The sequence below is a fragment of the Bufo bufo genome, chromosome 1, assembly GCF_905171765.1.
Source record: "Bufo bufo chromosome 1, aBufBuf1.1, whole genome shotgun sequence".
In the NCBI taxonomy this organism is placed as follows: domain Eukaryota; kingdom Metazoa; phylum Chordata; class Amphibia; order Anura; family Bufonidae; genus Bufo; species Bufo bufo.
The window spans coordinates 835,993,484-836,065,178 of NC_053389.1; the positions used below are offsets into that span (position 1 = coordinate 835,993,484).

The window sequence follows — 71,695 nt, forward strand, 5'->3', positions numbered from 1 at the left end:
TCGACTGTTCACTTTCCTTTATATTTTCAGGGATCATACCGGCTCTGGGGATTGTACTCTTTCCTGTACAGTATATCTACTGAATTTTACTCTGCTCTGAGGATGGTTTCTTTCCTGTATATCTACTGGATTACATCTGGCTCCAGGGACTGTTTTCTTTCCTGTATTTCTTCTGTATTATACCCAGCTACATGGACAGTTCTCCTTTCTATAAATCTACTGGAATATACTGGATCTATCGACTGTTCACTTTCCTTTATATTTTCAGGGATCATACCGGCTCTGGGGATTGTACTCTTTCCTGTACAGTATATCTACTGAATTTTACACGGCTCTGAGGATGGTTTCTTTCCTGTATACATACTGGATTATACTGGCTCCAGGGACTGTTCTCTTTCCTGTATATTTACTGGATAATACCATCTCCGGGGGACTGTTGTCTATCCTGTATATCTACTGAATTACACCAGCTATGAGGACTGTTCTGTTTCCTGTATATCTACTGGATTAGCCTGGACCCAGGGACTGTTCTCTTTCTTGTATATCTATCGGATTATACCGGCTCTGGGGACTATACTCCTGCATATCTATTAGATTATACCGGATCTATGGACTGTTCTCTTTCCTGCATATCTACTGGATTAAACCGTCTCCTGGGACTGTTCTTCTTTCTGTATATATGCTGTATTATACCGGCTCCAGGGACTGTTCTCCTTCCTGTATATCTACTGGATTACACCTGGCTCCGTGGACTGTTCTCTTTCCTATATATCTACTGGATTATACTGGCTCCAGGGACTGTTCTCCTTCCTGTATATATACTGAATTATACCTGGCTCCAGGGACTGTTCTCCTTCCTGTATATCTACTGGATTACACCTGGCTCCAGGGACTGTTCTCTTTCCTATATATCTACTGGATTATATCCAGCTCCGTGGACTGTTCTCTTTCCGGTATATTTATTGCATTATACCGGCACTAGGGACTGTTTTCTTTCCTGCATATCTACTGGATTTTACCGTCTCCATGGACTGTTCTGTTATCCTGTATATCTACTGGATTACACCTGGCTCCGTGTACTGTTCTCTTTACTGTATATCTACTGGATTACACCTGGCTCCAGGGACTGTTCTCTTTCCTGTATATGTACTGGATTATACTTGGCTCCAGGGACTGTTCTCTTTCCTGTATATCTACTGGATTACACCTGGCTCCGGAGACTGTTCTCCTTCCTGTATATCTACTGGATTATATTCGGCTCCGGAGACTGTTCTCTTTCCTGTATATCTACTGGATTATACCATCTCAATGGACCGTTCTCTTTACAGTATATTTATTGGATTATACTCGGCTCCAGGGACTGTTCTCTTTCGTGTATATCTACTGGATTATACCTGGCTCCAGGGGCTGTTCTCTTTCCTGTATATCTACTGGATTATACTCGGCTCCAGGGACCGTTCTCTTTCCTGTATATCTACTGGATTACACCTGACTACAGGGACTGTTCTCTTTCTTGTATATATACTGGATTATACCGGCTAACTCCAGGGACTGTTCTCCTTCCTGTATATCTACTGGACTATACTGGCTCCAGGGACCGTTCTCTTTCCTGTATATCTATTATATTATACTCAGCTCCAGGGACTGTTCTCCTTCCTGTATATATACTGGATTATACCGGCTGACTCCAGGGACTGTTCTACTTCCTGTATATCTACTGGACTATACTGGCTCCTGTATATCTATTATATTATACTCAGCTCCAGGGATTGTTCTACTTCCTGTATATCTACTGGATTATACTCGGCTCCAGGGACTGTTCTCTTTCCCGTATATCTATTAGATTATACCGGTTCCAAGGACTGTTCTCTTTCCTGTATATATACTGGATTATACTGGCTGACTCCAGGGACTGTTCTCTTTCCTGTATATATACTGGATTATACCGGCTGACTCCAGGGACTGTTCTGCTTCCTGTATATCTACTGGACTATACTGGCTCCATAGACCGTTCTCTTACCTGTATATCTATTATATTATATTCAGCTCCAGGGATTGTTCTACTTCCTGTATATCTACTGGATTATACTCGGCTCCAGGGACTGTTCTCTTTCCCGTATATCTATTAGATTATACCGGTTCCAAGGACTGTTCTCTTTCCTGTATATCTGCTGGATTATACCCGGCTCCACTCCTTCCTGTGTGGCGCAGTTGTTTTTGTAGATTGTTTTAAAGGGAGTTTGTCACCAGAAAATGACCTATTTTTTTAATTTAAAAACGTGATTTAAACGTGTTTTCAGAATTATTTTTTTTTGCGTTTTCCATGTCATTACATATATTACATTTTTTTTTATAATTCTGCAATTTTTACACTTTCCATTAGGCCTAAAATTTGGAAAGACTTCCTGTTCTTTGAGAAAAGCTACATGGTCCATAGACACAATGGTCAGGAGGGATGGCATGCTCTGTGACCTGAGCAGAGGTCAGGAGGGAGCAGTTAAGCTGTGATATCACCTATTGGGTGGATCATGTGTTATCTATACAGAGGTGTTACTTGTTATTGTAATCCTGCTTATGGTGATAATAATAATGGCTACTGAAGTTACCTGTTCAGAACAAGAAATCATGCCTTATCATTAGGACTAGTGGCTGGTGTGAGAATTGCAGGATTATATATATTTGAAATAACGATAGAGACATGGGAAAAAAAAATAATTCACCAAAAATTCTAACAAAAAATGTTTGACATAAAAATGTGATTTAAACAACAAGTCATTTTCTGGTGACACATTCCCTATAAGAACAATATGTGTTGTGGGGGCAGTTCCCTCATCACTCGCTCGCCCCCCTCGTGACCCCTGTGTGGTTATAGGTAATGGTCCATATACGGCAGCCTTTACAAAAATCATACACTCTCTTTATTATGGCGCCTGTCACTTGCGCTTCTTGCACTGGTTCCGTCCGGACTTATTCTTCTTCTTCTGTGGAGACGCCTCCGGCGTGGTGTCTGGCGATGGAGCCTGGAGGGCGCTGTATGGCACATGGTTATTACGCTTGGTGCTGATGTGGTTAGATTTGTAGATCAAATAGAAGAGGAAAGCGTTCTTATACCTGCAACACAGGACGAGCATTAGATTGTCAGCTCCTCTGTCACCCACCATCAGGAGACACTGGACCCTCTGTGCTACATGTGTGATATTACATGGGGAACATCGATATTACATGGGGAACATCGATATTACATGGGGAACATTGGTATTACATGTGTGATATTACATGGGGAACATCGATATTACATGGGGAACATCTATATTACATGGGGAACATTGGTATTACATGTGTGATATTACATGGGGAACTTCGATATTACATGTGTGATATTACATGGGGAACATCGGTATTACATGGGGAACATCGGTATTACATGTGTGATATTACATGGGGAACATCAGTATTACATGTGTGATATTACATGGGGAACATCGGTATTACATGTGTGATATTACATGGGGAACATCAGTATTACATGTGTGATATTACATGGGGAACATCGATATTACATGGGGAACATCTATATTACATGGGGAACATTGGTATTACATGTGTGATATTACATGGGGAACATCGGTATTACATGGGGAACATCGGTATTACATGTGTGATATTACATGGGGAACATCGGTATTACATGTGTGATATTACATGGGGAACATCAGTATTACATGTGTGATATTACATGGGGAACATCGGTATTACATGTGTGATATTACATGGGGAACATCGGCATTACATGTGTGATATTACATGGGGAACATCGGCATTACATGTGTGATATTACATGGGGAACATCGGTATTACATGTGTGATATTACATGGGGAACATTGGTATTACATGTGTGATATTACATGGGGAACATCGATATTACATGTGTGATATTACATGGGGAACATCGGTATTACATGTGTGATATTACATGGGGAACATCGATATTACATGGGGAACATCAGTATTACATGTGTGATATTACATGGGGAACATCGGTATTACATGTGTGATATTACATGGGGAACATTGTCATTACATGTGTGATATTACATGGGGAACATCAGTATTACATGTGTGATATTACATGGGGAACATCGGTATTACATGTGTGATATTACATGGGGAACATCGGCATTACATGTGTGATATTACATGGGGAACATCGGTATTACATGTGTGATATTACATGGGGAACATTGGTATTACATGTGTGATATTACATGGGGAACATCGGTGTTACATGTGTGATATTACATGGGGAACATCGGTGTTACATGTGTGATATTACATGGGGAACATCGGTGTTACATGTGTGATATTACATGGGGAACATCGATATTACATGGGGAACATCGATATTACATGGGGAACATTGGTATTACATGTGTGATATTACATGGGGAACATCGGTATTACATGTGTGATATTACATGGGGAACATCGGTATTACATGTGTGATATTACATGGGGAACATCGGTATTACATGTGTGATATTACATGGGGGGACATCTGTATAAATGTGTGATATTACATGGGGAACATCGATATTACATGGGGAACATCGGTATTACATGTGTGATATTACATGGGGAACATCGGTATTACATGTGTGATATTACATGGGGAACATCAGTATTACATGTGTGATATTACATGGGGAACATCGGTATTACATGTGTGATATTACATGGGGGGACATCTGTATAAATGTGTGATATTACATGGGGAACATCGATATTACATGGGGAACATCGGCATTACATGTGTGATATTACATGGGGAACATCGGTATTACATGTGTGATATTACATGGGGAACATCAGTATTACATGTGTGATATTACATGGGGAACATCGGTATTACATGTGTGATATTACATGGGGAACATCGGTATTACATGTGTGATATTACATGGGGAACATCAGTATTACATGTGTGATATTACATGGGGAACATCGGTATTACATGTGTGATATTACATGGGGAACATCGGTGTTACATGTGTGATATTACATGGGGAACATCGATATTACATGGGGAACATCGATATTACATGGGGAACATCGGTATTACATGTGTGATATTACATGGGGAACATCGGTGTTACATGGGGAACATCGGTATTACATGTGTGATATTACATGGGGGGACATCTGTATAAATGTCACTGTAGAGGGAAGAGGAAGATTTGAATATATACATATATATGTATTGGCCCTGAATGGCTAAATTGTATGGGCTCTGTGCCCCAGGTTCCCAATATATGTGTGGGGGTATGTATGTGTATATATACATGTATACCTAAGTGATATATATAGGTATATATGTATACTTATATAATAGGCCCCCTGTAGAGGGAAGTGCCAGGTCCCTCAGGTTATATATGTGTATGTATATATATATATACATATATATTGTGACATAGTGAGGGGTTGTATCTGGCAAATTAGGTATTTTCCTCCCGGCATGTGCGGCGGGGTTGGTTTCCAGCCAGGTGAGGTCAAATACCGGACCAGAGTTTAAGTGCTGGTCCAGGTTTTGGCAGCACCTGGCTGTCCTTAAATAGGCAGCTGAGCTCAGCAGAGATGTCTCTGTTTTTGGGATCTGAGGCTTTGTGCCATGCTGGAGGGCTCCGCACGCTGGGGAAACAGGCCCCCTAAAACCTGTTGTGGACCACTGGAGGCAGAACTGCCAGCAAGGTGACTTGTGTTATATGAACTTTCCACTGCAAAGTTACTGCTGTTCTGTGCAATCGCCTCAAGTGTGAATAAACACTGACGTTTTGAGTTAAGAACCTGTATTTTGCCTCAGTACTGCGCCCCCTTACCCTATCTACCAGAGCGAAACCCCACAATACATATATATGGATTTGCCCCAATTGTCTGTATATATATGTGTATATATATGATTATGTATCCCCCTGTATATGAGTCCAGTATATATAGATATGCATATATGCCCCTGTAATTTAGATGCATATCTATATGTACTTTAATGCCGCCAATAATGTCTCCCGATGATTGCGGGTGCCCCCCCCCCAGTGCGCCTGCAGGAGGGAGATGCCGATAACTGGACAATTATGTCCAGTTTCGGTCATTTCAAAGAACAGAGGATCAATAGAGATGCTCTGCCCTTTGATAAAACATCTCCGGCAGCGCAGGAACAAAGGGCTCCCCCTGTCCTTGTATGGCGCGGACCTCCGGCGCGGGCACTTCATGCGCAGGCACTTCACAGGTGGGAGAAAGCGCGCCTGGAAGCGCGCGCCGGGACACATGGGCTAGTGCGGTGACATCATATCACCGCGCCAGCCCACGTGTATTTGGCTGCAGGCGAGCGCGCATGCCTGCAGCACGGGAGGTGCGGGAGCGAGCGCTGCGGGGTTTAAATAAACGATAAGAAAGGAAAGGAGGAGGAGGCAGAAAGAAGTTAACTCCTGCAGCCCCAAGCAGAATCCTACCCTGGGAGAACGAGCAAAGAAGAGCTTTACCCCTGGATGGCTGAGTAACCCTACCATATACCACCAACCAGCATTAACCCCTACATTCCCTGATAACCCCTGAACCACCAATCATTATTCATTAACCCATATGCCCCTGCATTCCCTGACATTAACCCTTTCCTTCACCCCCACATTGCCCTGTACCCCTGATCCCAGCATTCATTAACCCATACACCCCTGCAGTAGCATTTACCCCTAGAACATATATCAATTAACCCCTGCAATCTCTGCCTTCCATTGCCCAGCATTAACCCCTGCAGTCTGCCTTGCATTGCCCTGCATTAACCCCTGAATTCCCAGCAGCCCTTGCAGTGCCATATACCCATAGGGACAGTGTGTAGCCAGGTGCGTGGGTGCTGCTAATAATGTGTACATGTAAGGGCTCATGCACACGATCGTACGCCCTCCGAGACATACGGTCCGTGAGCGGGCAATATGTCCCGGAGCGGCATACATCGTGCACACGGGCGCGCACCGCATCATAGGTCACTATGATACTGTGCGAATGGGGCCGCCTGCGGGACTAATGATCATATGAGTGCAGGACAGTAGTCCCGCAGGCGGCCCCATTCGCACAGTATCATAGTGACCTATGATGCGGTGCGCGCCCGTGTGCACGATGTATGCCGCTCCGGGACATATTGCCCGCTCACGGACCGTATGTGACAGTAGTAACATAGAGCACGTAGTTCAGAAAGGTAGAGCAACGAGGTAGATAGTATTTATAGCATAAATAGGCGGAGTCATCAGTAGACGACTCACGCCTATTTATGAATATTAATATTACACGGAGGGATGTCTGTTGTACATGTGAGATATTACATGACGCCTCTATCAGATGTGTGATATTACATGGGAAGCACGTTTGAGGGGACACGTCTAGCCCCCCGCTCACCATGGCATGTTGTTATCTGTGGCCACAATTCTCAGGGGTGAGCGGAAGGGGTTGAGGATGGGGAGACTGGCGCTGCCCCCCGAAGCTCCAGAGACCACCTGACCGTCCACCTCACAACTGTACTGCGAGCAATCCGAGAAAAAGGCCGGAACCTTCATAGCCTGCAAGACAAGAGAGGAAACTGTGTCACCCCGCAGGGGGAGGGGCGGACTTATAATCACCCTGCAGGGGGAGGGGCAGACTTATAATCACCCTGCAGGGGGAGGGGCGGACTTATAATCACCCTGCAGGGGGAGGGGCAGACTTATAATCACCCTGCAGGGGGAGGGGCAGACTTATAATCACCCTGCAGGGGGAGGTGCAGACTTATAATCACCCCGCAGGGGGAGGGACGGACTTATAATCACCCTGCAGGGGGAGGGACGGACTTATAATCACCCTGCAGGGGGAGGGGCAGACTTATAATCACCCTGCAGGGGGAGGGACGGACTTATAATCACCCTGCAGGGGGAGGGACGGACTTATAATCACCCTGCAGGGGGAGGGGCAGACTTATAATCACCCTGCAGGGGGAGGGGCAGACTTATAATCACCCTGCAGGGGGAGGGGCGGACTTTTAATCACCCTGCAGGGGGAGGGGCAAACTTTTAATCACCCTGCAGGGGGAGGGGCGGACTTATAATCACCCTGCAGGATGAGAGGCAGACTTATAATCACCCTGCAGGGGGAGGGGCGGAATTATAATCACCCTGCAGGGGGAGGAGTAGACTTATAATCACCCTGCAGGAGGAGGGGCAGACTTATAATCACCCTGCAGGGGGAGGGGCGGACTTATAATCACCCTGCAGGGGGAGGAGTAGACTTATAATCACCCTGCAGGAGGAGGGGCAGACTTATAATCACCCTGCAGGGGGAGGGGCCAATTTATAATCTCGCTTCCAGGGGACGTGCAGGCTCATAGCTCCATGTTTAGTCATGAAGTGGGTTTTGGGGTGTCTTGTACCTGCAATCGGGGTAAGGTACTCAGCCAGGTATCGTCTAATCCAAATCCGGAGTTGAACCCTAGAGGAGGAGGAGCAGACATGTTGGGTGCTGTCTACGCTGGTAGATCTGTATGTCAGACTATTGGTTGAGCAGCAGAAGGGGGTGTGGCTATAGTGATTTGTCCACGCCCCCGCTTAGCCCTTTGCTCAGTAGTGGTTGTCAGATTTTGTGTCCTGTTGATATATGTGTGCCGCGATACCAACCGATCACAAGGTCGGGCTTTGCCACTTGTAGGGTGTGGTACGGCCGGGCATGGACCTTGACGTGTATCCCCCGTACTCCTCTGTCCTTGTCCACATACGTCAGGTCAGAACAGCGCACTTCCGATCCCTGCGGAGGAGACACGGGCTGGTTAACATGGCGGGTCAGGGCGGTAGGAGACATGATGCACATCCCGCGCTCTCACCTTCTTCAGTATGATGAAGCTTCTGTCATCTTCCTCCACAGGGAGGTCGCTGCCGACAAACACCAATTCCAGGACCACGTGGGGCATCAGCAGTACCAGCTCCTGCCAGGGGGAGACGCACACGTGTCACTGGAAGGGGGCGTGACAATAACATGGAGACTGTCGCCCATTGTCACACCCGTTCAGTGACTCTAGATCACGTCTGCAGTACATCCACCCCCCCAGAGCTGCACTCGTCTCTGCCCTTTGCTGGTGGCTGCAGAGAAGGAGCAGTATGGACTACAGATCCCAGCATGCAGTGCAACAGTGCATTATGGGGGCTCTGCTAGGCGCTGTGCAGTGAAGGATTTTGGGGGCGTGCACTCACCCAGAAGAGCAGGATGTTGTGGTATTCTCGCCCGCCTGCCATGATGTGGATTTTCATTGATTGTTTCTTCAGAATGTTCAGCTCTGGAACTAAAGAAGGAAGAAGAGTCATGGGCGCCATATTGGATAGTATACACCCAGCAACCCCATTACTGGTTAAGGAGGGCCCCCTCCTTATGTTATATTCTGAACTGGCCTGTAGAGGTGGATGGACCATTAAAGGGATCTGCTGTCCAAAGTGAGATCAATGGGCTTAAAGCTGCCTGAAAGTGGGAAAGTGCAGGAGCCCCCATCACTCATGTAAGGGACCCCTGCACTCATGTAAGGGAGCCTCATGGATAGTGTGCCTCGCAGTCTAGTAAGGCACCTCATGGACAGTGCCCCCTGCAGTCATGTAAGACACAACATGGACGGGAACTGTAGTGCCTTGGAGCAGGGATACTTTGAAGTCTGGACATTTGCCCCTGTTTCCCCTATACAAAGTTATAAACGTATCACTTTATTTCACTTTAAAGGGTTAACTTGCACTTACTTATACTGTTTAATACTGTGCAACTGCATTTTATATGTATGCTGTGATATATATCCTGTTTATTTGCACTGTGTTTGCACAGCACTGTAGAAAGGGTTAATCAATACTGAGAGACTTTTGGGACTTTGAATGAGAAGATGGTAATTTTCCACAGTGGCCATAAGGTTTAAAAAAAGAGCATGATTTGGAGGGAAAAAGACAGACGTTGTTTGACTGTTTGGTTTAGCTCTGTCGTTATGTCTGGAAACTTGTTTTTGTCTGGAAAAACTGCTGTGTTATTTTCATTAAGTATCATTGAAGTTCTAATATAAGTCTATGACAGACGGAACGTGTAACAATGTATCTGTGCTGAGTTTCTCAACTCCCACTAGAAGATTACAGTCTAGCTAAAACTGTACATAAGGAGAGCAGTCAGAGCCCGTAGTATTCTGCAGTTAGGGACCAGTGCTTAAAGGGGAGACTCTGCCAGACTACTGAGTGACCAGAAGAAGCCAGCCCTATGCCTCGTCTCAAGGAGGAGACTGGAGAAGCCAGCCCTATGCCTCATCTCAGGGAGGAGACTGGAGAAGCCAGCCCTATGCCTCGTCTCAGGGGGGAGACTGGAGAAGCCGGCCCTATGCCTCATCTCAGGGAGGAGACTGGAGAAGCCAACCCTATGCCTCGTCTCAGGGAGGAGACTGGAGAAGCCGGCCCTATGCCTCATCTCAGGGAGGAGACTGGAGAAGCCAACCCTATGCCTCGTCTCAGGGAGGAGCCTAGAGAAGCCGGTCCTATGCCTTATCCTAGGGAGGAGACTGGAGAAGCCAGCCCTATGCCTCATCTCAGGGAGGAGACTGGAGAAGCTGGCCCTATGCCTCATCTCAGGGAGGAGACTGGAGAAGCCGGCCCTATGCCTCATCTCAGGGAGAAGACTGGAGAAGCCAGCCCTATGCCTCATCTCAGGGAGGAGACTGGAGAAGCCGGCCCTATGCCTCATCTCAGGGAGGAGACTGGAGAAGCCAACCCTATGCCTCGTCTCAGGGAGGAGCCTGGAGAAGCCGGTCCTATGCCTTATCCTAGGGAGGAGACTGGAGAAGCCAGCCCTATGCCTCATCTCAGGGAGGAGACTGGAGAAGCTGGCCCTATGCCTCATCTCAGGGAGGAGACTGGAGAAGCCGGCCCTATGCCTCATCTCAGGGAGGAGACTGGAGAAGCCGGCCCTATGCCTCATCTCAGGGAGGAGACTGGAGAAGCCGGCCCTATGCCTCATCTCAGGGAGGAGACTGGAGAAGCCGGCCCTATGCCTCATCCTAGGGAGGAGACTGGAGAAGCCAGCCCTATGCCTCATCTCAGGGAGGAGACTGGAGAAGCCAGCCCTATGCCTCATCTCAGGGAGGAGACTGGAGAAGCCAGCCATATGCCTCGTCTCAGGGAGGAGACTGGAGAAGCCGGCCCTATGCCTCATCTCAGGGAGGAGACTGGAGAAGCCGGCCCTATGCCTCATCCTAGGGAGGAGACTGGAGAAGCCAGCCCTATGCCTCATCTCAGGGAGGAGACTGGAGAAGCCAGCCCTATGCCTCATCTCAGGGAGGAGACTGGAGAAGCCAGCCCTATGCCTCGTCTCAGGGAGGAGACTGGAGAAGCCAGCCCTATGCCTCATCCTAGGGAGGAGAGTGGAGAAGCCAGCCCTATGCCTCGTCTCAGGGAGGAGACTGGAGAAGCCGGCCCTATGCCTCATCTCAGGGAGGAGACTGGAGAAGCCAGCCCTATGCCTCGTCTCAGGGAGGAGACTGGAGAAGCCAGCCCTATGCCTCGTCTCAGGGAGGAGACTGGAGAAGCCAGCCCTATGCCTCGTCTCAGGGAGGAGACTGGAGAAGCCAGCCCTATGCCTCGCCTGTATTGTTTTGCACCTGAGTTCCTCCAGTAAAGAAGCCCCCTGGTTACCGCAGGCCTGACTTATTTCCCATTGGGGTGCACCACAACTTACCATCCCTTCCGAAGAGCAGCAACACGTGGTGACACCTCAATGGTGTCCGGGCCACCCCAAACCCGGCCACTGCAGAACATGCCCTCCCCCCCACAGTCATGTAAAGGCGTGCCTCATGTACGGTACCCCTTGCAGTCATATAAGATGTCTCATGGACAGTGGTCCTCACAGTCATTTTAGGCACCTCATGGATGCTGCCCCCATGACAGTCATGTAAAACACCTGTCATCACGTAACGGCACCTCATGGACGGTGCCCCCCGCTGTCATTTAAGCTGCCTCATGGATAGTGCCCCCTGCACTCATGCAAGGGTGCCTTAAGGGTGGTGCCCCCCACAGTAAAGTACGGGCGTCTCATTGATGGTGCTCCTGGGATTAACCAACATCAGAGTACACAGGGTCTATCTTCATACTCACAGTGCTGGGGAACGAGTGTGGAGATGATGTAGTAGATGGTGAGCGGGTAGGTCAGAAGGGCGGCTAGAGGGTTGTCTAAGCTCAGGCCTCGCCAGTTATAATACTCCTTCCAGGACACTAGAGAGCAGCAAAACAGAGTAGTCTATAAGCTTGCTCCTGATTGGTCGATGGAAGATACGGTGTGTGACCCTGACGTCTGTGACTACATCTTTACTGCGTGTTTTGGGTGTCACCTACACAATGCGCTCTTGAGCCTTTCTTTAGGCTGCAGCCTCAGGACGTCTATATGCTTCAGCAGAGGTTCTCCTCTTCCTTCTGGAATATAGAAGTCTTGGTTAGGGAGAGCACCTCCACCTCGCTGTATGGTAGGATGTAGTTTGATATACCCACCCTCCAGGTTCCAGGCTGGACTCTTCCCCTGCAGGTGGCCGGTGTGGTAATGGATGCTCTCCACCGTCCAGTATCCTCCGATGAGATTCCGACTGTTCAGAAAAAGCTCCTTGTCAAATAGGCGGCTGGTCACCTCTGAGGAGGACACGAGAGGATGCGACATGGGAGTAATGGTGGGGGTCAAGGGTGGTACAGAGGAGGCGATGAGTCTACGGCAGTCCCAGCATCACTCCCGATGTCAACACTCACCCTTGATGAAGTGGAAGGGAAGATCGGCCAGTCGTTCCTCGTACTGCATGAAGCGCTTCATCTTCTCGCACCAGAACTCATGGCTGAGATCCCAGGGAGACTTTTTCCAGTTCTGCATCTTACAGTCCTCTGAACAGTACAGCACGGCGTCACATGTGTCACTGCGAGCACAGGGAGGGGGGCGGTTAGCGACCTCTGTGACCCTAAAACTGGGGGACTGGTGGCATTATAACAGGGGTGGCAGGTTCTGCGGCCTGTATAGGGTTAATGTTCCCGGCTAGTAGTCGTGTAGTATGTGCTTCTCCAAGGACATATCATTAGGACGGGGCTGGGACGCCCGCCAGACCCGCTTCCTCTTGATCGGGGGTGAGTGAATGCTTTGCAGATGTCTCCAGTATACAATTATGTGGCCTCCCAGGGTCTGAGCTCGGAGGCCGGGGTGGGGGTTAGTTCTCAATACACCCAAAATATGTGAGCCTTCTCTGACCCATGCCCTCTGGTTTCTGCCCTTACCAAGGAGTTAACACGACCTCGAACTTCCGCCTCTTACACACGTGGCAGCACTGCACGGTCTGGGCAGAGAAGATGAAGGTGGCACTTGATGACCAGTCTCTCATCGGTGTCTTCTGCACTCCGACCCCCAAGGAAGAAAGGATCTTCACCAGGAATCTGCGAGACGGCAGACGAGAACATCGGTGAGAGCCGTCGCGAGCTATGAAACAAAGGAGCAAGTCCTGCCTCCACCGACCTGTGCACAGAAGGGTCTCCGATGGCCACTCTCTGGGGGCGTCGAGGCTGCCCGTTGTCCATGGGTAGCGCCATGCACTGACACAGCAGGTGGTAGGCCCTCAGTTTACACACGTACTGGACCTTGTTGCCGCTGCACTCGCTGTCCATCAAAAAGTCAACGCCAATCACGGCGCCCGTCTCTATGGCCACCAGCATCAGGTACTTGATATGGCGAACGTCATCAGAGTTGGCTAAATTCAAGACAGAAACAGATAGGTGAGCGGTCGCGCCTGACCCTGCTGAGGAACTCTTCCTATCACCCACCTGCATTGGCGTCTCTGGTGCTGGTCTCGCCCTCTGTCTCTTCCTGCAGGTTGATGAAGCTGATGTACTTCTTCAGGTCTCTGAAGCGCAGGGCGTCATCCATGTAGAAGACGTCTCGGATCTGCAGCTCAGTGTTTCGGGGCCGGAAAGCAATGCTGTCGTTATGCAGGACATGTAGGAACCAGCAGGTGGCGTCATACGGCAGGGACTTGATCTTCGTCTCCTGCTGGGGATGGATCGCCAGGCGGCCCAGTCTGCCCGCATAATCCTTCATGTATCGCCGATACCAGCTGAACAGGAGCTCCGAATATTCCAGCATAGGGTCGCGGTAGCCAGAGACAAACTCCATCGCTGGTCTGGAAGGGAGTGGATATCAGGAACTGGGACACCGACCACTAGACACCAGAGACTGGAGCACCAAACCACTAGATACCAGGGACTGGGGCACTGACCACTAGACACCAGGGACTGGAGCACTGACCACTAGACACCAGGGACTGGAGCACCAAACCACTATACACCAGGGACTGGAGCACTGACCACTAGACACCAGGGACTGGAGCACCAAACCACTAGATACCAGGGACTGGGGCACTAACCACTAGACACCAGAGACTGGAGCACCAAACCACTAGATATCAGGGACTGGAGCACTGACCACTAGACACCAGGGACTGGAGCACCAAACCACTAGATACCAGGGACTGGAGCACCGACCACTAGATACCAGGGACTGGAGCACCAAACCACTAGATACCAGGGACTGGGGCACCAAACCACTAGACACCAGAGACTGGAGCACCAAACCACTAGATACCAGGGACTGGGGCACTGACCACTAGACACGAGGGACTGGAGCACCAAACCACTAGATACCAGGGACTGGAGCACCGACCACTAGATACCAGGGACTGGAGCACTGACCACTAGACACCAGGGACTGGAGCACCAAACCACTAGATACCAGGGACTGGAGCACCGACCACTAGATACCAGGGACTGGAGCACCAAACCACTAGATACCAGAGACTGGAGCACTGACCACTAGACACCAGAGACTGGAGCACCAAACCACTAGATAAAAGGGACTTGAGCACTGACCACTAGACACCAGGGACTGGAGCACCAAACCACTAGATACCAGTAACTGGAAAACGGACCACTAGACTCCAGGGACTTGAACACTAACCACCAGACACCAGGGAGTGGGACACTGACCACTAGACACCAGGGACTGGAGCACCAAACCACTAGACACCAAGGACTGGGACACTGACCACTAAATATCAGGGATTGGAGCACTGACCACTAGACACCAGGGACTGGGACACTAACCACTAGACACCAGGGACTGGAGCACTAAATGACTGGATAGCAGTAACTTTGGCAGAAATTCAGGGGCATATATGTATATATAGAGCATGTTTAGCAGCACGTCCAGAGCAGTGAAGCACACATGTGGTGGACACCAGTCGGTACTTACCCGGTATCACTGTACCTTGCAGTCTGTCCTCGTCGGGTCACTGTCCGTTATCGCTCGGCAGTTGGTCAGCGTGCATGTGGATATAACTGACTTCACATCATCACCAGGTGCAGGAGCAGCACCGATATATGTTCTGTATAGTACCGTATCATCCCTGCCTCCTGTACCGCCATACGGTAGGTTGGAGGCAGGGTCAGTGTGTGAGCCAGTATATGGGGGTATTTAGGTCGGGGGTCAGTATTTGGGGGTAGGTTGGAGGCAGGGTCAGTGTCTGAGGCAGTATATGGGGGTATTTCGGCTGAGGGATGGTATTTCGGGTAGGTTGGAGGCAGGGTCAGTGTCTGAGGCAGTATATGGGGGTATTTAGGCTGGGGGACAGTATTTCGGGTAGGTTGGAGGCAAGGTCAGTGTGTGAGCCAGTATATGGCGGTATTTAGGTGGGGGGTCGGTATTTGGGGGTAGGATGGAGGCAGGGTCAGTGTGTGAGGCAGTATATGGGGGTATTTAGGTGGGGGGTCGGTATTTGGGGGTAGGTTGGAGGCAAGGTCAGTGTCTGAGGCAGTATATGGGGGTATTTAGGTGGGGGGTCAGTACTTGGGGGTAGGTTGGAGGCAGGGTCAGTGTGTGAGGCAGTATATGGGGGTATTTAGGTCGGGGGTCAGTATTTGGGGGTAGGTTGGAGGCCAGGTCAGTGTCTGAGGCAGTATATGGGGGTATTTAGGCTGGGGGACAGTATTTCGGGTAGGTTGGAGGCAGGGTCAGTGTCTGAGGCAGTATATGGGGGTATTTAGGCTGGGGGACAGTATTTCGGGTAGGTTGGACGCAGGGTCAGTGTCTGAGGCAGTATATGGGGGTATTTAGGCTGGGGGACAGTATTTCGGGTAGGTTGGAGGCAGGGTCAGTGTCTGAGGCAGTATATGGGGGTATTTAGGCTGGGGGACAGTATTTCGGGTAGGTTGGAGGCAGGGTCAGTGTCTGAGGCAGTATATGGGGGTATTTAGGCTGGGGGACAGTATTTCGGGTAGGTTGGAGGCAAGGTCAGTGTGTGAGCCAGTATATGGCGGTATTTAGGTGGGGGGTCGGTATTTGGGGGTAGGATGGAGGCAGGGTCAGTGTGTGAGGCAGTATATGGGGGTATTTAGGTGGGGGGTCGGTATTTGGGGGTAGGTTGGAGGCAAGGTCAGTGTCTGAGGCAGTATATGGGGGTATTTAGGTGGGGGGTCAGTACTTGGGGTAGGTTGGAGGCAGGGTCAGTGTGTGAGGCAGTATATGGGGGTATTTAGGTCGGGGGTCAGTATTTGGGGGTAGGTTGGAGGCCAGGTCAGTGTCTGAGGCAGTATATGGGGGTATTTAGGCTGGGGGACAGTATTTCGGGTAGGTTGGAGGCAGGGTCAGTGTCTGAGGCAGTATATGGGGGTATTTAGGCTGGGGGACAGTATTTCGGGTAGGTTGGACGCAGGGTCAGTGTCTGAGGCAGTATATGGGGGTATTTAGGCTGGGGGACAGTATTTCGGGTAGGTTGGAGGCAGGGTCAGTGTCTGAGGCAGTATATGGGGGTATTTAGGCTGGGGGACAGTATTTCGGGTAGGTTGGAGGCCAGGTCAGTGTCTGAGGCAGTATATGGGGGTATTTAGGCTGGGGGACAGTATTTCGGGTAGGTTGGAGGCCAGGTCAGTGTCTGAGGCAGTATATGGGGGTATTTAGGCTGGGGGACAGTATTTCGGGTAGGTTGGAGGCAGGGTCAGTGTCTGAGGCAGTATATGGGGGTATTTAGGCTGGGGGACAGTATTTCGGGTAGGTTAAAGGCAGGGTCAGTATGTGATGCAGTATATGGGAGTATTTAGGTTCGGTATTTCGGGTGTATTTTTATCTCTCAGAGTTTTTACGTTTTTCTGAGACTTTTATTTTTCTTCTACCGCGCGGGCAGTATGGCGGTTGGTGGCCGTCCGTCCTGCCTGCTCTCAGCCGCCCGCTGTATCATGCCCAGCGCCTCCCACAAGCAGCGCTTCTGATACCCCGGCAGGGGTAAGTGGCTGATGAAGTCCCTGGTCTTGGCCACCCTCTCCTGGACACTGGGGCAGCGCTGCAGCTGCTTCAGACACTCCTCACAGGCCTGCGCAGCCGCCGGGTCCTCCTCCGCGCCGCCTGGACAACCACTGCTGTATCCGATGTCCTCCTCAGGGTCGTAACTGGACATGATAAAAAGGCAGTCCCTGGTGGAGGAGATGCGGCGGGCACACAGCGGGACCTGCCAGGAGACATGACAAATAATGTTACCTCCATCTCTAGTCCCATCCTCACCGCCGCACCGACACTGCTACATAACGGCCCCGATCATATCTCACATCTACTACCCACTAGTAACCGGTGTACTGCTATAGACACTGGCACCAGACCACCATCAGCACGGCCGGCGGGTGCCTCTCCGTGTCTCTGCTGGCTGTCTACCAACTCTCCCACTGCTCTGTGCCTCCCCTGCCTCTCTCTGCAATTCTCAGCATGCCTCCCCGACCTATGTGCCTCCCTGACCTATGTGCCTCCCTGACCTATGTGCCTCCCCGACCTATGTGCCTCCCCGACCTATGTGCCTCCCTGACCTATGTGCCTCCCTGACCTATGTGCCTCCCCGACCTATGTGCCTCCCCGACCTATGTGCCTCCCTGACCTATGTGACGCCCTGACCTATGTGCCGCCCTGACCTATGTGCCGCCCTGACCTATGTGCCTCCCTGACCCATGTGCCTCCCTGACCCATGTGCCTCCCTGACCCATGTGCCTCCCCGACCCATGTGCCTCCCCGACCCATGTGCCTCCCCGACCTATGTGCCTCCCCGACCTATGTGCCTCCCGACCTATGTGCCTCCCTGACCTATGTGCCTCCTGGACCTATGTGCCTCCCCGACGTATGTGCCTCCCCGACCTATGTGCCTCCCTGACCTATGTGACTCCCTGACCTATGTGCCTCCCTGACCTATGTGCATCCCTGACCTATGTGCCTCCCTGACCTATGTGCATCCCTTGTCTCTCTCTGTCCCTCCCATGCTTATCTCTGTTTCTTCCTTCCTTCTCTCTGCCCTTCCCCCTCTTCTCTCTGCCCCTCCCCCTCTTCTCTCTGTCCCTCCCATGCTTATCTCTGTTTCTTCCTTCTCTCTGCCCCTCCCCCTCTTCTCTCTGTCCCTCCCATGCTTATCTCTGTTTCTTCCTTCCTTCTCTCTGCCCCTCCCCCTCTTCTCTCTGTCCCTCCCATGCTTATCTCTGTTTCTTCCTTCCTTCTCTCTGCCCCTCCCCCTCTTCTCTCTGTCCCTCCCATGCTTATCTCTGTTTCTTCCTTCTCTCTGTCTCTCCCTTTCTTCTCTCTTTCCCTCCCTTGCCTCTCTCTGTCCCTCGCTGTTTCTCCCGTTCTTTCCTTCTTCTCTCTGTCACTCCCTTGCTTCTCTCTGTCTCTACCTTAATTCTCTCTGTCCCTCCCTTGCCATTCGCTCTCTTTCCCTTGCTTCACTCTGTCCCTCCTTTGCTTCTCTCTTTCCCTCTCTGTTTATCCCGTTCTTCCCTTTCTTCTCTCTGTCCCTCCCTTTCTTCTCTCTGTCCCTCCCTTGTTTCTCTCTGTCCCTCCCATGCTTATCTCTGTCCCTCCCTTGTTTCTCTCTGTCCCTCCCTTGCCTCTCTCTGTCCCTCCCTTGTTTCTCTCTCTCCCTCCCTTGCCTCTCTCTGTCCCTCCCTTGTTTCTCTCTGTCCCTCCCTTGCCTCTCTCTGTCCCTCCCTTGTTTCTCTCTCTCCCTCCCTTGCCTCTCTCTGTCCCTCCCTTGTTTCTCTCTGTCCCTCCCTTGCCTCTCTCTGTCCCTCCCTTGTTTCTCTCTGCCCCTCCCTTGCCTCTCTCTGTCCATCTCTGCTTCTCTCTGCCCCTCCCTTGCCTCTCTCTGTCCCTCCCTTTCTTCTCTCTTTCCCTCCCTTGTTTCTCTCTGTCCCTCCCTTTCTTCTCTCTGTCCCTCCCTTGTTTCTCTCTGTCCCTCCCTTTCTTCTCTCTGCCCCTCCCTTGCCTCTCTCTGTCCCTCCCTTTCTTCTCTCTTTCCCTCCCTTGTTTCTCTCTGTCCCTCCCTTTCTTCTCTCTGTCCCTCCCTTGTTTCTCTCTGTCCCTCCCTTTCTTCTCTCTGTCCCTCCCTTTCTTCTCTCTGTCCCTCCCTTGCTTCTCTCTGTCCCTTTCTTGCTTCTCAATGTCCCTCCCTTGCTTATCTCTGTCCCTCCCTTGCTTCTCTCTGTCCCTCCCTTGCTTATCTCTGCCCCTTCCTTGCTTCTCTCTGTCCCTCCCTTGCTTCTCTCTGTCCCTCCCTTTCTTCTCTCTGTCCCTCCCTTGCTTATCTCTCTCCCTCCCTTGCTTCTCTCTGTCCCTCTTTTGCTTATCTCTGTCCCTCCCTTGCTTATCTCTGTCCCTCCCTTGCTTATCTCTGTCCCTCCCTTGCTCATCTCTCTCCCTCCCTTGCTTCTCTCTGTTTCTCCCTTGCTTCTCTGTCCCTCCCTTGCTTCTCTCTGTCCCTTCCTTGCTTATCTCTGTCCCTCCCTTGCTTATCTCTGTCCCTCCCTTGCTTATCTCTCTCCCTCCCTTGCTTATCTCTCTCCCTCCCTTGCTTCTCTCTGTCCCTCTTTTGCTTATCTCTGTCCCTCCCTTGCTTATCTCTGTCCCTCCCTTGCTTATCTCTGTCCCTCCCTTGCTTATCTCTCTCCCTCCCTTGCTTCTCTCTGTTTCTCCCTTGCTTCTCTGTCCCTCCCTTGCTTCTCTCTGTCCCTTCTTTGCTTATCTCTGTCCCTCCCTTGCTTATCTCTGTCCCTCCCTTGCTTATCTCTCTCCCTCCCTTGCTTATCTCTCTCCCTCCCTTGCTTCTCTCTGTTTCTCCCTTGCTTCTCTGTCCCTCCTTTGCTTCTCTTTGTCCCTTCCTTGCTTATCTCTGTCCCTCCCTTGCTTATCTCTCTCCCTCCCTTGCTTCTCTCTCTTTCTCCCTTGCTTCTCTCTGTCCCTCCCTTGCCTCTAGGCCGACTCAGCAGAACCTCCTCACCTTCAAAAGCAGCTTGACAAATGAGGGGCTTCCTTTAGGCCATCCAGGGAGGCGTCCCCCAGCTCCACACCCGCAGCCGTGTATTTCCTTCACAGAATCCATGGAGGGTATTAGGACTAATGTGTGATTGAGACCACAAAATACATCAATCGGGTTCCTTAAATACTGAATCTACAGGGAAAAGAGATGAATGAGAGACAGAGAAGAGGACAAGTGTAGACTGGAGGACAGAAGACAGGTGGAGACTGGAGGACTGGTGAGGGATAGATGGAGACTGGAGAACAGGTGAGAGATAGATGGAGAACAGAAGATAGGCGGAGGATAGATAGAGAATGGAGGGTAGGTGAGGGTTATATGGAGGACAGAAGACAGGTGGAGGACAAGGGGAGACTGGAGGACAGGTGAGGGATAGATGGAGACTAGAGGACAAGTGAGGGATAGATGGAGACTGGAGGACAAGTGAGGGATAGATGGAGACTGGAGGACAAGTGAGGGATAGATGGAGACTGGAGGACAAGTGAGGGATAGATGGAGACTGGAGGACAAGTGAGGGATAGATGGAGACTGGAAGACAGGTGAGAGATAGATGGAGAACTGAAGATAGGTGGAGGATAGATAGGGAATGGAATATAGGTGAGGGATATATGGGGAACAGAAGACAAGGGAGGACAGGTGGGGAATGGAGGACAAATGGAGGAGAGTTGGAGGTCAGAGGCCAAGTGGAGGATAGATAGAGAAGAGAGGCCAGGTGGAGGATAGATGGATGAGAAGTGAAGAGTAGATGGAGAATGGAGGATTGGTAGAAGACAAATAGAGTATGAAGGATAGGTGAGGGTTGAAGAATAGAAAATAGGTGAGGTATAGATAGAGGTCAGAGGCCAAGTGGAAGATAGATGGAGAACAGAAGCCAGGTATAGGATAGAATGAGAATGAAGGATAGGTGAGGAATAGATGGAGGACAGCGGAGAGGTGGAGGATAGCTGCGCAACAGAGGCCAGATGAGGGATAGATGGAGAATGGAGGATAGGTGAGGGACAGATGAAGAACAGAGGCAGGAGGAGGATAGATGAAGAGTGGAGGATAGATGAGGGACAGCTGAAGAACAGAGGCCAGGTGGAGGATAGATGAAGAGTGGAGGATAGGTGAGGGACAGCAGAAGAACAAAGGCAGGGGGGAGGATAGATGGAGAATGGAGGATAGATGAGGGACAGATGAAGAACAGAGGCCAGGTGGAGGATAGATGGAGAATGGAGGATAGGTGAGGGACAGATGAAGAACAGAGGCAGGAGGAGGATAGATGAAGAGTGAAGGATAGCTGAGGGACAGCTGAAGAACAAAGGCAGGGGGAGGATAGATGAAGAGTGGAGGATAGATGAGGGACAGCTGAAGAACAAAGGCAGGAGGAGGATAGATGAAGAGTGGAGGATAGATGAGGGACAGATGAAGAACAGAGGCCAGGTGGAGGATAGATGGAGAATGGAGGATAGATGAGGGACAGCTGAAGAACAAAGGCAGGGGGAGGATAGATGAAGAGTGGAGGATAGGTGAGGGATAGCTGAAGAACAAAGGCAGGAGGAGGATAGATGAAGAGTGGAGGATAGGTGAGGAACAGATGAAGAACAGAGGCCAGGTGGAGGATAGATGGAGAATGGAGGATAGATGAGGGACAGATGAAGAACGGCAGGGGGAGGATAGATGGAGAATGGAGGATAGATGAGGGACAGATGAAGAACAAAGGCAGGAGGAGGATAGATGAAGAGTGGAGGATAGCTGAGGGACAGCTGAAGAACAAAGGCAGGGGGAGGATAGATGAAGAGTGGAGGATAGATGAGGGACAGCTGAAGAACAAAGGCAGGAGGAGGATAGATGAAGAGTGGAGGATAGATGAGGGACAGATGAAGAACGGCAGGGGGAGGATAGATGGAGAATGGAGGATAGATGAGGGACAGATGAAGAACAAAGGCAGGAGGAGGATAGATGAAGAGTGGAGGATAGGTGAGGGATAGCTGAAGAACGAAGGCAGGGAGAGGATAGATGAAGAGTGGAGGATAGATGAGGGACAGATGAAGAACAGAGGCCAGGTGGAGGATAGATGGAGGACAGGATGAGGATGGTTGGAGAATGGAGCCCAGGTGGAAGATATGTGGAGGAAAGAGATGAGATGCAGGAGAATGGGGGACAAGTAAGGAATAGATAAAGCAGAGGCCAGGTGGAGGACAGATGGAGAAAGGGTGGAAAAGAGGGGGGAAGCAGAAGAGGACACAGGTACGGGCAGATGAAGCAGAGTCAGGGCACAGACATCATCTTTACCTGGCAGGGGTCTGCTCTGTCAATCTTGTCCCCGGTGCCCAGTTGTCCAAAGCGATTGCTACCTTTCATAAAAATCCTCCCGAATTCATCCACCAGTGCCAGGTGTTTGTACCCAAGTGAGCAGCACACCACCTGCAGGAAAAGGACACGCCAAAGGTCTACATTCTGCTGCCACCTTCTGCCTGTGGCAGTGATATGTCCAGGTGTCTGAGGGCACACAATCAGAGGTTGTAGCTCGTCTATTCTTCACAGAACATAGAAGTCCCAAAGTCTCAACGCTAAGAGCTCACAGTCTCACTGCTCTTACCGTAAAGAGTCCATAGTCTCACTGCTCTTACAGTATAGAGTCCATAGTCTCACCGCTCTTACAGTAAAAAATCCATAGTCTCACTGCTCTTACAGTAAAGAGTCCATAGTCTCACTGCTCTTACAGTATAGAGTCCATAGTCTCACTGCTCTTACAGTAAACAGTCCATAGTCTCACTGCTCTTACAGTATAGAGTCCATAGTCTCACTGCTCTTACAGTATATAGTCCATAGTCTCACTGCTCTTACAGTATAGAGTCCATAGTCTCACCGCTCTTACAGTAAAAAATCCATAGTCTCACTGCTCTTACAGTAAAGAGTCCATAGTCTCACTGCTCTTACAGTATAGAGTCCATAGTCTCACTGCTCTTACAGTAAAGAGTCCATAGTCTCACCGCTCTTACAGTAAAGAGTCCATAGTCTCACTGCTCTTACAGTAAAGAGTCCATAGTCTCACTGCTCTTATAGTATAGAGTCCATCGTCTCACTGCTCTTACAGTAAAGAGTCCATAGTCTCACTGCTCTTACCGTAAAGAGTCCATAGTCTCACCGCTCTTACAGTAAAGAATCCATAGTCTCACTGCTCTTACAGTAAAGAGTCCATAGTCTCACTGCTCTTACAGTAAAGAGTCCATAGTCTCACTGCCCTTACAATATAAAGTCCATAGTCTCACCGCTCTTACCGTAAAGAGTCCCATAGTCTCACTGCTCTTACAGTATAGAGTCCATAGTCTCACCGCTCTTACCGTAAAGAGTCCATAGTCTCACTGCCCTTACAGTATAGAGTCCATAGTCTCACCGCTCTTACAGTAAAGAGTCCCATAGTCTCACTGCTCTTACAGTAAAGAGTCCATAGTCTCAGTGTTCATACAGTATAGAGTCCATAGTCTCACTGCTCTTACCGTAAAGAGTCCATAGTCTCACTGCTCTTACAGTAAAGAGTCCATAGTCTCACTGCTCTTACAGTATAGAGTCCATAGTCTCACTGCTCTTACAGTAAAGAGTCCATAGTCTCACTGCTCTTACAGTAAAGAGTCCATAGACTCAGTGTTCATACAGTATAGAGTCCATAGTCTCACTGCTCTTACAGTAAAGAGTCCATAGTCTCACTGCTCTTACAGTAAAGAGTCCATATTCTCACTGCTCTTACAGTAAAGAGTCCATAGTCTCACCGCTCTTACAGTATAGAGTCCATAGTCTCACCGCTCTTACAGTATATAGTCCATAGTCTCACTGCTCTTACAGTAAAGAGTCCATAGTCTCACTGCTCTTACAGTAAAGAGTCCATAGTCTCACTGCTCTTACAGTAAAGAGTCCATTGTCTCACTGCTCTTACAGTAAAGAGTCCATAGTCTCACCGCTCTTACCGTAAAGAGTCCATAGTCTCACCGCTCTTACAGTAAAGAGTCCATAGTCTCACTGCTCTTACAGTATAGAGTCCATAGTCTCACCGCTCTTACAGTAAAGAGTCTATAGTCTCACCGCTCTTACCGTAAAGAGTCCATAGTCTCACTGCTCTTACCGTAAAGAGTCCATAGTCTCACCGCTCTTACCGTAAAGAGTCTATAGTCTCACCGCTCTTACCGTAAAGAGTCCATAGTCTCACTGCTCTTACCGTAAAGAGTCCATAGTCTCACCGCTCTTACCGTAAAGAGTCCATAGTCTCACTGCTCTTACAGTATATAGTCCATAGTCTCACCGCTCATACCGTAAAGAGTCCAATAGTCTCACTGCTCTTACAGTATAGAGTCCATAGTCTCACTGCTCTTACAGTATAGAGTCCATAGTCTCACTGCCCTTACAGTATAGAGTCCATAGTCTCACCGCTCTTACCGTAAAGAGTCCCATAGTCTCACTGCTCTTACAGTATAGAGTCCATAGTCTCACTGCCCTTACAGTATAGAGTCCATAGTCTCACCGCTCTTACCGTAAAGAGTCCATAGTCTCACTGCTCTTACAGTATAGAGTCCATAGTCTCACTGCTCTTACAGTAAAGAGTCCACAGTCTCACTGCTCTTACAGTAAAGAGTCCATAGTCTCACTGCTCTTACAGTATAGAGTCCATAGTCTCACTGCTCTTACAGTAAAGAGTCCATAGTCTCAGTGTTCATACAGTAAAGAGTCCATAGTCTCACTGCTCTTACAGTAAAGAGTCCATAGTCTCACTGCTCTTACAGTAAAGAGTCCATAGTCTCACCGCTCTTACAGTAAAGAGTCCATAGTCTCACTGCTCTTACAGTAAAGAGTCCATAGTCTCACTGCTCTTACAGTAAAGAGTCCATAGTCTCACTGCTCTTACAGTATAGAGTCCATAGTCTCACTGCTCTTACAGTACAGAGTCCATAGTCTCACTGCTCTTACAGTATAGAGTCCATAGTCTCACTGCTCTTACAGTAAAGAGTCCATAGTCTCACTGCTCTTACAGTAAAGAGTCCATAGTCTCACCGCTCTTACTGTAAAGAGACCATAGTCTCACCGCTCATATCGTAAAGAGTCCATAGTCTCACCGCTCTTACAGTAAAGAGTCCATAGTCTCACTGCTCTTACAGTATAGAGTCCATAGTCTCACTGCTCTTTCAGTAAAGAGTTCACAGTCCCACTGCTCTTACAGTAAAGAGTCCATAGTCTCACTGCTCTTACAGTAAAGAGTCCATAGTCTCACTGCTCTTACAGTAAAGAGTCCATAGTCTCACTGCTCTTACAGTAAAGAGTCCATAGTCTCACTGCTCTTACAGTAAAGAGTTCACAGTCTCACTGCTCTTACAGTAAAGAGTCCATAGTCTCACTGCTCTTACAGTAAAGAGTCCATAGTCTCACTGCTCTTACAGTAAAGAGTCCATAGTCTCACTGCTCTTACAGTAAAGAGTCCATAGTCTCACCGCTCTTACAGTAAAGAGTCCATAGTCTCACTGCTCTTACAGTAAAGAGTCCATAGTCTCACTGCTCTTACAGTACAGAGTCCATAGTGTCACTGCTCTTACAGTAAAGAGTCCATAGTCTCACTGTTCTTACAGTATAGAGTCCATAGTCTCACTGCTCTTACAGTAAAGAGTCCATAGTCTCACTGCTCTTACAGTAAATAGTCCATAGTCTCACTGATCTTACAGTAAAGAGTCCATAGTCTCACTGCTCTTACAGTAAAGAGTCCATAGTCTCACTGCTCTTACAGTATAGAGTCCATAGTCTCACTGCTCTTACAGTATAGAGTCCATAGTCTCACTGCTCTTACAGTAAAGAGTCCATAGTCTCACTGCTCTTACAGTATAGAGTCCATAGTCTCACTGCTCTTACAGTAAAGAGTCCATAGTCTCACTGCTCTTACAGTAAAGAGTCCATAGTCTCACTGATCTTACAGTAAAGAGTCCATAGTCTCACTGCTCTTACAGTAAAGAGTCCATAGTCTCACTGCTCTTACAGTAAAGAGTCCATAGTCTCACTTCTCTTACAGTATAGAGTCAATAGTCTCACTGCTCTTACAGTATAGAGTCCATAGTCTCACTGCTCTTACAGTATAGAGTCCATAGTCTCACTGCTCTTACAGTATAGAGTCCATAGTCTCACTGCTCTTACCGTAAAGAGTCCATAGTCTCACTGCTCTTACAGTAAAGAGTCCATAGTCTCACTGCCCTTACAGTATAGAGTCCATAGTCTCACTGCTCTTACAGTATAGAGTCCATAGTCTCACTGCTCTTACCGTAAAGAGTCCATAGTCTCACCGCTCTTACCGTAAAGAGTCCATAGTCTCACTGCCCTTACAGTATAGAGTCCATAGTCTCACCGCTCTTACAGTAAAGAGTCCCATAGTCTCACTGCTCTTACAGTATAGAGTCCATAGTCTCACTGCTCTTACCGTAAAGAGTCCATAGTCTCACTGCTCTTACAGTAAAGAGTCCATAGTCTCACTGCTCTTACAGTATAGAGTCCATAGTCTCACTGCTCTTACAGTAAAGAGTCCATAGTCTCACTGCTCTTACAGTAAAGAGTCCATTGTCTCACTGCTCTTACAGTAAAGAGTCCATAGTCTCACCGCTCTTACCGTAAAGAGTCCATAGTCTCACCGCTCTTACAGTAAAGAGTCCATAGTCTCACTGCTCTTACAGTATAGAGTCCATAGTCTCACTGCTCTTACCGTAAAGAGTCCATAGTCTCACCGCTCTTACCGTAAAGAGTCTATAGTCTCACCGCTCTTACCGTAAAGAGTCCATAGTCTCACTGCTCTTACCGTAAAGAGTCCATAGTCTCACCGCTCTTACCGTAAAGAGTCCATAGTCTCACTGCTCTTACAGTATATAGTCCATAGTCTCACCGCTCATACCGTAAAGAGTCCAATAGTCTCACTGCTCTTACAGTATAGAGTCCATAGTCTCACTGCTCTTACAGTATAGAGTCCATAGTCTCACTGCCCTTACAGTATAGAGTCCATAGTCTCACCGCTCTTACCGTAAAGAGTCCCATAGTCTCACTGCTCTTACAGTATAGAGTCCATAGTCTCACTGCCCTTACAGTATAGAGTCCATAGTCTCACCGCTCTTACCGTAAAGAGTCCATAGTCTCACTGCTCTTACAGTATAGAGTCCATAGTCTCACTGCTCTTACAGTAAAGAGTCCACAGTCTCACTGCTCTTACAGTAAAGAGTCCATAGTCTCACTGCTCTTACAGTATAGAGTCCATAGTCTCACTGCTCTTACAGTAAAGAGTCCATAGTCTCAGTGTTCATACAGTAAAGAGTCCATAGTCTCACTGCTCTTACAGTAAAGAGTCCATAGTCTCACTGCTCTTACAGTAAAGAGTCCATAGTCTCACCGCTCTTACAGTAAAGAGTCCATAGTCTCACTGCTCTTACAGTAAAGAGTCCATAGTCTCACTGCTCTTACAGTAAAGAGTCCATAGTCTCACTGCTCTTACAGTATAGAGTCCATAGTCTCACTGCTCTTACAGTACAGAGTCCATAGTCTCACTGCTCTTACAGTATAGAGTCCATAGTCTCACTGCTCTTACAGTAAAGAGTCCATAGTCTCACTGCTCTTACAGTAAAGAGTCCATAGTCTCACCGCTCTTACTGTAAAGAGACCATAGTCTCACCGCTCATATCGTAAAGAGTCCATAGTCTCACCGCTCTTACAGTAAAGAGTCCATAGTCTCACTGCTCTTACAGTATAGAGTCCATAGTCTCACTGCTCTTTCAGTAAAGAGTTCACAGTCTCACTGCTCTTACAGTAAAGAGTCCATAGTCTCACTGCTCTTACAGTAAAGAGTCCATAGTCTCACTGCTCTTACAGTAAAGAGTCCATAGTCTCACTGCTCTTACAGTAAAGAGTCCATAGTCTCACTGCTCTTACAGTAAAGAGTTCACAGTCTCACTGCTCTTACAGTAAAGAGTCCATAGTCTCACTGCTCTTACAGTAAAGAGTCCATAGTCTCACTGCTCTTACAGTAAAGAGTCCATAGTCTCACTGCTCTTACAGTAAAGAGTCCATAGTCTCACCGCTCTTACAGTAAAGAGTCCATAGTCTCACTGCTCTTACAGTAAAGAGTCCATAGTCTCACTGCTCTTACAGTACAGAGTCCATAGTGTCACTGCTCTTACAGTAAAGAGTCCATAGTCTCACTGTTCTTACAGTATAGAGTCCATAGTCTCACTGCTCTTACAGTAAAGAGTCCATAGTCTCACTGCTCTTACAGTAAAGAGTCCATAGTCTCACTGCTCTTACAGTAAATAGTCCATAGTCTCACTGATCTTACAGTAAAGAGTCCATAGTCTCACTGCTCTTACAGTAAAGAGTCCATAGTCTCACTGCTCTTACAGTATAGAGTCCATAGTCTCACTGCTCTTACAGTATAGAGTCCATAGTCTCACTGCTCTTACAGTAAAGAGTCCATAGTCTCACTGCTCTTACAGTATAGAGTCCATAGTCTCACTGCTCTTACAGTAAAGAGTCCATAGTCTCACTGCTCTTACAGTAAAGAGTCCATAGTCTCACTGATCTTACAGTAAAGAGTCCATAGTCTCACTGCTCTTACAGTAAAGAGTCCATAGTCTCACTGCTCTTACAGTAAAGAGTCCATAGTCTCACTTCTCTTACAGTATAGAGTCAATAGTCTCACTGCTCTTACAGTATAGAGTCCATAGTCTCACTGCTCTTACAGTATAGAGTCCATAGTCTCACTGCTCTTACAGTATAGAGTCCATAGTCTCACTGCTCTTACCGTAAAGAGTCCATAGTCTCACTGCTCTTACAGTAAAGAGTCCATAGTCTCACTGCTCTTACAGTATAGAGTCCATAGTCTCACTGCTCTTACAGTATAGAGTCCATAGTCTCACTGCTCTTACAGTAAAGAGTCCATAGTCTCACTGCTCTTACAGTAAAGAGTCCATAGTCTCACTGATCTTACAGTAAAGAGTCCATAGTCTCACTGCTCTTACAGTAAAGAGTCCATAGTCTCACTGCTCTTACAGTATAGAGTCCATAGTCTCACTGCTCTTACAGTAAAGAGTCCATAGTCTCACTGCTCTTACAGTATAGAGTCCATAGTCTCACTGCTCTTACAGTAAAGAGTCCATAGTCTCACTGCTCTTACAGTATAGAGTCCATAGTCTCACTGCTCTTACAGTATAGAGTCCATAGTCTCACTGCTCTTACAGTAAAGAGTCCATAGTCTCACTGCTCTTACAGTAAAGAGTCCATAGTCTCACTTCTCTTACAGTAAAGAGTCCATAGTCTCACTGCTCTTACAGTAAAGAGTCCATAGTCTCACTGATCTTACAGTAAAGAGTACATAGTCTCACTGCTCTTACAGTATAGAGTCCATAGTCTCACTGCTCTTACAGTAAAGAGTCCATAGTCTCACTGCTCTTACAGTATAGAGTCCATAGTCTCACTGCTCTTACAGTAAAGAGTCCATAGTCTCACTGCTCTTACAGTATAGAGTCCATAGTCTCACTGCTCTTACAGTATAGAGTCCATAGTCTCACTGCTCTTACAGTAAAGAGTCCATAGTCTCACTGCTCTTACCGTATAGAGTCCATAGTCTCACTGCTCTTACAGTAAAGAGTCCATAGTCTCACTGATCTTACAGTAAAGAGTCCATAGTCTCACTGCTCTTACAGTAAAGAGTCCATAGTCTCACTGCTCTTACAGTAAAGAGTCCATAGTCTCACTGCTCTTACAGTATAGAGTCCATAGTCTCACTGCTCTTACAGTAAAGAGTCCATAGTCTCACTGCTCTTACAGTATAGAGTCCATAGTCTCACTGCTCTTACAGTATAGAGTCCATAGTCTCACTGCTCTTACAGTAAAGAGTCCATAGTCTCACCGCTCTTACAGTAAATAGTCCATAGTCTCACTGCTCTTACAGTAAAGAGTCCATAGTCTCACTGCTCTTACAGTATAGAGTCCATAGTCTCACTGCTCTTACAGTATAGAGTCCATAGTCTCACTGCTCTTACAGTACAGAGTCCATAGTCTCACTGCTCTTACAGTATAGAGTCCATAGTCTCACTGCTCTTACAGTAAAGAGTCCATAGTCTCACTGCTCTTACAGTAAAGAGTCCATAGTCTCACCGCTCTTACTGTAAAGAGACCATAGTCTCACCGCTCATATCGTAAAGAGTCCATAGTCTCACCGCTCTTACAGTAAAGAGTCCATAGTCTCACTGCTCTTACAGTATAGAGTCCATAGTCTCACTGCTCTTTCAGTAAAGAGTTCACAGTCTCACTGCTCTTACAGTAAAGAGTCCATAGTCTCACTGCTCTTACAGTAAAGAGTCCATAGTCTCACTGCTCTTACAGTATAGAGTCCATAGTCTCACTGCTCTTACAGTATAGAGTCCATAGTCTCACTGCTCTTACAGTATAGAGTCCATAGTCTCACTGCTCTTACAGTATAGAGTCCATAGTCTCATTGCTCTTACAGTAAAGAGTCCATAGTCTCACTGCTCTTACAGTATAGAGTCCATAGTCTCATTGCTCTTACAGTATAGAGTCCATAGTCTCACTGCTCTTACAGTAAAGAGTCCATAGTCTCACTGCTCTTACAGTATAGAGTCCATAGTCTTACTGCTCTTACAGTAAAGAGTCCATAGTCTCACTGCTCTTACAGTAAAGAGTCCATAGTCTCACTGCTCTTACAGTAAAGAGTCCATAGTCTCACTGCTCTTACAGTAAAGAGTCCATAGTCTCACTGCTCTTACAGTAAAGAGTCCATAGTCTCACTGCTCTTACAGTAAAGAGTCCATAGTCTCACTGCTCTTACAGTAAAGAGTCCATAGTCTCACTGCTCTTACAGTATAGAGTCCATAGTCTCACTGCTCTTACAGTATAGAGTCCATAGTCTCACTGCTCTTACAGTAAAGAGTCCATAGTCTCACTGCTCTTACAGTACAGAGTCCATAGTCTCACTGCTCTTACAGTATAGAGTCCATAGTCTCACTGCTCTTACAGTAAAGAGTCCATAGTCTCACTGCTCTTACAGTATAGAGTCCATAGTCTCACTGATCTTACAGTAAAGAGTCCATAGTCTCACTGCTCTTACAGTATAGAGTCCATAGTCTCACTGCTCTTACAGTATAGAGTCCATAGTCTCACTGATCTTACAGTAAAGAGTCCATAGTCTCACTGCTCTTACAGTAAAGAGTCCATAGTCTCACTGCTCTTACAGTAAAGAGTCCATAGTCTCACTGCTCTTACATTATAGAGTCCATAGTCTCACTGCTCTTACAGTAAAGAATCCTCTTCTATGCTCAGGTGTTGTCCCCTTGTCACTGTCACAGTCCTGGACACGTCTGTTATAAATCTTGGCGGGCCGGGCGGACAGTCCACCTCACATCTATGGTCAGGGACAGGAGTACTGCGCCGCTCCATGGGCAGCCTCAGCTCAGTCAGGTAAGTGTCCGTGATGCAGTCCTGGACTCCTGGTACTTTCCCAGAATGCTGGGAGCGCAGGACCATGGAGGCGACACTGCGGCTGGTGTTACCACTGGGGGCCGCTGTGGGGTGGGCACACAGTCATGGACTACCTTGCTGGGCAGAGGGATCGCCAGGGGCCTTTGTGTGTCCCGAGAGTCAAAGCCTAGAATGGTCCCATACAAGTCCCTGTAGACGGCAGGAGCATGAGCCTCCAAGTACACGGCGCCATCGTCTGTGGAGAGAAGACATGTCAGAGGGTACAGGTGACACCCCTCAGGCTCATAACTCCCATCCTCTCACCTGTGACATAGAGGACGCTGCTCTGACCGCTCCACATTTGCGTCACGGAGGCGTCGGGCCGGCTGGTGGACATCATCCTCAGTGCCAGCTGGGTGGTGTAAGATCTTGGCCGGTCCAGGGACAGTTCATCGATGGCGACGCTGTAAACCCTCCCGGCCTCTGCGGGGTGAGGAAGAAGCGGTGAGCGTCCTTGTCCCCCGATCTTTCCTCCGCCATCTTGTCCGCAGGCTCCTTTACCTGTCAGCAGCAGCAGCTCTCTGTCCACCTCCATGCCCAGTAGGGTGATCCTCTTCACCTTCATGGACAGGTGGAAGGTCATCTTGAAGACCCTCTGTCCGCTGGACTGCTGGTAGATCTCCACGCAGTCGCACTGTCTTTGGTCTTGATCGCCGACGCGTCGCGAGGCGAGGACGTAGAGGTACTTCCGGTACGATGTGTCGCTCCTCGGGTCACTAGTGAACTGCGCGGTGAAGGACAACGTGACTTATCAGGTGGTGGCCATGTACATCAGAGTATACTGTGTTACCATGGAAACCATATGGTGCTAGACGCAACCATGGAAACAATATGGTGATAGAAGTAACCATGGAAACAATATGGTGATAGAAGTAACCATGGAAACAATATAGTGATAGAAGTAACCATGGAAACAATATAGTGATAGGCATAATCATGGAAACAATATGGTGATAGAAGTAACCATGGAAACAATATGGTGATAGAAGTAACCATGGAAACAATATAGTGATAGAAGTAACCATGGAAACAATATAGTGATAGGCATAATCATGGAAACAATATGGTGATAGAAGTAACCATGGAAACAATATGGTGACAGAAGTAACCATGGAAACAATATAGTGATAGAAGTAACCATGGAAACAATATAGTGATAGGCATAATCATGGAAACAATATGGTGATAGAAGTAACCATGGAAACAATATAGTGGTAGGCATAATCATGGAAACAATATGGTGATAGAAGTAACCATGGAAACAATATGGTGATAGAAGTAACCATGGAAACAATATAGTGATAGGCATAATCATGGAAACAATATGGTGATAGAAGTAACCATGGAAACAATATGGTGATAGAAGGAACCATGGAAACAATATAGTGAGAGATGTAACCGTAGAAACAATATAGTCATTGGACGTAACCATGGAAACAACAGTAGACAACTTTACCAGGGACAGTCCAATGCCTAGTGCCAGTCGCCACTGCTGAAACATCCCATGTTACCATGGAAACCCCAGAGCAATGGCCGCCCGGAGCAGCGAGCTCACATCTTTGACGCTGCGGCACAGCGGCGCGCAGTGCAGGTACGTCCTCCATTCTCCGTTGATAAAGATGAGGCTGGGATCCCGGATGCTGCCGCCGAGGTGGAAGAGCGCCCCCCCATAGTCCAGAACGCACAGCTTGTCCGCCATGACCAAGAAGCGCTGGAAACCATTGGGGCCGGCGGGGGCCACGGCGTCACCACACACACCACGGCGGCTGGAGAAGTGGTGGAGGCGCATCCCCTTCGTGTCTGGAAAGAAGAAGAAGACAAGATGGAGGCTGGGGGTCACGTCCCCTCCCCCCCCCCCCGGGGTCACGTCCCCTCCCCCGCCCGGGGTCACGTCCCCTCTCCCCAGGGGTCACGTCCCCCCCCCCTGGGGTCACGTCCCCCCCTCTGGGGTTACGTCCCCTACCCCCCCTCTCCCCCAGAGTCACGCCCCTCCCCCCCGGGGTCACGTCCCCTCTCCCCCAGGGTCACGTCCTCTCCCCCCGGGGTCACCCCTCCCCCCCGGGGTCACGTCCTCTTCCCCCCTGGGGTCACGTCCTCTCCCCCTGGGGTCACCCCCCCACGGGGTCACGTCCTCTTCCCCCCAGGGGTCACGTCCCCTCTCCCCCAGGGTCACATCCCCCCCCCGGGGTCACGTCCCCTCTCACCCAGGGTCACGTCCCCTCTCCCCCAGGGTCACGTCCCCCCCCCCCGGGGTCACGTCCCCTTTCCCCCAGGGTCACGTCCCCCCCCCCCCCCCCCCGTGGTCACGTCCCCCCCCACTCCTTACAGTTTAAGATGGTCTGTCTCCTCCAGTCTCCGGCCGCCTCCGGTCTCATCCGCAGACACAGGCGTCTCCAGGACCTCCAGTCGTTACACACGCTGCGCAGCGAGCGACACGTCTGCCCCAAGACCACCACATCCCGGACTGAGAGGTGGGAGACGATGTGCTCCACCTGGGGAGGAGGCAAAGCACACCCTCCAGTCACATCCAGAGCTGCAGCCGCAGTCCTACTGTTACATCATGTCTTATCCTCCAGTCACATCCAGGGCTGTAGTCACACTTCTGCTGTTACATCATGTCTTATCCTCCAGTCACATTGAGAGCTGCAGCCTTAGTCCTGCTGTTAAATGGTGTCTTATTCTAGAGTCACATCCAGAGCTGCAGCCGCAGTCCTACTGTTACATCATGTCTTATCCTCCAGTCACATCCACAGCTGCAGCCACAGATTTGCTGTTACATCATGTCTTATCCTCCAGTCACATCCAGAGCTGCAGCCGTCGTCCTGCTGTTACATCATGTCTTATCCTTCAGTCACATCTAGAGCTGCAGCCGCAGTCCTGCTGTTACATCATGTCTTATCCTCCAGTCACATCCAGGGCTGTAGTCACACTTCTGCTGTTACATCATGTCTTATCCTCCAGTCACATTGAGAGCTGCAGCCTTAGTCCTGCTGTTAAATGGTGTCTTATTCTCCAGTCACATCCAGAGCTGCAGCCGCAGTCCTACTGTTACATCATGTCTTATCCTCCAGTCACATCCACAGCTGCAGCCACAGATTTGCTGTTACATCATGTCTTATCCTCCAGTCACATCCAGAGCTGCAGCCGCCGTCCTGCTGTTACATCATGTCTTATCCTTCAGTCACATCTAGAGCTGCAGCCGCCGTCCTGCTGTTACATAATTTCTTATCCTCCAGTCACATCTAGAGCTGCAGCCACATTCCTACTGTTACATCATGTCTTACCTTCCAGTCACATCCGGAGCTGCAGCCACTATTCTGCTGTTACATCATGTCTTATCCTCCAGTCACATCCGGAGCTGCAGCCACTATTCTGCTGTTACATCATGTCTTATCCTCCAGTCACATCCACAGCTGCAGCCACCGTCCTGCTGTTACATCATTTCTTATCCTCCAGTCACATCTAGAGCTGCAGCCACATTCCTACTGTTACATCATGTCTTACCTTCCAGTCACATCCAGAGCTGCAGCCACTATTCTGCTGTTACATCATGTCTTACCCTCCAGTCACATCTAGAGCTGCAGCTACGATTCTGATGTCACATCATTTTGTATCCTCAAGCCACATCCAGAGCTGCAGTCACACTTCTGCTGTTACATCGTGTCTTATTCTCCAGTCACATCCAGAGCTGCAGCCGCAATCCTACTGTTACATCATGTGTTATCCTCCAGTCACATCCAGGGCTGTAGTCACACTTCTGCTGTTACATCATGTCTTATCCTCCAGTCACATTGAGAGCTGCAGCCTTAGTCCTGCTGTTAAATGGTGTCTTATTCTCCAGTCACATCCAGAGCTGCAGCCGCAGTCCTACTGTTACATCATGTCTTATCCTCCAGTCACATCCACAGCTGCAGCCACAGATTTGCTGTTACATCATGTCTTATCCTCCAGTCACATCCAGAGCTGCAGTCGCCGTCCTGCTGTTACATCATGTCTTATCCTCCAGTCACATCTAGAGCTGCAGCCACATTCCTACTGTTACATCATGTCTTACCTTCCAGTCACATCCGGAGCTGCAGCCACTATCCTGCTGTTACATCATGTCTTACCCTCCAGTCACATCCACAGCTGCAGCCACCGTCCTGCTGTTACATCATGTCTTACCCTCCAGTCACATCTAGAGCTGCAGCTACGATTCTGATGTCACATCATTTCTTATCCTCAAGCCACATCCAGCGCTGCAATCACACTTCTGCTGTTACATCATGTCTTATCCTCCAGTCACATCTAGAGCTGCAGCTGCCGTCCTGCTGTTACATCATGTCTTATCCTCCAGTCACATTCAGAGCTGCAGCCACTAACCTGCTGTTACATCATGTCTTATCCTCTAGTCACATCCACAGCTGCAGTCACACTTCTGCTGTTACATCATGTCTTATCCTCCAGTCACATCTAGAGCTGCAGCCACACTTCTGCCGTTACATCATGTCTTATCCTCCAGTCACATCTAGAGCTGCAGTCACACTTCTGCTGTTACATCATGTTTTATCCTACAGTCACATCTACAGCTGCAGTCACGCTTCTGCTGTTACATCATGTCTTATCCTCCAGTCACATCTAGAGCTGCAGTCACACTTCTGCTGTTACATCATATCTTATCCTCCAGTCACATCTACAGCTGCAGTCACACTTCTGCTGTTACGCCGTCCCTGCGGGACGTTCCAGTGCTGCCCCCTCCTGGATGAGGAGACGATTGCGCTGAACAGACACGGAGGCTGCACAGCAGTCCCTCTGTATTGTGTGGGGCTCACCAGCTCTGCCGGGAGGTCCTGGAAGGTGACGAGCCGTGTCCCTGACCCCAGGCACTGCTTCTTCACCTGCAGAAAGATACACACCGCTCAATATACACTGAAATCCTCTGTGCTGCTGGGCTTCTGCAGCCTTCCTCTATGTAACTCTCAGCCTGTGACCTCCACAGGATCAGCGCACTGCTCTCCTGACATCCTCTGTGCTGCTGGGACCCTGCTCCTTCCACTATGTAACTCTCATCCTGTCACCTCCACAGGATCAGCACACTGCTCTCCTGACATCCTCTGTGCTGCTGGGACCCTGCTCCTTCCACTATGTAACTCTCATCCTGTGACATCCACAGGATCAGCACACTGCTCTCCTGAAATCCTCTGTGCTGCTGGGGCCCTGCTCCTTCCACTATGTAACTCTCAGCCTGTGACCTCCTCAGGATTAGCACACTGCTCTCCTGAAATCCTCTGTGCTGCTGGGACCCTGCTCCTTCCGCTATGTAACTCTCACCCTGTCACCTCCACAGGATCAGCACACTGCTCTCCTGACATCCTCTGTGCTGCTGGGACCCTGCTCCTTCCACTATGTAACTCTCACCCTGTCACCTCCACAGGATCAGCACACTCCTCTCCTGAAATCCTCTGTGCTGCTGGGACCCTGCTCCTTCCACTATGTAACTCTCATCCTGTCACCTCCACAGGATCAGCACACTGCTCTCCTGAAATTCTCTGTGCTGCTGGGGACCCTGCTCCTTCCACTATGTAACTCTCATCCTGTCACCTCCACAGGATCAGCACACTGCTCTCCTGACATCCTCTGTGCTGCTGGGACCCTGCTCCTTCCACTATGTAACTCTCATCCTGTCACCTCCACAGGATCAGCACACTCCTCTCCTGAAATCCTCTGTGCTGCTGGGACCCTGCTCCTTCCACTATGTAACTCTCATCCTGTCACCTCCACAGGATCAGCGCACTGCTCTCCTGAAATCCTCTGTGCTGCTGGGACCCTGCTCCTTCCACTATGTAACTCTCATCCTGTCACCTCCACAGGATCAGCACACTGCTCTCCTGAAATCCTCTGTGCTGCTGGGATCCTGCTCCTTCCACTATGTAACTCTCATCCTGTCACCTCCACAGGATCAGCACACTCCTCTCCTGAAATACTTTGTGCTGCTGGGACCCTGCTCCTTCCACTATGTAACTCTCATCCTGTGACCGCCACAGGATCAGCACACTGCTCTCCTGAAATCCTCTGTGCTGCTGGGACCATGCTCCTTCCACTATGTAACTCTCATCCTGTCACCTCCACAGGATCAGCACACTGCTCTCCTGAAATCCTCTGTGCTGCTGGGGACCCTGCTCCTTCCACTATGTAACTCTCACCCCGTCACCTCCACAGGATCAGCACACTGCTCTCCTGAAATACTCTGTGCTGCTGGGACCCTGCTCCTTCCACTATGTAACTCTCACCTTGTCACCTCCACAGGATCAGCACACTGCTCTCCTGAAATCCTCTGTGCTGCTGGGACCCTGCTCCTTCCACTATGTAACTCTTATCCTGTCACCTCCACAGGATCAGCACACTGCTCTCCTGAAATACTCTGTGCTGCTGGGACCCTGCTCCTTCCACTATGTAACTCTCACCCTGTCACCTCCACAGGATCAGCGCACTCCTCTCCTGGAATCCTCTGTGCTGCTGGGACCCTGCTCCTTCCACTATGTAACTCTCATCCTGTCACCTCCACAGGATCAGCACACTCCTCTCCTGAAATCCTCTGTGCTGCTGGGGCCCTGCTCCTTCCACTATGTAACTCTCACCCTGTCACCTCCACAGGATCAGCGCACTGCTCTCCTGACATCCTCTGTGCTGCTGGGGCCCTGCTCCTTCTAATATGTAACTCTCATCCTGTCACCTCCACAGGATCAGCACACTGCTTTCCTGAAATCCTCTGTGCTGCTGGGACCCTGCTCCTTCCACTATGTAACTCTCATCCTATGACCTCCACAGGATCAGCACACTGCTCTCCTGAAATCCTCTGTGCTGCTGGGACCCTGCTCCTTCCACTATGTAACTCATCCTGTCACCTCCACAGGATCAGCACACTGCTCTCCTGACATCCTCTGTGCTGCTGGGGCCCTGCTCCTTTCACTATGTAACTCTCAGCCTATGACCTCCTCAGAATCAGCACACTCCTCTCCTGAAATCCTTTGTGCTGCTGGGACCCTGCTCCTTCCACTATGTAACTCTCATCCTGTGACATCCACAGGATCAGCACACTGCTTTCCTGAAATCCTCTGTGCTGCTGGGACCCTGCTCCTTCCACTATGTAACTCTCATCCTGTGACCTCATCAGGATTAGCACACTGCTCTCCTGAAATCCTCTGTGCTGCTGGGACCCTGCTCCTTCCACTATGTAACTCTCACCCTGTCACCTCCACAGGATCAGCACACTGCTCTCCTGACATCCTCTGTGCTGCTGGGACCCTGCTCCTTCCACTATGTAACTCTCATCCTGTGACATCCACAGGATCAGCACACTGCTCTCCTGAAATCCTCTGTGCTGCTGGGCTTCTGCAGCCTTCCTCTATGTAACTCTCATCCTGTCACCTCCACAGGATCAGCACACTGCTCTCCTAAAATCCTCTGTGCTGCTGGGACCCTGCTCCTTCCACTATGTAACTCTCATCCTGTGACATCCACAGGATCAGCACACTGCTCTCCTGAAATCCTCTGTGCTGCTGGGACCCTGCTCCTTCCACTATGTAACTCTCAGCCTGTGACCTCCACAGGATCAGCACACTCCTCTCCTGAAATACTCTGTGCTGCTGGGACCCTGCTCCTTCCACTATGTAACTCTCATCCTGTGACCTCCACAGGTTCAGCACACTGCTCTCCTGAAATCATCTGTGCTGCTGGGACCCTGCTCCTTCCACTATGTAACTCTCATCCTGTCACCTCCACAGGATCAGCGCACTGCTCTCCTGAAATCATCTGTGCTGCTGGGACCCTGCTCCTTCCACTATGTAACTCTCACCTTGTCACCTCCACAGGATCAGCACACTCCTCTCCTGAAATACTCTGTGCTGCTGGGACCCTGCTCCTTCCACTATGTAACTCTCATCCTCTGACCTCCTCAGGATCAGCACACTGCTCTCCTGAAATCCTCTGTGCTGCTGGGACCCTGCTCCTTCCACTATGTAACTCTCAGCCTGATACCTCCACAGGATCAGCACACTCCTCTCCTGAAATCCTCTGTGCTGCTGGGACCCTGCTCCTTCCACTATGTAACTCTCATCCTGTCACCTCCACAGGATCAGCGCACTGCTCTCCTGAAATCCTCTGTGCTGCTGGGACCCTGCTCCTTCCACTATGTAACTCTCGGCCTGATACCTCCTCAGGGTCAGTACACCCCTCTCCTGAAATCCTCTGTGCTGCTGGGGCCCTGCTCCTTCCACTATGTAACTCTCATCCTGTGACCTCCTCAGGATCAGCACACTCCTCTCCTGAAATCCTCTGTGCTGCTGGGACCCTGCTCCTTCCACTATGTAACTCTCATCCTGTGACCTCCACAGGATCAGCACACTCCTCTCCTGAAATCCTCTGTGCTGCTGGGACCCTGCTCCTTCCACTATGTAACTCTTAGCCTGTCACCTCCACAGGATCAGCACACTCCTCTCCTGACATCCTCTGTGCTGCTGGGGCCCTGCTCCTTCCACTATGTAACTCTCAGCCTATGACCTCCACAGGATCAGCACACTCCTCTCCTGAAATCCTCTGTGCTGCTGGGACCCTGCTCCTTCCACTATGTAACTCTCATCCTGTGACATCCACAGGATCAGCACACTGCTCTCCTGAAATCCTCTGTGCTGCTGGGACCCTGCTCCTTCCACTATGTAACTCTCAGCCTGTGACCTCCACAGGATCAGCACACTCCTCTCCTGAAATACTCTGTGCTGCTGGGACCCTGCTCCTTCCACTATGTGACTCTCAGCCTGTGACATCCACAGGATCAGCACACTGCTCTCCTGAAATCCTCTGTGCTGCTGGGACCCTGCTCCTTCCACTATGTAACTCTCATCCTGTCACCTCCACAGGATCAGCACACTCCTCTCCTGAAATCCTCTGTGCTGCTGGGACCCTGCTCCTTCCACTATGTAACTCTCACCCTGTCACCTCCACAGGATCAGCACACTCCTCTCCTGAAATCCTCTGTGCTGCTGGGACCCTGCTCCTTCCACTACTTAACTATCATCCTGTGACCTCCACAGGATCAGCACACTCCTCTCCTGAAATCCTCTGTGCTGCTGGGACCCTGCTCCTTCCACTATGTAACTCTCATCCTGTCACCTCCACAGGATCAGCACACTGCTCTCCTGAAATCCTCTGTGCTGCTGGGACCCTGCTCCTTCCACTATGTAACTCTCATCCTGTCACCTCCACAGGATCAGCACACTGCTCTCCTAAAATCCTCTGTGCTACTGGGACCCTGCTCCTTCCACTATGTAACTCTCATCCTGTGACATCCACAGGATCAGCAAACTGCTCTCCTGAAATCCTCTGTGCTGCTGGGACCCTGCTCCTTCCACTATGTAACTCTCAGCCTGTGACCTCCACAGGATCAGCACACTCCTCTCCTGAAATCCTCTGTGCTGCTGGGACCCTGCTCCTTCCACTATGTAACTCTCATCCTGTGACCTCCACAGGTTCAGCACACTGCTCTCCTGAAATCATCTGTGCTGCTGGGACCCTGCTCCTTCCACTATGTAACTCTCATCCTGTCACCTCCACAGGATCAGCGCACTGCTCTCCTGAAATCATCTGTGCTGCTGGGACCCTGCTCCTTCCACTATGTAACTCTCACCTTGTCACCTCCACAGGATCAGCACACTCCTCTCCTGAAATACTCTGTGCTGCTGGGACCCTGCTCCTTCCACTATGTAACTCTCATCCTCTGACCTCCTCAGGATCAGCACACTGCTCTCCTGAAATCCTCTGTGCTGCTGGGACCCTGCTCCTTCCACTATGTAACTCTCATCCTGTCACCTCCACAGGATCAGCACACTCCTCTTCTGAAATCCTCTGTGCTGCTGGGACCCTGCTCCTTCCACTATGTAACTCTCATCCTGTCACCTCCACAGGATCAGCGCACTGCTCTCCTGAAATCCTCTGTGCTGCTGGGACCCTGCTCCTTCCACTATGTAACTCTCGGCCTGATACCTCCTCAGGGTCAGTACACCCCTCTCCTGAAATCCTCTGTGCTGCTGGGGCCCTGCTCCTTCCACTATGTAACTCTCATCCTGTGACCTCCTCAGGATCAGCACACTCCTCTCCTGAAATCCTCTGTGCTGCTGGGACCCTGCTCCTTCCACTATGTAACTCTCATCCTGTCACCTCCACAGGATCAGCACACTGCTCTCCTGAAATCCTCTGTGCTGCTGGGACCCTGCTCCTTCCACTATGTAACTCTCAGCCTATGACCTCCGTAGGATCAGCACACTCCTCTCCTGAAATCCTTTGTGCTGCTGGGACCCTGCTCCTTCCACTATGTAACTCTCAGCCTGATACCTCCACAGGATCAGCACACTGCTCTCCTGAAATCCTCTGTGCTGCTGGGACCCTGCTCCTTCCACTATGTAACTCTCATCCTCTGACCTCCTCAGGATCAGCACACTGCTCTCCTGAAATCCTCTGTGCTGCTGGGACCCTGCTCCTTCCACTATGTAACTCTCACCCTGTCACCTCCACAGGATCAGAACACTGCTCTCCTGACATCCTCTGTGCTGCTGGGACCCTGCTCCTTCCACTATGTAACTCTCATCCTGTGACCTCCACAGGATCAGCACACTGCTCTCCTGACATCGTCTGTGCTGCTGGGACCCTGCTCCTTCCACTATGTAACTCTCATCCTGTCACCTCCACAGGATCAGCACACTGCTCTCCTGAAATCCTCTGTGCTGCTGGGACCCTGCTCCTTCACTATGTAACTCTCATCCTGTCACCTCCACAGGATCAGCACACTGCTCTCCTGACATCCTCTGTGCTGCTGGGACCCTGCTCCTTCCACTATGTAACTCTCATCCTGTGACATCCACAGGATCAGCACACTGCACTCCTGAAATCCTCTGTGCTGCTGGGGCCCTGCTCCTTCCACTATGTAACTCTCAGCCTGTGACCTCCTCAGGATTAGCACACTGCTCTCCTGAAATCCTCTGTGCTGCTGGGACCCTGCTCCTTCCGCTATGTAACTCTCACCCTGTCACCTCCACAGGATCAGCACACTGCTCTCCTGACATCCTCTGTGCTGCTGGGACCCTGCTCCTTCCACTATGTAACTCTCACCCTGTCACCTCCACAGGATCAGCACACTCCTCTCCTGAAATCCTCTGTGCTGCTGGGACCCTGCTCCTTCCACTATGTAACTATCATCCTGTCACCTCCACAGGATCAGCACACTCCTCTCCTGAAATCCTCTGTGCTGCTGGGACCCTGCGCCTTCCACTATGTAACTCTCATCCTGTGACATCCACAGGATCAGCACACTGCTCTCCTGACATCCTCTGTGCTGCTGGGACCCTGCTCCTTCCACTATGTAACTCTCACCCTGTCACCTCCACAGGATCAGCACACTGCTCTCCTGAAATCCTCTGTGCTGCTGGGACCCTGCTCCTTCCACTATGTAACTATCATCCTGTCCACCTCCACAGGATCAGCACACTCCTCTCCTGAAATCCTCTGTGCTGCTGGGGCCCTGCTCCTTCCACTATGTAACTCTCATCCTGTCACCTCCACAGGATCAGCACACTCCCCTCCTGAAATCCTCTGTGCTGCTGGGACCCTGCTCCTTCCACTATGTAACTCTCACCCTGTCCACCTCCACAGGATCAGCACACTCCTCTCCTGAAATCCTCTGTGCTGCTGGGACCCTGCTCCTTCCACTATGTAACTCTCACCCTGTCCACCTCCACAGGATCAGCACACTCCTCTCCTGAAATCCTCTGTGCTGCTGGGGCCCTGCTCCTTCCACTATGTAACTCTCAGCCTGTGACATCCTCAGGATTAGCGCACTGCGCTCCTGAAATCCTCTGTGCTGCTGGGACCCTGCTCCTTCCACTATGTAACTCTCACCCTGTCACCTCCACAGGATCAGCACACTCCCCTCCTGAAATCCTCTGTGCTGCTGGGACCCTGCTCCTTCCACTATGTAACTCTCAGCCTGTGACCTCCTCAGGATTAGCACACTGCTCTCCTGAAATCCTCTGTGCTGCTGGGACCCTGCTCCTTCCGCTATGTAACTCTCACCCTGTCACCTCCTCAGGATCAGCACACTGCTCTCCTGAAATCCTCTGTGCTGCTGGGACCCTGCTCCTTCCACTATGTAACTCTCACCCTGTCACCTCCACAGGATCAGCGCACTGCGCTCCTGAAATCCTCTGTGCTGCTGGGACCCTGCTCCTTCCACTATGTAACTCTCAGCCTGTGACCTCCTCAGGATTAGCACACTGCTCTCCTGAAATCCTCTGTGCTGCTGGGACCCTGCTCCTTCCGCTATGTAACTCTCACCCTGTCACCTCCTCAGGATCAGCACACTGCTCTCCTGAAATCCTCTGTGCTGCTGGGACCCTGCTCCTTCCACTATGTAACTCTCACCCTGTCACCTCCGTAGGATCAGCACACTCCTCTCCTGAAATCCTCTGTGCTGCTGGGAGGACCCTGCTCCTTCCACTATGTAACTCTCATCCTGTCACCTCCACAGGATCAGCGCACTGCTCTCCTGAAATCCTCTGTGCTGCTGGGACCCTGCTCCTTCCACTATGTAACTCTCATCCTGTCACCTCCACAGGATCAGCACACTGCTCTCCTGAAATCCTCTGTGCTGCTGGGACCCTGCTCCTTCCACTATGTAACTCTCATCCTGTCACCTCCACAGGATCAGCACACTCCCCTCCTGACATCCTCTGTGCTGCTGGGACCCTGCTCCTTCCACTATGTAACTCTTAGCCTGTGACCTCCACAGGATCAGCCTACTGCTCTCCTGAAATCCTCTGTGCTGCGGTGGCTCACCCGCAAGTGGCGGTCACTGGGTCCCGGCTCCTGGCTCAGCTCTTCGGTCGTCCATCTTGAATCAGATTCATCGTCCTGGTGATGAAGAAGACCTAAGTTACAAACTCCGCCTCCTGCCTGTTACTCATAGCAACCAATCAGATCACTGCTTGCATTCTCAGCGTGACTGTGCTTGAATCTGATTGGTTGCTCTCAGGGCCCCCGCCTTCTCAAGTAGAAGATCCATACACTGAGCCTCTGTCACCATGGCAACCAATTACCTGGGAAGGTTAAAAATGAAAGCAGCCATCTCATTGGTTACTAAACAAATGTTGTGACTCTTTTTTAGGATGGGGATTGTTTTGTTTGTTAATGAGTGGTGATTGGCTAGTCTCTGGTTGCTATGGTAACCCTCCTCCCCCTCATGTCACCTCTCCCGGCGAGCGGCTGGCCTTCCTCTTCATGGGATCAGTGACCCCCGTCCCTCCTGCTGCAGATGGCGGGGGCAGGAACCGACCACAGCTTCATGTGTCCCGGCTGTGGAATTCTCCTGTGACATCATCACAGCCCATGATGACATCATAGCACTCCATTCCAGATTCACCTGCAGGCCTTTGCTTTAGTGGGGGTGTCTGCTGAAGGAACCCCCCTAACCATCCCCTCATACTTATCTCAGGGGGGCTTAGGTGGCGGGGTTAAACATTGGGGAGGTATGTCTGAGCGCACGCAGAATGAGATGTAAATTATAGGGTGTTCTGTAGGTAGGAGGACACAGAGAAGGCTCCCGGCCTGGTGGGTGTAAGGTAAGTAGTGGGGGCAGGGCTCTGACAACCCCCAGTAACCAGAAGGGCAACTACATTACTTTATTTTGCGTAAAAAGACATTAAACCATTTACATATTATTAGGACCCTCCAGCCCGTCAGCAGGGGGTGACGACTGTACGTTAGGACCCCTCCAGCCCATCAGCAGGGGGTGACGACTGTACGTTAGGAACCTCCAGCCCGTCAGCAGGGGGTGACGACTGTACGTTAGGACCCTCCAGCCCGTCAGCAGGGGGTGACGACTGTACGTTAGGAACCTCCAGCCCGTCAGCAGGGGGTGACGACTGTACGTTAGGAACCTCCAGCCCGTCAGCAGGGGGTGACGACTGTACGTTAGGACCCTCCAGCCCATCAGCAGGGGGTGACAACTGTACGTTAGGACCCTTCCACCCCATCAGCAGGGGGTGACGACTGTACGTTAGGACCCTCCAGCCCATCAGCAGGGGGTGACGACTGTACGTTAGGACCCTCCAGCCCATCAGTAGGGGGTGACGACTGTACGTTAGGATCCCTCCAGCCCATCAGTAGGGGGTGACGACTGTACGTTAGGACCCTCCAGCCCATCAGCAGGGGGTGACGACTGTACGTTAGGAACCTCCAGCCCGTCAGCAGGGGGTGACGACTGTACGTTAGGAACCTCCAGCCCGTCAGCAGGGGGTGACGACTGTACGTTAGGACCCTCCAGCCCATCAGCAGGGGGTGACAACTGTACGTTAGGACCCTTCCACCCCATCAGCAGGGGGTGACGACTGTACGTTAGGACCCTCCAGCCCATCAGCAGGGGGTGACGACTGTACGTTAGGACCCTCCAGCCCATCAGTAGGGGGTGACGACTGTACGTTAGGATCCCTCCAGCCCATCAGTAGGGGGTGACGACTGTACGTTAGGACCCTCCAGCCCATCAGCAGGGGGTGACGACTGTACGTTAGGAACCTCCAGCCCGTCAGCAGGGGGTGACGACTGTACGTTAGGACCCCTCCAGCCCATCAGCAGGGGGTGACGACTGTACGTTAGGATCCCTCCAGCCCATCAGCAGGGGGTGACGACTGTACGTTAGGATCCCTCCAGCCCGTCAGCAGGGGGTGACGACTGTACGTTAGGACCCTCCAGCCCGTCAGCAGGGGGTGACGACTGTACGTTAGGATCCCTCCAGCCCATCAGCAGGGGGTGACGACTGTACGTTAGGACCCCTCCAGCCCGTCAGCAGGGGGTGACGACTGTACGTTAGGATCCCTCCAGCCCATCAGCAGGGGGTGACGACTGTACGTTAGGAACCTCCAGCCCGTCAGCAGGGGGTGACGACTGTACGTTAGGATCCCTCCAGCCCGTCAGCAGGGGGTGACGACTGTACGTTAGGAACCTCCAGCCCGTCAGCAGGGGGTGACGACTGTACGTTAGGATCCCTCCAGCCCGTCAGCAGGGGGTGACGACTGTACGTTAGGATCCCTCCAGCCCATCAGCAGGGGGTGACGACTGTACGTTAGGACCCTCCAGCCCATCAGCAGGGGGTGACGACTGTACGTTAGGAACCTCCAGCCCGTCAGCAGGGGGTGACGACTGTACGTTAGGATCCCTCCAGCCCGTCAGCAGGGGGTGACGACTGTACGTTAGGATCCCTCCAGCCCATCAGCAGGGGGTGACGACTGTACGTTAGGACCCTCCAGCCCATCAGCAGGGGGTGACGACTGTACGTTAGGAACCTCCAGCCCGTCAGCAGGGGGTGACGACTGTACGTTAGGACCCCTCCAGCCCGTCAGCAGGGGGTGACGACTGTACGTTAGGACCCTCCAGCCCATCAGCAGGGGGTGACGACTGTACGTTAGGAACCTCCAGCCCGTCAGCAGGGGGTGACGACTGTACGTTAGGATCCCTCCAGCCCGTCAGCAGGGGGTGACGACTGTACGTTAGGACCCTCCAGCCCATCAGCAGGGGGTGACGACTGTACGTTAGGAACCTCCAGCCCGTCAGCAGGGGGTGACGACTGTACGTTAGGATCCCTCCAGCCCGTCAGCAGGGGGTGACGACTGTACGTTAGGACCCCTCCAGCCCGTCAGCAGGGGGTGACGACTGTACGTTAGGACCCTCCAGCCCGTCAGCAGGGGGTGACGACTGTACGTTAGGACCCCTCCAGCCCGTCAGCAGGGGGTGACGACTGTACGTTAGGACCCTCCAGCCCATCAGCAGGGGGTGACGACTGTACGTTAGGAACCTCCAGCCCGTCAGCAGGGGGTGACGACTGTACGTTAGGACCCCTCCAGCCCGTCAGCAGGGGGTGACGACTGTACGTTAGGACCCCTCCAGCCCGTCAGCAGGGGGTGACGACTGTACGTTAGGATCCCTCCAGCCCATCAGCAGGGGGTGACGACTGTACGTTAGGATCCCTCCAGCCCATCAGCAGGGGGTGACGACTGTACGTTAGGACCCTCCAGCCCATCAGCAGGGGGTGACGACTGTACGTTAGGACCCCTCCAGCCAATCAGCAGGGGGTGACGACTGTACGTTAGGACCCTCCAGCCCGTCAGCAGGGGGTGACGACTGTACGTTAGGACCCTCCAGCCCGTCAGCAGGGGGTGACGACTGTACGTTAGGACCCCTCCAGCCTGTCAGCAGGGGGTGACGACTGTACGTTAGAACCCTCCAGCCCGTCAGCAGGGGGTGACGACTGTACGTTAGGACCCCTCCAGCCAATCAGCAGGGGGTGACGACTGTACGTTAGGATCCCTCCAGCCCATCAGCAGGGGGTGACGACTGTATGTTAGGACCCCTCCAGCCCATCAGCAGGGGGTGACGACTGTACGTTAGGACCCTCCAGCCCATCAGCAGGGGGTGACGACTGTACGTTAGGACCCTCCAGCCCATCAGCAGGGGGTGACGACTGTACGTTAGGACCCCTCCAGCCCATCAGCAGGGGGTGACGACTGTACGTTAGGACCCCTCCAGCAGGGGGTGACGACTGTACGTTAGGACACTCCAGCCCATCAGCAGGGGGTGACGACTGTACGTTAGGACCCTCCAGCCCATCAGCAGGGGGTGACGACTGTACGTTAGGACCCTCCAGCCCATCAGCAGGGGGTGACGACTGTACGTTAGGACCCCTCCAGCCCATCAGCAGGGGGTGACAACTGTACGTTAGGACCCTCCACCCCATCAGCAGGGGGTGACGACTGTACGTTAGGATCCCTCCAGCCCATCAGCAGGGGGTGACGACTGTACGTTAGGACCCCTCCAGCCCATCAGCAGGGGGTGACGACTGTACGTTAGGACCCTTCCACCCCATCAACAGGGGATGACGACTGTACGTTAGGACCCCTCCAGCCCATCAGCAGGGGGTGACGACTGTACGTTAGGAACCTCCAGCCCGTCAGCAGGGGGTGACGACTGTCCGTTAGGACCCCTCCAGCCCATCAGCAGGGGGTGACGACTGTACGTTAGGACCCTCCAGCCCATCAGCAGGGGGTGACGACTGTACGTTAGGACCCCTCCAGCCCATCAGCAGGGGGTGACGACTGTACGTTAGGACCCTCTAGCCCATCAGCAGGGGGTGACGACTGTACGTTAGGACCCTCCAGCCCATCAGCAGGGGGTGACGACTGTACGTTAGGACCCCTCCAGCAGGGGGTGACGACTGTACGTTAGGACCCCTCTAGCCCATCAGCAGGGGGTGACGACTGTACGTTAGGACCCCTCCAGCCCGTCAGCAGGGGGTGACGACTGTACGTTAGGACCCTTCCACCCCATCAACAGGGGATGACGACTGTACGTTAGGACCCCTCCAGCCCATCAGCAGGGGGTGACGACTGTACGTTAGGACCCCTCCAGCCCATCAGCAGGGGGTGACGACTGTACGTTAGGACCCTTCCACCCCATCAACAGGGGATGACGACTGTACGTTAGGACCCCTCCAGCCCATCAGCAGGGGGTGACGACTGTACGTTAGGACCCCTCCAGCCCATCAGCAGGGGGTGACGACTGTACGTTAGGACCCTCCAGCCCATCAGCAGGGGGTGACGACTGTACGTTAGGACCCCTCCAGCCCATCAGCAGGGGGTGACGACTGTACGTTAGGACCCCTCCAGCAGGGGGTGACGACTGTACGTTAGGACCCCTCTAGCCCATCAGCAGGGGGTGACGACTGTACGTTAGGACCCCTCCAGCCCATCAGCAGGGGGTGACGACTGTACATTAGGACCCTTCCACCCCATCAACAGGGGATGACGACTGTACGTTAGGACCCCTCCAGCCCATCAGCAGGGGGTGACGACTGTACGTTAGGAACCTCCAGCCCATCAGCAGGCGGTGACGACTGTACGTTAGGACCCTCCAGCCCATCAGCAGGGGGTGACGACTGTACGTTAGGACCCCTCCAGCCCATCAGCAGGGGGTGACGACTGTACGTTAGGACCCTCCAGCCCATCAGCAGGGGGTGACGACTGTACGTTAGGACCCTCTAGCCCATCAGCAGGGGGTGACGACTGTACGTTAGGACCCTCCAGCCCATCAGCAGGGGGTGACGACTGTACGTTAGGACCCCTCCAGCAGGGGGTGACGACTGTACGTTAGGACCCCTCTAGCCCATCAGCAGGGGGTGACGACTGTACGTTAGGACCCCTCCAGCCCGTCAGCAGGGGGTGACGACTGTACGTTAGGACCCTTCCACCCCATCAACAGGGGGTGACGACTGTACGTTAGGACCCCTCCAGCCCATCAGCAGGGGGTGACGACTGTACGTTAGGACCCCTCCAGCCCATCAGCAGGGGGTGACGACTGTACGTTAGGACCCTTCCACCCCATCAACAGGGGATGACGACTGTACGTTAGGACCCCTCCAGCCCATCAGCAGGGGGTGACGACTGTACGTTAGGACCCCTCCAGCCCATCAGCAGGGGGTGACGACTGTACGTTAGGACCCTCCAGCCCCTCAGCAGGGGGTGACGACTGTACGTTAGGACCCCTCCAGCCCATCAGCAGGGGGTGACGACTGTACGTTAGGACCCCTCCAGCAGGGGGTGACGACTGTACGTTAGGACCCCTCTAGCCCATCAGCAGGGGGTGACGACTGTACGTTAGGACCCCTCCAGCCCATCAGCAGGGGGTGACGACTGTACGTTAGGACCCTCCCACCCCATCAACAGGGGATGACGACTGTACGTTAGGACCCCTCCAGCCCATCAGCAGGGGGTGACGACTGTACGTTAGGAACCTCCAGCCCATCAGCAGGCGGTGACGACTGTACGTTAGGACCCTCCAGCCCATCAGCAGGGGGTGACGACTGTACGTTAGGACCCCTCCAGCCCAGCGGCAGGGGGGGACGACTGTACGTTAGGACCCTCCAGCCCATCAGCAGGGGGTGACGACTGTACGTTAGGACCCCTCCAGCCCATCAGCAGGTGGTGACGACTGTACGTTAGGACCCTCTAGCCCATCAGCAGGGGGTGACGACTGTACGTTAGGACCCTCCAGCCCATCAGCAGGGGGTGACGACTGTACGTTAGGACCCTCCAGCCCATCAGCAGGGGGTGACGACTGTACGTTAGGACCCTCCAGCCCATCAGCAGGGGGTGACGACTGTACGTTAGGACCCCTCAAGCCCATCAGCAGGGGGTGACGACTGTACGTTAGGACCCTCCAGCCCATCAGCAGGGGGTGACGACTGTACGTTAGGACCCCTCCAGCCCATCAGCAGGGGGTGACGACTGTACGTTAGGACCCTCCAGCCCATCAGCAGGGGGTGACGACTGTACGTTAGGACCCTCCAGCCCATCAGCAAGGGGTGACGACTGTACGTTAGGACCCCTCCAGCCCATCAGCAGGGGGTGACGACTGTACGTTAGGACCCTCCAGCCCATCAGCAGGGGGTGACGACTGTACGTTAGGACCCCTCCAGCCCATCAGCAGGGGGTGACGACTGTACGTTAGGACCCTCCAGCCCGTCAGCAGGGGGTGACGACTGTACGTTAGGACCCCTCCAGCCCATCAGCAGGGGGTGACGACTGTACGTTAGGACCCTCCAGCCCATCAGCAGGGGGTGACGACTGTACGTTAGGACCCCTCCAGCAGGGGGTGACGACTGTACGTTAGGACACTCCAGCCCATCAGCAGGGGGTGACGACTGTACGTTAGGACCCTCCAGCCCATCAGCAGGGGGTGACGACTGTACGTTAGGACCCTCCAGCCCATCAGCAGGGGGTGACGACTGTACGTTAGGACCCCTCCAGCCCATCAGCAGGGGGTGACAACTGTACGTTAGGACCCTCCACCCCATCAGCAGGGGGTGACGACTGTACGTTAGGATCCCTCCAGCCCATCAGCAGGGGGTGACGACTGTACGTTAGGACCCCTCCAGCCCATCAGCAGGGGGTGACGACTGTACGTTAGGACCCTTCCACCCCATCAACAGGGGATGACGACTGTACGTTAGGACCCCTCCAGCCCATCAGCAGGGGGTGACGACTGTACGTTAGGAACCTCCAGCCCGTCAGCAGGGGGTGACGACTGTCCGTTAGGACCCCTCCAGCCCATCAGCAGGGGGTGACGACTGTACGTTAGGACCCTCCAGCCCATCAGCAGGGGGTGACGACTGTACGTTAGGACCCCTCCAGCCCATCAGCAGGTGGTGACGACTGTACGTTAGGACCCTCTAGCCCATCAGCAGGGGGTGACGACTGTACGTTAGGACCCTCCAGCCCATCAGCAGGGGGTGACGACTGTACGTTAGGACCCTCCAGCCCATCAGCAGGGGGTGACGACTGTACGTTAGGACCCCTCCAGCAGGGGGTGACGACTGTACGTTAGGACCCCTCTAGCCCATCAGCAGGGGGTGACGACTGTACGTTAGGACCCCTCCAGCCGGTCAGCAGGGGGTGACGACTGTACGTTAGGACCCTTCCACCCCATCAACAGGGGATGACGACTGTACGTTAGGACCCCTCCAGCCCATCAGCAGGGGGTGACGACTGTACGTTAGGACCCCTCCAGCCCATCAGCAGGGGGTGACGACTGTACGTTAGGACCCTTCCACCCCATCAACAGGGGATGACGACTGTACGTTAGGACCCCTCCAGCCCATCAGCAGGGGGGGACGACTGTACGTTAGGACCCCTCCAGCCCATCAGCAGGGGGTGACGACTGTACGTTAGGACCCTCCAGCCCATCAGCAGGGAGTGACGACTGTACGTTAGGACCCCTCCAGCCCATCAGCAGGGGGTGACGACTGTACGTTAGGACCCCTCCAGCAGGGGGTGACGACTGTACGTTAGGACCCCTCTAGCCCATCAGCAGGGGGTGACGACTGTACGTTAGGACCCCTCCAGCCCATCAGCAGGGGGTGACGACTGTACGTTAGGACCCCTCTAGCCCATCAGCAGGGGGTGACGACTGTACGTTAGGACCCCTCCAGCCCATCAGCAGGGGGTGACGACTGTACGTTAGGAACCTCCAGCCCATCAGCAGGCGGTGACGACTGTACGTTAGGACCCTCCAGCCCATCAGCAGGGGGTGACGACTGTACGTTAGGACCCCTCCAGCCCATCAGCAGGGGGTGACGACTGTACGTTAGGACCCTCCAGCCCATCAGCAGGGGGTGACGACTGTACGTTAGGACCCTCCAGCCCATCAGCAGGGGGTGACGACTGTACGTTAGGACCCTCCAGCCCATCAGCAGGGGGTGACGACTGTACGTTAGGACCCCTCCAGCCCATCAGCAGGGGGTGACGACTGTACGTTAGGACCCTCTAGCCCATCAGCAGGGGGTGACGACTGTACGTTAGGACCCTCCAGCCCATCAGCAGGGGGTGACGACTGTACGTTAGGACCCCTCCAGCCCATCAGCAGGGGGTGACGACTGTACGTTAGGACCCCTCCAGCAGGGGGTGACGACTGTACGTTAGGACCCCTCTAGCCCATCAGCAGGGGGTGACGACTGTACGTTAGGACCCCTCCAGCCCATCAGCAGGGGGTGACGACTGTACGTTAGGACCCTTCCACCCCATCAACAAGGGATGACGACTGTACGTTAGGACCCCTCCAGCCCATCAGCAGGGGGTGACGACTGTACGTTAGGAACCTCCAGCCCATCAGCAGGCGGTGACGACTGTACGTTAGGACCCTCCAGCCCATCAGCAGGGGGTGACGACTGTACGTTAGGACCCCTCCAGCCCATCAGCAGGGGGTGACGACTGTACGTTAGGACCCTCCAGCCCATCAGCAGGGGGTGACGACTGTACGTTAGGACCCTTCAGCCCATCAGCAGGGGGTGACGACTGTACGTTAGGACCCTCCAGCCCATCAGCAGGGGGTGACGACTGTACGTTAGGACCCCTCCAGCCCATCAGCAGGGGGTGACGACTGTACGTTAGGACCCTCCAGCCCATCAGCAGGGGGTGACGACTGTACGTTAGGACCCCTCCAGCCCATCAGCAGGGGGTGACGACTGTACGTTAGGACCCTCAGCCCATCAGCAGGGGGTGACGACTGTAGGGGTTGGAGGGTTCCTAACGTACAGTCGTCACTCCCTGCATTCATATAGCAATACCACACAGGAGCAGATGGAGCAGCGGATTACGGCTCCTTCCCAATAACCGCCGGCTCATCGGTGGAGGTGACGAGCTGCAGTCACATTGCCACGACCATCGCTCGTCCTCATTCAGACTCATTGTCTCCGGACGGCAGAGCTTTGGTCACAGATTTAATGTGCTGCAGGACGGATCACTCCACCCAGGGGCAGCGCACTTACCTAGGCCGATTATCAGGAACAAGCATCGTAGTAACATTCCTACCTGTGTAAACCCGCCATTGGATTGCCCATTAATTAATACTACAGTTCTCATGCATCGCTGCATGTTCTGAATGGCACAGAGGCCGACTAAAAAGCCATGAAGGATTGGGAGCACGAATATCTGCTGCGTTATTATGCAGTTTATTTCTGTATCCTGCTCACAATAAGCAGAACAAGGTTTACAGACCAGTAACAGTTACCGTGTTTTTCGCCCTATAAGACGCACCTAGGTTTTTGGGGAGGAAAATAAGAAAAAATATATTTTTAACCAAAAGGTGTGCTTTTGGTGGGTTTGGAACTAATGGTGGTGTGTGGATGGCACTATTACTGGGGATCTGTGGATGGCACTATTACTAGGGATCTGTGGATGACGGACACTGTTATGGGGGGATCTGTGGATGAGGGACACTATTACTGGGGATCTGTGGATGACGGACACTGTTATGGGGGATCTGTGGATGACGGACACTGTTATGGGGGGATCTGTGGATGGCACTATTACTGGGGATCTGTGGATGACGGACACTGTTATGGGGGATCTGTGGATGACGGACACTGTTATGGGGGGATCTGTGGATGGCACTATTACTGGGGATCTGTGGATGACGGACACTGTTATGGGGGGGATCTGTGGATGACGGACACTGTTATGGGGGGATCTGTGGATGACGGACACTGTTATGGGGGATCTGTGGATGACGGACACTGTTATGGGGGGATCTGTGGATGGCACTATTACTGGGGATCTGTGGATGACGGACACTGTTATGGGGGGGATCTGTGGATGACGGACACTGTTATGGGGGATCTGTGGATGACGGACACTGTTATGGGGGGATCTGTGGATGACGGACACTGTTATGGGGGGATCTGTGGATGACGGACACTGTTATGGGGGATCTGTGGATGACGGACACTGTTATGGGGGGATCTGTGGATGACGGACACTGTTATGGGGGGATCTGTGGATGACGGACACTGTTATGGGGGGATCTGTGGATGACGAACACTGTTATGGGGGATCTGTGGATGACGGACACTGTTATGGGGGGGATCTGTGGATGACGGACACTGCTATGGGGGGATCTGTGGATGACGGACACTTATGGGGGATCTGTGGATGACGGACACTGTTATGGGGGGATCTGTGGATGACGGACACTGCTATGGGGGGATCTGTGGATGACGGACACTGTTATGGGGGGATCTGTGGATGACAAACACTGTTATGGGGGATCTGTGGATGACGGACACTGTTATGGGGGGGATCTGTGGATGACTGACACTGTTATGGGGGGGATCTGTGGATGACTGACACTGTTATGGGGGGATCTGTGGATGACGGACACTGTTATGGGGGATCTGTGGATGGCACTGTTACAGGGGGGGTCTGTGGATGGCACTGTTAGAGGAAGATCTGTGGATGGCACTGTTAGAGGGGGGTCTGTGGATGGCACTGTTACATGGGGGATCTGTGGATGGCACTGTTAGAGGGGGATCTGTGGATGACACTGTTAGAGGGGGGATCTGTAGATGGCACTGTTAGAGGGGGATCTGTGGATGGCACTGTTAGAGGGGGGATCTGTGGATGGCACTGTTACAAGGGGATCTGTGGATGGCACTGTTAGAGGGGGGATCTGTGGATGGCACTGTTAGAGGGGGGTCTGTGGATGGCACTGTTAGGGGGGATCTGTAGATGGCACTGTTACAGGGGGAGATCTGTGGATGGCACTGTTAGAGGGGGATCTGTGGATGGCACTGTTACAGGGGGAGATCTGTGGATGGCACTGTTACAGGGGGAGATCTGTGGATGGCACTGTTAGAGGGGGATCTGTGGATGGCACTGTTAGAGGGGGGATCTGTAGATGGCACTGTTACAGGGGGATCTGTGGATGGCACTGTTAGAGGGGGATCTGTGGATGGCACTGTTAGGGGGGATCTGTGGATGGCACTGTTAGAGGGGGGATCTGTGGATGACACTGATAGAGGGGATCTGTGGATGGCACTGTTAGAGGGGGAACTGTGGATGGCACTGTTAGAGGGGGATCTGTGGATGGCACTGTTAGAGGGGGATCTGTGGATGGCACTGTTAGAGGGGGATCTGTGGATGGCACTGTTAGAGGGGGAACTGTGGATGGCACTGTTAGAGGGGGATCTGTGGATGGCACTGTTAGAGGGGGAACTGTGGATGGCACTGTTAGAGGGGATCTGTGGATGGCACTGTTAGAGGGGGATCTGTGGATGGCCCTGTTAGAGGGGGATCTGTGGATGGCACTGTTAGAGGGGGATCTGTGGATGGCACTGTTAGAGGGGGATCTGTGGATGGCACTGTTAGAGGGGGATCTGTGGATGGCACTGTTAGAGGGGGATCTGTGGATGGCACTGTTAGAGGGGGATCTGTGGATGGCACTGTTAGAGGGGGATCTGTGTATGGCACTGTTAGAGGGGGGATCTGTGGATGGCACTGTTAGAGGGGGATCTGTAGATGGCACTGTTAGAGGGGGATCTGTGGATGGCACTGTTAGAGGGGATCTGTGGATGGCACTGTTAGAGAGGGATCTGTGGATGGCACTGTTACAGGGGGGATCTGTGGATGGCACTGTTAGAAGGGGATCTGTGGCTGGCACTGTTAGAGGGGATCTGTGGATGGCACTGTTAGAGGGGGGATCTGTGGATGGCACTGTTACAGGGGGGATCTGTGGATGGCACTGTTACAGGGGGATCTGTGGATGGCACTGTTACAGGGGGATCTGTGGATGGCACTGTTACAGGGGGATCTGTGGATGGCACTGTTAGAGGGGGGATCTGTGGCTGGCACTGTTATGGGGGGGTTCTGTGGATGGCACTGTTAGAGGGGTATCTGTGGATGGCACTGTTACAGGGGGGGATCTGTGGATGGCACTGTTAGAGGGGGATCTGTGGATGGCACTGTTACAGGGGGGGATCTGTGGATGGCACTGTTAGCGGGGGGATCTGTGGATGGCACTGTTACAGGGGGATCTGTGGATGGCACTGTTAGAGGGGGGTCTGTGGATGGCACTGTTAGAGGGGGGTCTGTGGATGGCACTGTTAGAGGGGGGATCTGTGGATGGCACTGTTAGAGGGGGATCTGTGGATGGCACTGTTAGAGGGGGATCTGTGGATGGCACTGTTAGAGGGGGATCTGTGGATGGCACTGTTAGAGGGGGGATCTGTGGATGGCACTGTTACAGGAGAGATCTGTGGATGGCACTGTTAGAGGGGGGTCTGTGGATGGCACTGTTACAGGGGGGATCTGTGGGTGGCACTGTTAGAGAGGGGATCTGTGGATGGCACTGTTACAGGAGGGATCTGTGGATGGCACTGTTAGAGGGGGAACTGTGGATGGCACTGTTAGAGGGGGATGTGTGGATGGCACTGTTAGAGGGGGATCTGTGGATGGCACTGTTAGAGGGGGATCTGTGGATGGCACTGTTAGAGGGGGATCTGTGTATGGCACTGTTATAGGGGGATCTGTGTATGGCACTGTTAGAGGGGGATCTGTGGCTGGCACTGTTATGGGGGGGTTCTGTGGATGGCACTGTTAGAGGGGGGATCTGTGGATGACACTGTTAGAGGGGGGATATGTGGATGGCACTGTTAGAGGGGGATCTGTGGATGGCACTGTTAGAGGGGGATCTGTGGAAGGCACTGTTAGAGGGGGATCTGTGGATGGCACTGTTAGAGGGGGATCTGTGGATGGCACTGTTAGAGGGGGGATCTGTGGATGGCACTGTTACAGGAGGGATCTGTGGATGGCACTGTTAGAGGGGGATCTGTGGATGGCACTGTTACAGGGGGATCTGTGGATGGCACTGTTAGAGGGGGATCTGTGGATGGCACTGTTATGGGGGGGTTCTGTGGATGGCACTGTTAGAGGGGGATCTGTGGATGGCACTGTTAGAGGGGGATCTGTGGATGGCACTGTTAGAGGGGGATCCGTGGATGGCACTGTTAGAGGGGGATCTGTGGATGGCACTGTTAGAGGGGGGATCTGTGGATGGCACTGTTAGAGGGGGATCTGTGGATGGCACTGTTAGAGGGGGATCTGTGGGTACCACTGTTAGAGGGGGGATCTGTGGATGGCACTGTTAGAGGGGGGATCTGTGGATGGCACTGTTAGAGGGGGATCTGTGGATGGCACTGTTAGAGGGGGGATCTGTGGATGGCACTGTTAGAGGGGGATCTGTGGATGGCACTGTTAGAGGGGGGATCTGTGGATGGCACTGTTAGAGGGTGATCTGTGGATGGCACTGTTACAGGGGGATCTGTGGATGGCACTGTTAGAGGGTGATCTGTGGATGGCACTGTTAGAGGGGGATCTGTGGATGGCACTGTTAGAGGGGGATCTGTGGATGGCACTGTTAGAGGGGGATCTGTGGATGGTACTGTTAGAGGGGGGATATGTGGATGGCACTGTTAGAGGGGGATCTGTGGATGGCACTGTTAGAGGGGGATCTGTGGATGGCACTGTTAGAGGGGGGATCTGTGGATGGCACTGTTAAAGGGGGGATCTGTGGATGGCACTGTTACAGGAGGGATCTGTGTATGGCACTGTTACAGGGGGATCTGTGGATGGCACTGTTAGCGGGGGATCTGTGGATGGCACTGTTATGGGGGGTTCTGTGGATGGCACTGTTAGAGGGGGATCTGTGGATGGCACTGTTAGAGGGGGATCTGTGGATGGCACTGTTAGAGGGGGATCTGTGGATGGCACTGTTAGAGGGGGGATCTGTGGATGGCACTGTTAGAGGGGGATCTGTGGATGGCACTGTTAGAGGGGGAATCTGTGGATGGCACTGTTAGAGGGGGATCTGTGGATGGCACTGTTAGAGGGGGATCTGTGGATGGCACTGTTAGAGGGGGGATCTGTGGATGGCACTGTTAGAGAGGGGATCTGTGGATGGCACTGTTAGAGGGGGGATCTGTGGATGGCACTGTTAGAGGGTGATCTGTGGATGGCACTGTTACAGGGGGGATCTGTGGATGGCACTGTTAGAGGGTGATCTGTGGATGGCACTGTTAGAGGGGGATCTGTGGATGGCACTGTTAGAGGGGGATCTGTGGATGGCACTGTTAGAGGGGGATCTGTCGATGGTACTGTTAGAGGGGGGATATGTGGATGGCACTGTTAGAGGGGGATCTGTGGATGGCACTGTTAGAGGGGGATCTGTGGATGGCACTGTTAGAGGGGGGATCTGTGGATGGCACTGTTAAAGGGGGGATCTGTGGATGGCACTGTTAGAGGGGGGATCTGTGGATGGCACTGTTAGAGGGTGATCTGTGGATGGCACTGTTACAGGGGGGATCTGTGGATGGCACTGTTAGAGGGTGATCTGTGGATGGCACTGTTAGAGGGGGATCTGTGGATGGCACTGTTAGAGGGGGATCTGTGGATGGCACTGTTAGAGGGGGATCTGTGGATGGCACTGTTAGAGGGGGATCTGTGGATGGTACTGTTAGAGGGGGGATATGTGGATGGCACTGTTAGAGGGGGATCTGTGGATGGCACTGTTAGAGGGGGATCTGTGGATGGCACTGTTAGAGGGGGGATCTGTGGATGGCACTGTTAAAGGGGGGATCTGTGGATGGCACTGTTAGAGGGGTGATCTGTGGATGGCACTGTTAGAGGGTGATCTGTGGATGGCACTGTTACAGGGGGGATCTGTGGATGGCACTGTTAGAGGGTGATCTGTGGATGGCACTGTTAGAGGGGGATCTGTGGATGGCACTGTTAGAGGGTGATCTGTGGATGGCACTGTTAGAGGGGGATCTGTGGATGGCACTGTTAGAGGGGGATCTGTGGATGGCACTGTTAGAGGGGGATCTGTGGATGGTACTGTTAGAGGGGGGATATGTGGATGGCACTGTTAGAGGGGGATCTGTGGATGGCACTGTTAGAGGGGGATCTGTGGATGGCACTGTTAGAGGGGGGATCTGTGGATGGCACTGTTAAAGGGGGGATCTGTGGATGGCACTGTTACAGGAGGGATCTGTGGATGGCACTGTTAGAGGGGGATCTGTGGATGGCACTGTTACAGGGGGATCTGTGTATGGCACTGTTAGAGGGGGATCTGTGGATGGCACTGTTAGCGGGGGATCTGTGGATGGCACTGTTATGGGGGGGTTCTGTGGATGGCACTGTTAGAGGGGGATCTGTGGATGGCACTGTTAGAGGGGGATCTGTGGATGGCACTGTTAGAAGGGGATCTGTGGATGGCACTGTTAGAGGGGGGATCTGTGGATGGCACTGTTAGAGGGGGATCTGTGGATGGCACTGTTAGAGGGGGAATCTGTGGATGGCACTGTTAGAGGGGATCTGTGGATGGCACTGTTAGAGGGGGGATCTGTGGATGGCACTGTTAGAGGGGGATCTGTGGGTACCACTGTTAGAGGGGGGATCTGTGGATGGCACTGTTAGAGGGGGGATCTGTGGATGGCACTGTTAGAGGGGGGATCTGTGGATGGCACTGTTAGAGGGGGATCTGTGGATGGCACTGTTAGAGGGGGATCTGTGGATGGCACTGTTAGAGGGGGATCTGTGGATGGCACTGTTAGAGGGGGATCTGTGGATGGCACTGTTAGAGGGGGATCTGTGGATGGCACTGTTAGAGGGGGATCTGTGGATGGCACTGTTAGAGGGGGATCTGTGGATGGCACTGTTAGAGGGGGATCTGTGGATGGCACTGTTAGAGGGGGATCTGTGGATGGCACTGTTAGAGGGGGGATCTGTGGATGGCACTGTTAGAGGGGGATCTGTGTATGGCACTGTTAGAGGGGGGATCTGTGGATGGCACTGTTAGAGAGGGGATCTGTGGATGGCACTGTTAGAGGGGATCTGTGGATGGCACTGTTAGAGGGGATCTGTGGATGGCACTGTTAGAGAGGGGATCTGTGGATGGCACTGTTAGAGGGGGGATCTGTGGATGGCACTGTTAGAGGGGGGATCTGTGGATGGCACTGTTAGAGAGGGGATCTGTGGATGGCACTGTTAGAGAGGGGATCTGTGGATGGCACTGTTAGAGGGGGGATCTGTGGGTACCACTGTTAGAGGGGGGATCTGTGGATGGCACTGTTAGAGAGGGGATCTGTGGATGGCACTGTTAGAGGGGGATCTGTGGATGGCACTGTTAGAGGGGGATCTGTGGATGGCACTGTTAGAGGGGGGATCTGTGGATGGCACTGTTAGAGGGGGATCTGTGGATGGCACTGTTAGAGGGGGAATCTGTGGATGGCACTGTTAGAGGGGATCTGTGGATGGCACTGTTAGAGGGGGGATCTGTGGATGGCACTGTTAGAGGGGGATCTGTGGGTACCACTGTTAGAGGGGGGATCTGTGGATGGCACTGTTAGAGGGGGGATCTGTGGATGGCACTGTTAGAGGGGGGATCTGTGGATGGCACTGTTAGAGGGGGATCTGTGGATGGCACTGTTAGAGGGGGATCTGTGGATGGCACTGTTAGAGGGGGATCTGTGGATGGCACTGTTAGAGGGGGATCTGTGGATGGCACTGTTAGAGGGGGATCTGTGGATGGCACTGTTAGAGGGGGATCTGTGGATGGCACTGTTAGAGGGGGATCTGTGGATGGCACTGTTAGAGGGGGATCTGTGGATGGCACTGTTAGAGGGGGATCTGTGGATGGCACTGTTAGAGGGGGGATCTGTGGATGTAACTGTTAGAGGGGGATCTGTGTATGGCACTGTTAGAGGGGGGATCTGTGGATGGCACTGTTAGAGAGGGGATCTGTGGATGGCACTGTTAGAGGGGATCTGTGGATGGCACTGTTAGAGGGGATCTGTGGATGGCACTGTTAGAGAGGGGATCTGTGGATGGCACTGTTAGAGGGGGGATCTGTGGATGGCACTGTTAGAGGGGGGATCTGTGGATGGCACTGTTAGAGAGGGGATCTGTGGATGGCACTGTTAGAGAGGGGATCTGTGGATGGCACTGTTAGAGGGGGGATCTGTGGGTACCACTGTTAGAGGGGGGATCTGTGGATGGCACTGTTAGAGAGGGGATCTGTGGATGGCACTGTTAGAGGGGGGATCTGTGGATGGCACTGTTAGAGGGGGGATCTGTGGATGGCACTGTTAGAGGGGGGATCTGTGGATGGCACTGTTAGAGGGGGGATCTGTGGATGGCACTGTTAGAGGGGGGATCTGTGGATGGCACTGTTAGAGGGGGGATCTGTGGATGGCATTGTTAGAGGGGGATCTGTAGATGGCACTGTTAGAGGGGGGATCTGTGGATGGTACTGTTAGAGGGGGGATCTGTGGATGGCACTGTTAGAGGGGGGATCTGTGGATGGCACTGTTAGAGGGGGGATCTGTGGATGGCACTGTTAGAGGGGGATCTGTGGATGGCACTGTTAGAGGGGGATCTGTGGATAGCACTGTTAGAGGGGGGATCTGTGGATGGCACTGTTAGAGGGGGATCTGTAGATGGCACTGTTAGAGGGGGGATCTGTGGATGGCACTGTTAGAGGGGGATCTGTGGATGGAACTGTTAGAGGGGGGATCTATAGATGGCACTGTTAGAGGGGGGATCTGTGGATGGCACTGTTAGAGGGGGGATCTGTGGATGGCACTGTTAGAGGGGGGATCTGTGGATGGCACTGTTAGAGGGGGATCTGTGGATGGCACTGTTAGAGGGGGATCTGTGGATGGCACTGTTAGAGGGGGATCTGTGGATGGCACTGTTAGAGGGGGATCTGTGGATGGCACTGTTAGAGGGGGATCTGTGGATGGCACTGTTAGAGGGGGATCTGTGGATGGCACTGTTAGAGGGGGATCTGTGGATGGCACTGTTAGAGGGGGATCTGTGGATGGCACTGTTAGAGGGGGATCTGTGGATGGCACTGTTAGAGGGGGGATCTGTGGATGGCACTGTTAGAGGGGGATCTGTGTATGGCACTGTTAGAGGGGGGATCTGTGGATGGCACTGTTAGAGAGGGGATCTGTGGATGGCACTGTTAGAGGGGATCTGTGGATGGCACTGTTAGAGGGGATCTGTGGATGGCACTGTTAGAGAGGGGATCTGTGGATGGCACTGTTAGAGGGGGGATCTGTGGATGGCACTGTTAGAGGGGGGATCTGTGGATGGCACTGTTAGATAGGGGATCTGTGGATGGCACTGTTAGAGAGGGGATCTGTGGATGGCACTGTTAGAGGGGGGATCTGTGGGTACCACTGTTAGAGGGGGGATCTGTGGATGGCACTGTTAGAGAGGGGATCTGTGGATGGCACTGTTAGAGGGGGGATCTGTGGATGGCACTGTTAGAGGGGGGATCTGTGGATGGCACTGTTAGAGGGGGGATCTGTGGATGGCACTGTTAGAGGGGGATCTGTGGATGGCACTGTTAGAGGGGGATCTGTGGATAGCACTGTTAGAGGGGGGATCTGTGGATGGCACTGTTAGAGGGGGATCTGTAGATGGCACTGTTAGAGGGGGGATCTGTGGATGGCACTGTTAGAGGGGGATCTGTGGATGGAACTGTTAGAGGGGGGATCTATAGATGGCACTGTTAGAGGGGGGATCTGTGGATGGCACTGTTAGAGGGGGGATCTGTGGATGGCACTGTTAGAGGGGGGATCTGTGGATGGCACTGTTAGAGGGTGGATCTGTGGATGGCACTGTTAGAGGGGGGATCTGTGGATGGCACTGTTAGAGGGGGATCTGTATATGGCACTGTTAGAGGGGGGATCTGTGGATGGCACTGTTAGAGGGGGATCTGTCGATGTCACTGTTAGAGGGGGATCTGTGGATGGCACTGTTAGAGGGGGGATCTGTGGATGGCACTGTTAGAGGGGGGATCTGTAGATGGCACTGTTAGAGGGGGATCTGTAGATGGCACTGTTAGAGGGGGGATCTGTGGATGGTACTGTTAGAGGGGGGATCTGTGGATGGCACTGTTAGAGGGGGATCTGTGGATGGCACTGTTAGAGGGGGATCTGTGGATGGCACTGTTAGAGGGGGGATCTGTAGATGGCACTGTTAGAGGGGGATCTGTGGATGGCACTGTTAGAGGGGGGATCTGTGGATGGCACTGTTAGAGGGGGATCTGTAGATGGCACTGTTAGAGGGGGATCTGTCGATGGCACTGTTAGAGGGGGGATCTGTAGATGTCACTGTTAGAGGGGGATCTGTGGATGGCACTGTTAGAGGGGGATCTGTAGATGGCACTGTTAGAGGGGGGATCTGTGGATGGCACTGTTAGAGGGGGATCTGTGGATGACACTGTTAGAGGGGGATCTGCTGATGGCACTGTTAGAGGGGGGATCTGTGGATGGCATTGTTAGAGGGGGGATCTGTGGATGGCACTGTTAGAGGGGGATCTGTGGATGGCACTGTTAGAGGGGGGATCTGTGGATGGCATTGTTAGAGGGGGGATCTGTGGATGGCACTGTTAGAGGGGGATCTGTGGATGGCACTGTTAGAGGGGGGATCTGTGGATGGCACTGTTAGAGGGGGGATCTGTGGAAGGCACTGTTAGAGGGGGGATCTGTGGATGGCACTGTTAGAGGGGGGATCTGTAGATGGCACTGTTAGAGGGCGATCTGTGGATGGCACTGTTAGAGGGGGGATCTGTGGATGGCACTGTTAGAGGGGGATCTGTGGATGGCACTGTTAGAGAGGGGATCTGTGGATGGCACTGTTAGAGGGGGGATCTGTGGATGGCACTGTTAGAGGGGGATCTGTGGATGGCACTGTTAGAGGGCGATCTGTGGATGGCACTGTTAGAGGGGGGATCTGTGGATGGCACTGTTAGAGGGGGATCTGTGGATGACACTGTTAGAGGGGGATCTGTGGATGGCACTGTTAGAGGGGGGATCTGTGGATGGCATTGTTAGAGGGGGGATCTGTGGATGGCACTGTTAGAGGGGGGATCTGTGGATGGCACTGTTAGAGGGGGGATCTGTGGATGGCACTGTTAGAGGGGGGATCTGTGGATGGCACTGTTAGAGGGGGGATCTGTGGATGGCACTGTTAGAGAGGGGATCTGTAGATGGCACTGTTAGAGGGGGATCTGTGGATGGCACTGTTAGAGGGGGGATCTGTGGATGGCACTGTTAGAGAGGGGATCTGTGGATGGCACTGTTAGAGGGGGATCTGTGGATGGCACTGTTAGAGGGGGGATCTGTGGATGGCACTGTTAGAGGGGGGATCTGTGGATGGCACTGTTAGAGGGGGGATCTGTGGATGGCACTGTTAGAGGGGGGATCTGTGGATGGCACTGTTAGAGGGGGGATCTGTGGATGGCACTGTTAGAGGGGGGATCTGTGGATGGCACTGTTAGAGTGGGGATATGTGGATGGCACTGTTAGAGGGGGGATCTGTAGATGGCACTGTTAGAGGGGGGATCTGTAGATGGCACTGTTAGAGGGGGGATCTGTGGATGGCACTGTTAGAGGGGGGATCTGTGGATGGCACTGTTAGAGGGGGGATCTGTGGATGGCACTGTTAGAGGGGGGATCTGTGGATGGCACTGTTAGAGGGGGGATCTGTGGATGGCACTGTTAGAGGGGGATCTGTAGATGGCACTGTTAGAGGGGGGATCTGTGGATGGCACTGTTAGAGGGGGATCTGTGGATGGCACTGTTAGAGGGGGATCTGTAGATGGCACTGTTACAGGGGGGATCTGTGGATGGCACTGTTAGAGGGGGGATCTGTAGATGGCACTGTTAGAGGGGGATCTGTGTATGGCACTGTTAGAGGGGGGATCTGTGGATGGCACTGTTAGAGGGGGGATCTGTGGATGGCACTGTTAGAGAGGGGATCTGTAGATGGCACTGTTAGAGGGGGATCTGTGGATGGCACTGTTAGAGGGGGGATCTGTAGATGGCACTGTTAGAGAGGGGATCTGTGGATGGCACTGTTAGAGGGGGATCTGTGGATGGCACTGTTAGAGGGGGGATCTGTGGATGGCACTGTTAGAGGGGGGATCTGTGGATGGCACTGTTAGAGGGGGGATCTGTGGATGGCACTGTTAGAGGGGGGATCTGTGGATGGCACTGTTAGAGGGGGATCTGTGGATGGCACTGTTAGAGGGGGGATCTGTGGATGGCACTGTTAGAGTGGGGATCTGTGGATGGCACTGTTAGAGGGGGGATCTGTAGATGGCACTGTTAGAGGGGGGATCTGTGGATGGCACTGTTAGAGGGGGGATCTGTGGATGGCACTGTTAGAGGGGGGATCTGTGGATGGCACTGTTAGAGGGGGGATCTGTGGATGGCACTGTTAGAGGGGGGATCTGTGGATGGCACTGTTAGAGGGGGGATCTGTGGATGGCACTGTTAGAGGGTGGATCTGTGGATGGCACTGTTAGAGGGGGGATCTGTGGATGGCACTGTTAGAGGGGGATCTGTAGATGGCACTGTTAGAGGGGGGATCTGTGGATGGCACTGTTAGAGGGGGATCTGTCGATGTCACTGTTAGAGGGGGATCTGTGGATGGCACTGTTAGAGGGGGGATCTGTGGATGGCACTGTTAGAGGGGGGATCTGTAGATGGCACTGTTAGAGGGGGATCTGTAGATGGCACTGTTAGAGGGGGGATCTGTGGATGGTACTGTTAGAGGGGGGATCTGTGGATGGCACTGTTAGAGGGGGATCTGTGGATGGCACTGTTAGAGGGGGATCTGTGGATGGCACTGTTAGAGGGGGGATCTGTAGATGGCACTGTTAGAGGGGGATCTGTGGATGGCACTGTTAGAGGGGGGATCTGTGGATGGCACTGTTAGAGGGGGATCTGTAGATGGCACTGTTAGAGGGGGATCTGTCGATGGCACTGTTAGAGGGGGGATCTGTAGATGTCACTGTTAGAGGGGGATCTGTGGATGGCACTGTTAGAGGGGGATCTGTAGATGGCACTGTTAGAGGGGGGATCTGTCGATGGCACTGTTAGAGGGGGGATCTGTAGATGTCACTGTTAGAGGGGGATCTGTGGATGGCACTGTTAGAGGGGGGATCTGTAGATGGCACTGTTAGAGAGGGATCTGTGGATGGCACTGTTAGAGAGGGGATCTGTGGATGGCACTGTTAGAGGGGGGATCTGTGGATGGCACTGTTAGAGGGGGGATCTGTGGATGGCACTGTTAGAGGGCGATCTGTGGATGGCACTGTTAGAGGGGGGATCTGTGGATGGCACTGTTAGAGGGGGATCTGTGGATGACACTGTTAGAGGGGGATCTGTGGATGGCACTGTTAGAGGGGGGATCTGTGGATGGCATTGTTAGAGGGGGGATCTGTGGATGGCACTGTTAGAGGGGGATCTGTGGATGGCACTGTTAGAGGGGGGATCTGTGGATGGCACTGTTAGAGGGGGGATCTGTGGATGGCACTGTTAGAGGGGGGATCTGTGGATGGCACTGTTAGAGGGGGGATCTGTAGATGGCACTGTTAGAGGGCGATCTGTGGATGGCACTGTTAGAGGGGGGATCTGTGGATGGCACTGTTAGAGGGGGATCTGTGGATGGCACTGTTAGAGAGGGGATCTGTGGATGGCACTGTTAGAGGGGGGATCTGTGGATGGCACTGTTAGAGGGGGATCTGTGGATGGCACTGTTAGAGGGCGATCTGTGGATGGCACTGTTAGAGGGGGGATCTGTGGATGGCACTGTTAGAGGGGGATCTGTGGATGACACTGTTAGAGGGGGATCTGTGGATGGCACTGTTAGAGGGGGGATCTGTGGATGGCATTGTTAGAGGGGGGATCTGTGGATGGCACTGTTAGAGGGGGGATCTGTGGATGGCACTGTTAGAGGGGGGATCTGTGGATGGCACTGTTAGAGGGGGGATCTGTGGATGGCACTGTTAGAGGGGGGATCTGTGGATGGCACTGTTAGAGAGGGGATCTGTAGATGGCACTGTTAGAGGGGGATCTGTGGATGGCACTGTTAGAGGGGGGATCTGTAGATGGCACTGTTAGAGAGGGGATCTGTGGATGGCACTGTTAGAGGGGGATCTGTGGATGGCACTGTTAGAGGGGGGATCTGTGGATGGCACTGTTAGGGGGGGGATCTGTGGATGGCACTGTTAGAGGGGGGATCTGTGGATGGCACTGTTAGAGGGGGGATCTGTGGATGGCACTGTTAGAGGGGGGATCTGTGGATGGCACTGTTAGAGGGGGGATCTGTGGATGGCACTGTTAGAGTGGGGATCTGTGGATGGCACTGTTAGAGGGGGGATCTGTAGATGGCACTGTTAGAGGGGGGATCTGTGGATGGCACTGTTAGAGGGGGGATCTGTGGATGGCACTGTTAGAGGGGGGATCTGTGGATGGCACTGTTAGAGGGGGGATCTGTGGATGGCACTGTTAGAGGGGGGATCTGTGGATGGCACTGTTAGAGGGGGATCTGTAGATGGCACTGTTAGAGGGGGGATCTGTGGATGGCACTGTTAGAGGGGGATCTGTGGATGGCACTGTTAGAGGGGGATCTGTAGATGGCACTGTTACAGGGGGGATCTGTGGATGGCACTGTTAGAGGGGGGATCTGTAGATGGCACTGTTAGAGGGGGATCTGTGTATGGCACTGTTAGAGGGGGGATCTGTGGATGGCACTGTTAGAGGGGGGATCTGTGGATGGCACTGTTAGAGAGGGGATCTGTAGATGGCACTGTTAGAGGGGGATCTGTGGATGGCACTGTTAGAGGGGGGATCTGTAGATGGCACTGTTAGAGAGGGGATCTGTGGATGGCACTGTTAGAGGGGGATCTGTGGATGGCACTGTTAGAGGGGGGATCTGTGGATGGCACTGTTAGAGGGGGGATCTGTGGATGGCACTGTTAGAGGGGGGATCTGTGGATGGCACTGTTAGAGGGGGGATCTGTGGATGGCACTGTTAGAGGGGGATCTGTGGATGGCACTGTTAGAGGGGGGATCTGTGGATGGCACTGTTAGAGTGGGGATCTGTGGATGGCACTGTTAGAGGGGGGATCTGTAGATGGCACTGTTAGAGGGGGGATCTGTAGATGGCACTGTTAGAGGGGGGATCTGTGGATGGCACTGTTAGAGGGGGATCTGTGGATGGCACTGTTAGAGGGGGGATCTGTGGATGGCACTGTTAGAGGGGGGATCTGTGGATGGCACTGTTAGAGGGGGGATCTGTGGATGGCACTGTTAGAGGGGGGATCTGTGGATGGCACTGTTAGAGGGGGATCTGTAGATGGCACTGTTAGAGGGGGGATCTGTGGATGGCACTGTTAGAGGGGGATCTGTGGATGGCACTGTTAGAGGGGGATCTGTAGATGGCACTGTTACAGGGGGGATCTGTGGATGGCACTGTTAGAGGGGGGATCTGTAGATGGCACTGTTAGAGGGGGATCTGTGGATGGCACTGTTAGAGGGGGATCTGTAGATGGCACTGTTAGAGGGGGATCTGTAGATGGCACTGTTAGAGGGCGATCTGTGGATGGCACTGTTAGAGGGGGGATCTGTGGATGGCACTGTTAGAGGGGGGATCTGTGGATGGCACTGTTAGAGGGCGATCTGTGGATGGCACTGTTAGAGGGGGGATCTGTGGATGGCACTGTTAGAGGGGGATCTGTGGATGACACTGTTAGAGGGGGATCTGTGGATGGCACTGTTAGAGGGGGGATCTGTGGATGGCATTGTTAGAGGGGGGATCTGTGGATGGCACTGTTAGAGGGGGATCTGTGGATGGCACTGTTAGAGGGGGGATCTGTGGATGGCACTGTTAGAGGGGGGATCTGTGGATGGCACTGTTAGAGGGGGGATCTGTGGATGGCACTGTTAGAGGGGGGATCTGTAGATGGCACTGTTAGAGGGCGATCTGTGGATGGCACTGTTAGAGGGGGGATCTGTGGATGGCACTGTTAGAGGGGGATCTGTGGATGGCACTGTTAGAGAGGGGATCTGTGGATGGCACTGTTAGAGGGGGGATCTGTGGATGGCACTGTTAGAGGGGGATCTGTGGATGGCACTGTTAGAGGGCGATCTGTGGATGGCACTGTTAGAGGGGGGATCTGTGGATGGCACTGTTAGAGGGGGATCTGTGGATGACACTGTTAGAGGGGGATCTGTGGATGGCACTGTTAGAGGGGGGATCTGTGGATGGCATTGTTAGAGGGGGGATCTGTGGATGGCACTGTTAGAGGGGGGATCTGTGGATGGCACTGTTAGAGGGGGGATCTGTGGATGGCACTGTTAGAGGGGGGATCTGTGGATGGCACTGTTAGAGGGGGGATCTGTGGATGGCACTGTTAGAGAGGGGATCTGTAGATGGCACTGTTAGAGGGGGATCTGTGGATGGCACTGTTAGAGGGGGGATCTGTAGATGGCACTGTTAGAGAGGGGATCTGTGGATGGCACTGTTAGAGGGGGATCTGTGGATGGCACTGTTAGAGGGGGGATCTGTGGATGGCACTGTTAGAGGGGGGATCTGTGGATGGCACTGTTAGAGGGGGGATCTGTGGATGGCACTGTTAGAGGGGGGATCTGTGGATGGCACTGTTAGAGGGGGGATCTGTGGATGGCACTGTTAGAGGGGGGATCTGTGGATGGCACTGTTAGAGTGGGGATCTGTGGATGGCACTGTTAGAGGGGGGATCTGTAGATGGCACTGTTAGAGGGGGGATCTGTGGATGGCACTGTTAGAGGGGGGATCTGTGGATGGCACTGTTAGAGGGGGGATCTGTGGATGGCACTGTTAGAGGGGGGATCTGTGGATGGCACTGTTAGAGGGGGGATCTGTGGATGGCACTGTTAGAGGGGGATCTGTAGATGGCACTGTTAGAGGGGGGATCTGTGGATGGCACTGTTAGAGGGGGATCTGTGGATGGCACTGTTAGAGGGGGATCTGTAGATGGCACTGTTAGAGGGGGGATCTGTGGATGGCACTGTTAGAGGGGGGATCTGTAGATGGCACTGTTAGAGGGGGATCTGTGTATGGCACTGTTAGAGGGGGGATCTGTGGATGGCACTGTTAGAGGGGGGATCTGTGGATGGCACTGTTAGAGAGGGGATCTGTAGATGGCACTGTTAGAGGGGGATCTGTGGATGGCACTGTTAGAGGGGGGATCTGTAGATGGCACTGTTAGAGAGGGGATCTGTGGATGGCACTGTTAGAGGGGGATCTGTGGATGGCACTGTTAGAGGGGGGATCTGTGGATGGCACTGTTAGAGGGGGGATCTGTGGATGGCACTGTTAGAGGGGGGATCTGTGGATGGCACTGTTAGAGGGGGGATCTGTGGATGGCACTGTTAGAGGGGGATCTGTGGATGGCACTGTTAGAGGGGGGATCTGTGGATGGCACTGTTAGAGTGGGGATCT

At 52.5% G+C, this 71,695-nt stretch overlaps 2 protein-coding genes across 3 annotated transcripts; both read right to left on the minus strand.

The window, feature by feature from the left end:
- Positions 1–2,903: 2,903 nt before the first annotated feature.
- ZMYND15 (zinc finger MYND-type containing 15) lies at positions 2,904–15,417 on the minus strand. 2 transcript variants are annotated; one of them, XM_040415325.1, is made up of 14 exons: positions 15,347–15,417; positions 13,864–14,219; positions 13,559–13,790; positions 13,324–13,479; positions 12,811–12,971; positions 12,562–12,696; positions 12,409–12,486; positions 12,172–12,288; positions 9,259–9,347; positions 8,892–8,993; positions 8,689–8,815; positions 8,445–8,503; positions 7,442–7,602; positions 2,904–3,111 (listed from the first exon to the last, which is right to left on the minus strand). In XM_040415325.1, exons 2-14 carry the CDS (start codon positions 14,210–14,212, stop codon positions 2,934–2,936), a joined length of 1,944 nt encoding a protein of 647 aa, XP_040271259.1. In that variant the 5' UTR covers positions 14,213–14,219; positions 15,347–15,417; the 3' UTR covers positions 2,904–2,933. The 2 variants fall into 2 exon arrangements, with proteins under 2 accessions (XP_040271259.1, XP_040271260.1); XM_040415326.1 differs by having other exon boundaries at positions 15,362–15,387.
- Positions 15,418–17,060: 1,643 nt separating this feature from the next.
- FBXO24 (F-box protein 24) lies at positions 17,061–46,009 on the minus strand. Its single transcript, XM_040419455.1, has 11 exons — positions 45,779–46,009; positions 44,814–44,888; positions 36,655–36,829; positions 34,279–34,467; positions 33,508–33,752; positions 32,454–32,676; positions 32,217–32,375; positions 32,027–32,148; positions 22,704–22,835; positions 20,394–20,564; positions 17,061–17,594 (listed from the first exon to the last, which is right to left on the minus strand). Exons 1-11 carry the CDS (start codon positions 46,007–46,009, stop codon positions 17,259–17,261), a joined length of 2,058 nt encoding a protein of 685 aa, XP_040275389.1. The 3' UTR covers positions 17,061–17,258.
- Positions 46,010–71,695: the final 25,686 nt, after the last annotated feature.

Excerpts from the sequence above, each read along its gene's own strand:
- ZMYND15 (XM_040415325.1), bottom strand. The coding sequence starts at position 14,212 with ATGGAGTTTGTCTCTGGCTACCGCGACCCTATGCTGGAATATTCGGAG. Across the intron at positions 13,791-13,863 it reads CACCAGAGACGCCAATGCAG|CCAACTCTGATGACGTTCGC; the intron begins GTGGGTGATAGG and ends TCTTGAATTTAG. Across the intron at positions 8,816-8,891 it reads GCTTCATCATACTGAAGAAG|GGATCGGAAGTGCGCTGTTC; the intron begins GTGAGAGCGCGG and ends TCTCCTCCGCAG.
- FBXO24 (XM_040419455.1), bottom strand. The coding sequence starts at position 46,009 with ATGGGGTGGAAGGGTCCTAACGTACAGTTGTCACCCCCTGCTGATGGG. Across the intron at positions 36,830-44,813 it reads CCAGTGACCGCCACTTGCGG|GTGAAGAAGCAGTGCCTGGG; the intron begins GTGAGCCACCGC and ends ATCTTTCTGCAG. Across the intron at positions 32,677-33,507 it reads TGTGCCGCAGCGTCAAAGAT|TTCACTAGTGACCCGAGGAG; the intron begins GTGAGCTCGCTG and ends TTCACCGCGCAG.